This window comes from Peromyscus eremicus, chromosome 4 (assembly GCF_949786415.1).
Source record: "Peromyscus eremicus chromosome 4, PerEre_H2_v1, whole genome shotgun sequence".
NCBI classification, from domain to species: domain Eukaryota; kingdom Metazoa; phylum Chordata; class Mammalia; order Rodentia; family Cricetidae; genus Peromyscus; species Peromyscus eremicus.
In genome coordinates this window covers 96391939-96463272 of record NC_081419.1, presented here as the reverse complement: position 1 = coordinate 96463272, position 71334 = coordinate 96391939, and the positions used below count along the sequence as shown (strand labels likewise).

Below are 71334 nucleotides of genomic sequence, written 5' to 3'. Positions count from 1 at the left end.
AGCAAGTGCTTAATAACCACTCGGCTCCCTCCTCCTCCTCAGGACCCCACCTTCAGCTCCATTAGCCAAGTGCAGCCAGGTGGATCTCAGGTGCTTCTGTGTTTCTCCTGGCTAGGCACCATCGACACTTGGAATTTTCCCTCTTGCTGGCAGGGAAACAGGCCCCAAGGTACCAACCCATCTTGGCCATAATTAATGGTAGGGAAATAAGAGGTTCTTAATGCTTTTAACAGAGCAAAGTGAAGTGTCTTCTTTATAAAGACACTGCAGGATAGAAGCCAGTAAAACAAAATGACTACAACAGAAATCCCCATGGGGAAAGTTCTGTTCAATAAATGAAGAACGTAAAAGAGCCTTGCATTCTTACCTAATGAATTCTGTAAGGAAATGTCAATGAGTTGCTGATGAATAATAAAAACTGATTTATGTATTTTACTTCACACTGCAGCAGAATCTGCAGTGAGATATTCTTGGCAGAGAAAACGACTAAATTGCTGGATACAGTAGCACTCACCTTTCATCCCAGCACTCGGGAGGCAGAGGCAAGTGAGTTCGAGGCCAGCCTCGAACTACATAACAAGTTCCAAACCATCCAGGACTACACGATGAGACCCTGTCCCCCCAAACAAAAACAAACAAGTTTAACAAGGTAATGCATAAAAATTTCTATTCAAATTAAAGAAAATCTATGTAGCATGTCACTCTTCTGGAAACATATATATTTTAATATGTATATTAAACATATATGTATATATATATATATATATCTGATTTCTGTATAAATGCAGATCCATAAAGAAAACAGTTATCTACTAGTAAATAGGTGAGAGCCACACATTGAGCAGGCAGTATGTGTGAAGGGAAATTACCTATCAAGCATTTCAGAGGAAAATGTTCCTTTCTCTAAGGATTTCGGAAGCATATACTAACCCACTTAGGCATTACTTGGAAACAAAGTAACCATTTCTCAAGATCCTGGGGGACGGTGGGGGAGGTCTAATGCCAGAAGCCTCTGAAGACCTTACTTTGGGACATTGGTGGCTTGTCATCAATCACATTCTGGAGTACAATCTGGCAGTTTATAAACAGGAGATTAAAAATAGCTGAACTCGTTAACAAATGATTTAGCTCACACAAATATTGTACCTCTCTGCCACCCCCAATTCAAAGGAGAGAAAAAAGTCACAGCAACGTGTCTAGTCCCCTCAAGTGAGGATAGGGAGACACACCCACTAGGAGGGAGACACACCCCCTAGGAGGAGACTATGAATCTCCTCCTGCATTCAAGATCACTATTATCCTGACATCCAACACTGCAAATTATTTGGCCCGGTTTTGACCTTTCTAACTGTACAATGTTAATACAGTCTGCATGATTTTACATTTGACTTCTTTCCATCCGCTCAAGTTTGTAGGATTTACCCATACGTTGCCGTATACAGGTGCAACTTTTTGTTTGGCTGTTCCGCTGTTAGATACTTCGTGGCACCAATACACTATAAACTATGATACCTGCTCTTCATGGACATGCCAGTTTGTCTCCATGATTGGCCAGTACCCGTAATAACATCAGAATTAATCTATGGGTCTTGGTTTACAGGTGTACCCATTTCTGTTGAATATATACCAAGGAATCAAGTTGCTATGTGGTAGGGCATGTCTCTATTTAACTTGTAAAATATAATATTACACAGAACAAGGGGTGGACAAGGGTTGGAACTGGGCCTTGTATGTGTGAGGCACTGGGTCGCCTCACACCACACACACTCTGTATTATGTGGAACAGGGATGGGATAGAGCTCAGCGTCTGAACCCTTGCATATGTGAGGCACTGGATTTCATCCTCACATCACACATGGAGGAGATTGTGTTGAACAATGGTATGCTCCCTTCACCCGTGTGTGTAAGCGCCTGATGCCCCAAATTTTGTCTGACTTGTCATTATTGGTCTTAATCTTACCCATTCCAGGTGTGTGTGGTGGTATCACACTGTGACTTGACTTTGCATGTCTCTGGGGCAGATTTTAAAATAAGGCAAAAGTTTGGCTGTGGGACTCTGCATCTGCACCCGTCCATTGCTGGGTGAAGTCTCTCTGGTTTCTTTGATGACCATTCTGCTGGGCTTGGGGAGTCCTGTGGAGGAGGGGGGAGGATCAGAAGAACCAGAGGCGCCAGGGACACTATGAGAACACAGCCCTCTCAGAATCAACTGAAGGAGACTCATGGGGGCCCACAGAGATCAGAGAGCCTGGAGGGGTCAGACCTGGGTCCTCTGCATCTATGTTATGGCCGAGGTGCTTGTTGTTCTTGTGGGATTCCTAACAGTGGGAACATGGCGGGGGGGGGGGGGGGGGGTCACTGACTCTTTTGTCTACTTGCAGGACCATTTTCCTCCAGCTGTCCTAGAACTCGATCCATAGACCAGGCTAGCCTCAGACTCAGAGATCCTTCTGTCCTGCCTCTGCTTCCTTCCCAAGTTCTGGGATTAAAGGTGTGGGTCACCATGCCCAGCCCGGGTTTTTTCTTCACAGGGTACAGCACATAGGGCTTGTGGGTGTCCTAGACTTTCCTACATCTCTTCTCCTCAAGAGCCTCTAAAGCAGTGGTTCTCAACCTTCCTAATGCTGCACCCTTTAATACAGCTCCTCACGTTGTGGAGACCCCCCAACCATAAAATTATTTTCATTGCTACTTCATAACTGAAATTTTGCTACCGTTATGAGTCATAATGTAAACATCTGAGATGCGACCCCTGTGAAAAGGTTACTTGACCCCCGATGGGTCGCGACCCACAGGCTGAGAACCACTGCTCTAAAGTGTCTCGTGTTGACTGCTCTCAAGGATTCGTTCTCATTTGGATACGTTTTCTTCACATGTTTGCCTTTTAAGTCCCTTGCGGTTTCTGTTGAGTTTTTATATGACCTGCAAAGATTCAAGCACAACATATATGTTATATATGTTGGTACACAGTCAGTCCTTTCCTCTTTTTATTTTTATGTATGCTTATTGTGGATGCATAGGATGGAAGTGGGCTTGTCCATGGTGTGAAGGCCAGAAGACAGCTTCGTAGGGTCAGTGGCTGTCAGGCTTGGGTGGCAAGTGCTCCTTTTATCTGCTGAGCCATCTCACGGGCCCCTTCAACTTTTAAGCAACTAATTAAACACTTAGAAGCAGCTCCATTCCAGTTCAATTTGGTCATACTCACAATCGACCAGTAGATGGCGCCCTGGGCTTGCATCTTACCCTTTTACCCAGTGTATTTTCAACTAGTCTCAAAATATTTTTCAAGGAAGCGGAGCAAAAGAGAGATTAAATTTTCAACCGGGATAAATAGACGGGAAAATGGCTAGAACTAGATCTTCAGAGGAGAGGAATATATCCATCTACGGGAGGAAAATGACGCCTCAAAATACAGGAATAGAGAAGTCTTCATCAAAGGCGAGGAACTCAGATGAAGGTGTCCTGAAGAGACATCAGTAGAAACCGCCTCTGAGGAGTCACCTACCATGTACTCACATAGAGGAAGGCCGTCACGCCCTGCATGGGGACCCCGTTTCACTGTTTACAGAAGGCAGGCACTCAGTCTGAGAAAAGAGCTGGGCGGGAGCCTTGCTTGGTCAAGAATCGAGGCGCCGTTTCCCACCTCTTTCCTGTATTCCTCTTTGCAGTTTTAAAGTCTATTTTGTGATTCCTGAGAACTGACTTGACGGATTTTGGAAACCTAGCAAGAAAACAGACCGCTTGCTGAGCAAGAATGCCATCGTGGGGATTTGCCTCAGTGCTGGCTCACTGGCTGTCCCCAGCACTCAGCCTGGCGGCTCTCCTGGCTTCACACTCAGGCTTGGACAAGCTTTGCATCCTATGCTTCTCCTCCCTGGCACCGCCGTTTGACCCTACGTGGGCCAAATGACCAAATGACAAGGTCCTAGCCTTCTTGAGCATAGGAACGCACGGCCCATGCTCAAAGGAGACCCCGGAGATAGCCCTGCCAGCGGAGAAGGCTGGAGAAGTGCTTCTAAGAGGGAACACAAGAGGGCCTGTGCTTGAGAAGGAAGGGAGGCACCAGCAGTTGAGGACCTGGAGAATGTGTGGGGCCGGAACCCTTTCTCCAGGTTTCTCAAGCCCTGGACAGGACCCAGACCTTTGGAAGTGAGTACATGGTTCACCCGCAGACACGTGGGAACAGGCAGCCAGAGTCAATCCATTGCCTGAGTCTTTTCACCACTGTGGGTCACCACCTCAGGTGTCCCCAAGGGCTAGAGCAAGGGTGGGCACACTTAGAACATGGGGAACGAATTCTGCTCTGCTCTGCATCCTCCTCAGTTAGAAGTGTCCAAACAGAGCCGCGTCCACGCAGACCCAGTGTGGCACCCTTGCAGCCATGAGAAGCAGACGCAAGCCCCAGAAGAGATGTTGCCTCCCTTCCTCACTTCGTGGGGAGCGTTGAGCAAGCATGGGTCTTAGTGATGTGGTAATTCTAGCCCTCAGAATTTCACACCTCCAAGGGGAAGAGCTTTGCATCATGAGGACTTCCTGGCTCTGGGCCACCAGGGTAGGCATCCAGAGACAGGGCTAGGGCAGGGCCAAGCCAGAAAAATGGCATGTCTGTGGGCGCTGGGGAGCCAGGGCCAAGTGCTCTTCCTGGAGGTCTGACTCCATGGGGACTCTTAGGCCTGTTGACAGTCAGCTGCAGCTCCAGCTGAGGCTGTCCAACATCTGGAGGAGGAGAGTAGCCGCAGCCACGAAGGTGGCGCCCTCTAGAGTTTGAGACTCGCAGTCTCTCAGTTTTCTCCCAGCCCAGGTGGAGCTGGTGGCTGGCTAGAGCCAGTTTTCACATCTCAGGAGGTCTAATGGCTAATTTTGCAGTTTCGGAGAGCAACTGTTAGACCGTTATGGCTCTACACCATATGTTAGAAAGATGCATAAGAAAATCAGTTACATTTTTAAAAAGGAAGACTCAACATCCTCACTTGCCAGTGATTATACCGTATTGTCCATGCCAGACGCTTCCCCGGGGCTCCCACCCAGTGTGAAATGATTCACGGCAGCTTGAGCATCTCTTCCCTATTCTGCCTTCTATGACGTCATGGTGATTTCTCTCATTTCGCCACAGGCAGAGGGTAAACGCACTGCAGGGACCAGGAACACGTACAAATCACGACTTTCTGCCCTCGATGCCTGTTTGTCACATTTTCCAGAAAGCCACTGGACCCGGCCAGTGCTATCCAAGACCCATGATACTGCGATGCCAGTGGCCCTGGGTCATCCAACTCTGGGACCCTCAGCAGTCAGAGAAAAGGGAGGAAGTGGGAGGAGAGGGGTGCTACGCCCAGGAACATACCACCCCTACCCAGGGCACAGACGGAAAGACTCCACTCATCTGGGTAGAGGGACAAACGTTTTGGAAATGAAGGGAAAGAAATCTAGGGGCGTGAAGGCGGTAAGGAGGTCAGCTTGAAGAAATGAAACAGGCCCGTGGGCCGCTAGCCTTGTGAACCCTCGGGGCAGGCAGCCACCGAAAGCCACACAAGTTTGCATTCTTGTGACCAGACCCAAGTAATCACAGGGCTGAGACTCCCCATGGCCCCAGCTGCTGCCACCCTAGTTCCTGTTAATAGGGTTAGGTGGGTAACAGTGAGGGGCATAAGGAGCAGGGTGACAGGATGCTCTGGGAGCTCTGGCCAGCAGAGGAAGCCCTCCCAGGCCACTCGGTTCTTGGCCCCTCCTTAAAGTTTCTCCCTGACACCTTCAGCTCCCTCTTCACACCAGTCTTCCCACTCATAGCTAAGGCTTCTGCCAACTTCACACTAAGCTGATTGCCACCTCCCCACCCCCACCCCTCCTCCCTCCAACCTGCCCCCAGGCCTCTGAATACTGTTTTTCAGGCCAAATGACTTTTTCCTGTGCACGTCTTGAGAAGTGCCCATGACACTCCATTTACCAGATGCTGACAGATCGCTCACTCTTTTGAAAATAAATTTGTATTTTCAGCTTTCAGTGAGGATTTCATCCGTCCATTGAACACTTGCTGAATAGTTCACCCTGAACTGGGTGTAAACAATGTGTAGGTGCCTAGAGGCCTGGCCCTGGTGCTCTAGGGATCAAGGTGACATAAAGAATCAATTAATCGCCGGGCGATGGTGGCGCATGCCTTTAATCCCAGCACTCAGGAGGCAGAGCCAGGCAGATCTCTGTGAGTTCAAGGCCAGCCTGGGCTACCAAGTGAGTTCCAGGACAGGTGCAAAGCTACACAGAGAAACCCTGTCTCAAAAAAAAAAAAAAAAAAAAAAAAAAAAAAACAAACAAACAAAAAAGAATCAATTAATCATGGCAATGTTTCAGAACAACCGTGGGAACATGCACACAATCCTATCAGACCACAATGGGAAACCAACCTTTTGTTCTTTTTTAAAAAAGAAGAAGAAGAAGAAGAAGAAGAAGAAGAAGAAGAAGAAGAAGAAGAAGACGAATCATCTAAGCATAACTTTCTTGTTTTTATTTTTCACTTATTTTTGAGGCTGTAATTTAATTACATTTCTCCCTTCCTTTTTCCCTCTCCAAACCTTCCCATATACCCCTCCTGATTGCCTTCAAAGTCATGGCCTCCCTTTTCAATGTTATTACACGCATATATGTATTCGTATAGACATATATATTCCCAAATATAACCTGTTGAGTCCATATAATGCTAATTGTATGTATGTTTTCAGGGCCGACTGTTGGGCCCTGGAGAGCCAATTGGCGTGCTCCTCCCTGGGGAGGACCCCCTCTCCTGCTCTCAGCTTTCCTCAGCTGCCTGTAGTTCTTTGAGTAGGGCAGAGGCCTCGCCGGCTTCTCCCCATTCAGTTTGGCGTGATCCTTGATGTCATCCTTGTTCAACTCACCTATCTGCAGTCACGTCACTGAAGTTTCACAGGTGGAGCTACTGATGTTGGATCTCACAGCAAACTGATCCCCTGATCCTCTGGCTCTAACAATCTTTCCACCCCCTCTTCCGCAATGTTCCCTAAAACCCAGCTTCCTTTTAATTTACTGAAGAAAAATCAGCAGTGGAATCCAGCCCAACCCATCTTTGTTGGGAAGTTTTTGTTGTTGTTGTTGGTTTGGGGGGGGGGGTTGGTTTGTTTTTTTTGTTTGTTTGTTTTTGTTGTTGTTGTTGTTGTTTTTGGTTGTTTTGTTTTGTTTTTGGTTTTTTTGGTTTTGGTTTTTTCAAGAGAGGGTTTCTCTGTGTAGCTTTGTGCCTTTCCTGGATCTCACTCTGTAGACCAGGCTGGCCTTGAACTCACAAAGATCCGCCTGGCTCTGCCTCCCAAGTGCTGGGATTAAAGGTGTGCGCCACCACCACCCGGCAGGAAGCTGTATTGGTCACAGCGCACATGGCTTGTGTGCGTCAACAGCAGAGCGGAGAATGTAAAGCCCCAAATAGTTACTGTCTAGCTTTTCCAGAAAACGCTTGCTGGCCCCTAAACTAAGGTACTGAGATCAAAAGTGTAAGACTAGGGAGAAGGACCCATCAAAAAAGTAGGGTCTGGGGCTAGAGAGATGGCTCAGCAGTTTAGAACCGGCTGCTCTTCCAGAGGCCCCGAGTTTGATTCCCAGTGCCCAAATGGTAGCTCACAACTGCCTGGAACTCCAGTTCCAGGGGGTCCGACACCCTCTTCTGACTTCTGCAGCCACCAGGCATGTACCTGCTCCACATGCAAGCAAAACACTCATACCTGTAAAATAAAGCAAATTTCTAAAAAAGGAAGGAAGGCCAAAGGAAGGGGAAAAAGGAAGGTAGGTCTAAGCCACATGGTGATGCAAACCCTACTCTCCGCCCTCAGGAGAGGAGGATTGAGAAGGTCAGGAGTTTAAGGTCACCTTGGCTGTACAGCCAGCTGGAAACCAGCTGGGACTAGCAGCTGTCTCAAACAGTGACAAGAGAGACTGAGAGTCAGGAGAAAGCCGGAAGTATAGGTTTGACATGATTTCCTTGGCAAACCTGTTGATAGGAATCGAAACTATTCAAAATTCATCTTCTAGTAAGGAGACTGCCTCCATAGCCCTCATTTTTAGATCCCATCCCCCCAGCTCTGGCTCAGGACCTATACAGTCCCTCCACTCCCCAGCTACCACAGGAGCCACTCCCTGGTACTGGCTGGACTCTGGCTCCAGCCTTCCAGACCAAACCCTAAGAAGAGATCCCCTGGCTAAGACCTCCAAGGGACTCCTTACTGGCCTTGAAGTGATGTCTGTCATAATCAGGGCTCCTGTTGCCGTGATAAAACACCATGACCGAAAGTGATTCCGGGGAGGAAAGGTGTATTTCACATTAAAGCTTATTAGTCTATCTCACTAAGGGGAGCCAGGGTAGAAGCGTGGAGGCAGTGCATTGAGCAGAGGCCATGGAAGAGTGCTGCTGCTTACTGGCTTGCTCCCCCTGGCTTGCTCATCCTGTTTTCTTATAGAACCCGGGACCACCATCCTAGACACGCAACTCCCCACAGTGAGCAGGAGCCCTCCTCCATCCATCTCCAATTAAAAAAATGCATTACAGACTTGCCTACAGGTCAGTCTTATTAGAAACATTTTCTTAATTGAGAGTCCTCCCTCCCAAACGACTCTAGCGTACGTCAAGCTGACGTAAACCTAGCCGGCACAATATTCAAACCTTGGCACGGCTTCACGGGGCTTCTGATCTAACCCACTTGGATGTGCAAATTGTTTCTTGTTCACGTCTTCTGACTTCATTGAATCCTGACTGTGTGCTGGGTGTTAGGTCCAGGATGCTCCCGTGAGCATGCTGCTTCCCATCCTGGAGCCTGTGTGTATGCAGGCAGGGGACACAGACATTAGACAGATTCTCACACTGTGATGTGTGCTGGTAAACCACTATTTCCTGTCAGCTCCTGCTCAATGGTCCTGCTGAGGTGACACACTCCATGGGCTTGCCAACTCTCTCTCTGAAGAGTCTTCTACGTGGCTCTGTGGCACCTATCCCTTACCCTGGGTCCTGCATCTCCGGAGCCTAACACAGACCTTGACACAGTAGACACTCAGGTCTCCCTAATCCAGGAGTGAGTAGAGTATTTTTTTAATTAGTTATAAAGTTCTTTACTTTCAATCACATATTCACAAAAGGTTGGTTCTGGGTCCCCCTGAAAATATAGATAAATATTTCTTAAAGCAAGAATGTTTGGGAACCCAAGGACTCTTGAGTGACTGAGTAAGCTGGTAGAGGACAGATCCCCAGGGCAGCCAGGGCCAGCACTGGGGTGGGGTGGGGTGTGATTGAAGACCTGGGTCAGTTTTAACATTTGAAAGAAGTCAGTTTGCCAAGAGAGACTAGAATTTCCTCCTCACCTGGGATTTCTTCCTCTAGAACACAGCATGCACAAAGCACCTTGAATGCACATACCTGGGCGAGGTAGATGCTGTGTGAAAGCCCACTGAGGGGCATGGAAGCCCACTGAGGGGCATGGAAGCCCACTGAGGGGCATGGAAGCCCACTGAGGGGCATGGAAGCCCACTGAGGGGCATGTGCCTGCTGCCCACCACTGCTGAGCACGCGCTCTGCCCTCAGCCCCCAGCCCCTAGCACACTCCCGTCCTCGGGAGTGCTTTATTCTTCCTAATAAACTGCCTCTAGTTTTATTTCTGATCATGTGTTCCTGGTCCAGTCTTTGTCCTTGACACAGGAGTCTGGAGTCAGGTGCCCTCTGTCCTCAGACCCACCCATGTCTGTGTGGATGGCTGCAGGAAGGGCGGACCCAGCTGCTCAGCCCTTCACCACCGTCTTGTCTCTGGGCTCCAAGCCCAGAATCCCCCCCCTCACCTCCCATTGCCACCTACCACCCTTCTAGCAGACTTACTTTGTGGTTGATGCTGAGGAGCCCCATTTCAGACAGAGTCTTTCCCCAAGCTCTTCGGAAGACCCTGCTGCACAGAGAGGCCAAGAAGAGACTGGACAAGTCTTGCTGTGCACCCCACCTGTAACCCATCATAGCAGATCAGATCCCTTCTGTCCAATCACATTTCCACACAACTGCCATGCTTCCATTAAACCTAGGCAATGAGCTCTCTATAACCACCCCCTCCCCCACAGAGAGAGAGAGAGAGAGAGAGAGAGAGAGAGAGAGAGAGAGAGAGAGAGAGAGAGATTGAGAGAGAGAACAGTGTTCAGGAGGCCTGGTGCACGCAAGCTTGTAGGAAGGTTTGTAGGGCTTGTCCACAGGCCAGGAAGATGATGAACCCCAAATCCCCAGGGATAAGCTTCTGTGATACAGACCTTTCCAGACCCCACCAGGATTCTCTCCATCCGGCTGCTCATTTGTATCCTTTCTAACGCTCTTGATGATAGACAGGGAACGTGTTGCCCTGAATCTCTCTGTGCGGAGATTAACCAAGCCCAAAGAGTGTTGTGTGGGAACTCTGGCAGCAGCAGCGAAGGGTCAGAGGCCTGGACCTGGGGCTGGGGCTGTAATGGAGATGGTTGGGAACCCGGGTCTCAAGCTGTGGCCTGTGGGACCTACTGCTACATCCAGGAACCAGGAAAACAGTACCAGTGCTGGATGGAATTTTATATTGGAGAGAAGTGTCTGAAGGTTTGGAGGTCACGGAAGCGATGTGTGTTTGTGTGTGCAGTACTGGGTATGTTTTCCTCCGTGTTCTCAGACCTACCCACTCAGCAAAGGTATGTGAAAGAGACTTTGTCCTGCCTGGAGTCCCCACCCTTGGCTCCCCACGCCAGACAGCTTATCTAAGAACCCCACAGACTTTGTGAACTTCCTTCTTCCTTGGAATTAAGAGTCAGATCACCTGGTCCACGCCCTCTAGTTTACAGATGAAACTGTGAGAGATCGAGCCTCCAAAATGGCGCAGCAGGGAAGGGCAAAGAGAAAAGGGACATCCTGCCCCTCAGGCAGTGCTGGCTGCTTCTCACAGGCCACCCCCACACCCTATTTCTCCAGCCAATTGAGCCCCAAAGTCACTTCCAATGACTGAAACAAGGACCATAGCCACTGTTGTTCCTGGACTTTCTGGCCAGAGGTGGAAACAGGCTCAACGGCTTCTCACTGGCCTCTCCCAGGCAGTGCAGGAGAGACTTCCCAGGGCCTCTGCATCTCAGCCCAGCTAGGTAAGGAGGGTTCACAGACTGGCTGAAAGGAGGAAACTGCCGTAGGTGTATACTGCTCCTTGTCAGCTTGCTGGGTGAGGTCCCTTGGTCCATCCCTGAAGCCTTCCGCATTCTGGCCACCATCTTCCTGTGCAGCCCCAGAGCTTCTGCCCTGAGCACTGAGCTCTTTCCCGACACTCCACACCATTCCCCAGGCCCCCAGGCTACTGCGGTTTCTTAGCCTCCAAGCCCTTCCCTGTATCTTCCTTCATTGTATCTTTTCTACCCATGTCCTTCCTCTCCTTCCTCCTCCCTCTCTTCTCCCTCCCCTTCCTCCCCCCATGCCAGTTACAGCACAATAAAGAAATTAACACAGCTATGAGCATGTGTCCTCTCTAACTTCAGTGACAGCGACCGTTCCTTTATCTCCCAATCTGTAGAGTCCATCACGCTGTAGGTAACTCAGCAAAAGGGAAGAGATTGCTAAACAAATCAATGCACGGATCTAATTTCTTTCAGAGCTGTTAGGGAGCAAAGCTCCTTTTATATAGGGGATCCCCTTCCGATTCATTTTCATCCAATGTTGATTGAGTGCTGCATGTAAAGCAATGAATGGACAAAGGTAGCTATGGCTCTGTCCATAGCTTATATGAAACATAGTTTATGTTTTCAAAGTTGAGATGTGGCAGCAGGAACGTGAATTAAAGGAAAAAGGTGGCTGGCACTTGCTGACCACCCTGTGGACTGGCACACCCAAGCTGTAGAGTAACTACTTCAAGTGGGCATTTACTGTTCCATTTCACAGATGAGGTAAATGGGGCTCTGAGACTTGGTAAAGCTCTAAGTGAATCATAGAGGCAAGAATTGAATTCAGGAAGTCTCCAGACTTCTCCCGCCCAAGCACAATGCTTGATGGAGCCAATGATGGGTATGCAGCCACAGACTTCACCAGGGGAAAGAGGCCTTCAAGAAAGGCTTTACGGGAGAGGTGGCATCTGAGATGTGCCAAGAAGGACAAGTGGGATTTCCATACACGAGGAAGCACATCCCAACCTACAGCAGAGTGTCTAAATTTAACTTAATATACTAGAGGCCTTCAATCTTGTGTGTCCACTGCCAACAGACACTTGAAGAGCTTGTGAAGGTACCAGTGCCCAAAGGATCCCAGGCCAGAGGTTCTAATGCAGTGTTTCTCAACCTGTGGGTCACAACCCCTTTGGGGGGTCAAACAACCCTTTCACGGGGGTCACATATCAGATATTTACATTATGATTCATAACAAGAGCAAATTAGTTATGAAGTAGCAACAAAAATAATTTTATGGTTGGGGGTCACCACAACATGAGGAACTGTCCTAAAGGGTCACAGCATTAGGAAGGTTGAGAACCAGTGTTCTAATATGTTGAGTCCACGGGCAGCCTGGAACCAGGGAGTCCTCAGGTACAGGCAAACTGAGAACATTGTTCCAGGTTGAGTATGTGTACGAGACCCACCTGCAGCCTGGAAGCCCCCTGGGTGCCTTGTGACCTATCTGTGGAGAGGCCAAGCTACCCTGCCTGCTCCAGAGAGGCCCTGGCACCGTGGGCAGAGCTTCCTCGTGCTCTTCCTGTGTCTCGGCAGCTGTGACTGTCCTGTGGCCCACACTTGCTAAGGAGGCCTTTGGGAGGAAACTCCTGGTGTGAGTTCTGCGGAGCACCACCCAGCTTCACATAAACAGGAGCCAAGGCTGCCAGCTGCAGTGACAGCAGGACCCGAGTGGGCAGTCCGTGGGCTACAGAGCTGACTTATGATGGAAGGGACTGGGAAACAACAGAACACACTTCACCCCAGTAGATCCCAGTAGGTGGGGGTCATGGGTAGAGGTGGCAGAGCCAGGGAGGGTTCCTGGCTTCACCGTCAGAAAACCGCTCCCAGCAGCCTCCAGAGCCTAGGGAGTCAGGCCAGCCACAGCTGCCCTGAGCTTCACCTTCCCACCCAGGCAGTGACTCAGGAGCAAATATTGAAAGCAGACAATGACTTCAGCTCCCTCACCCACAGGACAGTGTGACCATAGCCCAGCGTCCTCTGAGGAGCCTGGGGCCCAGCGGTACTGAGTCTGGCAATGCAGGGTCCTTGGGTTCAGGGAAACATGCTCTATTGACCGGCATCCAGATGCCCTGAACCTCCTGTTCCTCACAGAAGGGTTTGGGGTGTTCAGAGGGTGGTGCATGGGAACAGTAGAGGGACATATTAAAAACATGACCCACTATTATTTCCTACTGTGACAAGCCTCAGCCAAGTACCAACACAACACCTGGACTCTAGAGAGGTCTTGCCATGCCCGGTGGTGGGAGCCTACCCGCCACAGGGGTGGGACGCTTGTTACCAGACAGATGCTGGCTGAGGAAGGCACTGTGTCAGAGACAGTCACCCTCCCTACAGGCTAAGTTGTTCCAAAACTTTGCCCTTTTCCTCAGAAATTCTTTCTGAAGGACCTGAGCCCCTCCCTCCTCCACCTCAGTCCTCACGTACCGCTGATGGTGACTAAGGGAGAGGTCATTTTCTTCAGCAGCTGCATTGTCCAGGTCTTTTGTGGAAAATCACATCATCTCATCCTTACATTTGCTCCCAAATGTGCCCCATTCATTTAAAATCTGTCCTGTCTTTTGGAGAGTGCAGCCTAAAGTACTTAAAGACGCAGCAATGCCCTTTGTCCTGCCTTCCACTAAGTTGTCTTGAAGAAAAAAGAAAAAAGACAAGTGTATGGAAAATAGTAGATAAGACAGACAGACAGTAAAGGGACGCCACACAAACATGAGGATCAGTGTTTAATCGCCAATATACACATAAAATTGGAGCCTGGCAGTGCACATCTATAACACCAGCACTGTGGAGACTGGTGGACCCCTGGAGCTCACTGGCCAGCCAGCCTAGCTTAATCAGTATGCTTCAGGTTCAGAGAGAGACCCTGTCTCAAAAATGAGGTGGAGAGCAATCGATGAATACAGCCAGTGCTAACCTCTGAACTCTACCTGTACTCACACATGCATGCTCCCTTAGGAATATATACATGCATATATACTTACATATGCCACACTTACACATAGGTAGGTGGGTACATAGGTAGACAGGAAGATGATAGATAGATAGATAGATAGATAGATAGATAGATAGATAGATAGATAGATAGATAGATAGATATGATAGGTAAATAGAGATATGAAAGAAAATTATAAGAAAAATGAGGTAAAATGTTTACGGGGGAAATCTAGTGAGGAGTGTGAAAGTTCTTTAAATTCTTTCTATAACTTTTCTAAATCTGGAATTACTCCAAAAATAATATGAGCTTAAAAGCATATTTACACATTGCAGTCTCTACCTTTTATATGTCTCTGAACTCCCAATTTTCATGAATGTGTTACTGAACCTGCAGCCGCGCCCTTGCATTCCCCGCCCTGCCTTGTGCTCTCTATCTACCCCGGACTTGTGTATCTATCTACCCCGGACTTGTGTATCTATCTACCCCAGACTTGTGTATCTATCTACCCCGGACTTGTGTATCTATCTACCCCGGACTTGTGTATCTATCTACCCCAGACTTGTGTATCTATCTACCCCGGACTTGTGTATCTATCTACCCCGGACTTGTGTATCTCTCTACCCCAGACTTGTGTATCTATCTACCCCGGACTTGTGTATCTCTCTATCTACCCCGGACTTGTGTATCTATCTATCTACCCTGGACTTGCAGGGTGCTGCACATCTTTGTTGTTTTCAATGGGTGCACCTCATAAAGCCATATTTCCATATTCATATTTTAATTTCATGTTTAAAAATTTTACATTTTAATGCTGTCTGATTTTCCTTTGTCTACTTACTTTTAAAAAAGCACTTTGCTAGCCAGGCAGTGGCGCATGCCTTTAATCCCAGCACTCGGGAGGCAGAGCCAGGCGGATCTTTGTGAGTTCGAGGCCAGCCTGGTCTACAGAGCGAGATCCAGGAAAGGTGCAAAGCTACACAGAGAAACCCTGTCTCGAAAAAACCAAAAAAAAAAAAACAAAAAAACAAAAAAAAAACAACACTTTGCTCCCAACACCACTGTGTCTTTGTTAGGAATATTTCCGACAGTGGGCCCTCAGGGTACTGTGGCAGAAACTGGATACAGTCTGCCAGGCTGCCCTCCAGAAAAGCTGGTCCAACATACTTCTGTTTCCCCAGGACTCTGTCAGTGTCTCCATAGTCTGACCTTTTTTTTTGAGAACTGGGTGGTGTATGGAATGCTCTCAAGGCAGTTCGCTCTGATAGTCACATCGTTCCTGCCATTGGGTTGCCTGTTGGAAAAGGAGCCCCCTTTGAACCACAGTGGATGGGGTGTGTGGGAGCCAGCTCTGGACTCACCAGAGCCTCCTGTCTGTGTCCATGGTCCTGTCCTCTTCCCTCTGATAGCCTTACAGCTAACCTTTTGTGTGCATTTGGGAAATTATTTCTCCCACCACAAGGCTAGAGCCCTGTGAGGACCTAGTCTGTGCCGGCACCTGATCACTTACACCTGTCGTTTAAAGAGCCGATGACTATGTGGGTATCTGAAGATCTTGTGATCACATAGCAGAGCTTGGTTGTAGCAAGAAATTTCACAAGTGTTCACTACTGATTATAATCAGAAAATGTTTAAGGAGTACTTACCATGTTCTAGACACTCTAATGGAGGGGAGGTGTATAAGGAAGTAAATAAGGGTCTTAGGAAAAAATGTGCACAACATGGCCCCACCTTTCCTGTGAAAGACTACGTGATGCAGGGGAAGCTCTTTCCTCCTGTCATGGGGCTAAAGCTGTAGAGGAACATCCTGCCCCTAAGACCAGAACTAGCCTGTGGTCTGAGGATGATTTCCAAGGCTCGTGGTGACTCAGAACTAGCAGGAAGTTTGGTGCTAGGGGAAGCTCAGAGTTGGCCCTCACACCAGTCACATGCCCTTCACAGTGCCAGCCCCAGCTCTGATGGCCACAGGTCTGAGTGAACAGGGCAGAGCATCCACCTCTCAGTACAGGAAAAGTGGACAAGGGAGTGTCTACTCAGGGCTGCCTGCCTTTGGGATATGGGAAAGAAAGATGACGTGCTGTTTAAAGTATGTTTGGAAATGTGCCTGGGGCATGGTGAGTGCTGAACACTGGACTTCTGATTTCCCAGAAGTCTCACAGTGAGAGGAAATCCAACATCACCCAAGTGTCAGCCTTGATACCACACTTGAGGGAATTTAGGAACAGGAAAGACATCTTTTGTTTGATGCAAAGCATCAAAACTGAAACTGGCCATCATGGGCATCTGAATTTGTTTTCAGCAGGAACGGAGCTGTTAGCCAACTCTCCAGGTGTGAAGGACACACCCAGTGGGCCCAATGTGTAAGGACAATAAAGCAGGTACTTAGAGCTGGAGCCCTGAGGAGATGTCCTTCCCACCACTGGTTCCTCCACTGACTGAAGTCTTCAGAGAACAAATCCAGAATGGACCTTCCCCAGGGCCAGCACAGAGTGAGGTCACAGGCTGATGTGAAAGACCTTAGAACAAGCCACACAAGGCACGTGGGCCACAATGTTCACCACTAGTAAGGACGAATGTGGTTCCTCTTCTCCCTCCAAGGCTCTGCCTCCAAAGCTGCCTTCGCCACATTTTAGGGCTCAGAGCTGATGGTATTAATCCTGCCAGCTATGGACATGGAGGGTCTCACTTTGGGCTCTTCCTGACTTGCTCAGTTCTCCTTTCTCCTGACTGCCTTCATTTCTATCACTGTATCCTCAACACATTGGGGTGCCAAGAGACCGACGACAGCCTTGAAGCCCTCTTTGCTATGGTTTGGGGAAGTGTCCCTCAGAGGCCATATTAAAGTCTTGGTCCCTGCATGAGGTGCTGTTGGGAGCTGGTGGAGCCTTTAGACTTGGGACCAAGTGCTGTTTTTGGCTTGGCCGTTCAAAGGCATCCTGGCATCCTCCTTTCCCCCATTTCCTTTGCCATTGCTTTGGCTGGTCATGGCTCTTATCATCTATCCCGTGGACCACCGGCATTGATCCTTCATATTCAAAATCTTTTTTTTTTTTTTTTTTTTTGGTTTTTCGAGACAGGGTTTCTCTGTGTAGCTTTGCGCCTTTCCTGGAACTCACTTGGTAGCCCAGGCTGGCCTCGAACTCACAGAAATCCGCCTGCCTCTGCCTCCCGAGTGCTGGGATTAAAGGCGTGCGCCACCACCGCCCGGCCATATTCAAAATCTTGATCAGTGCACGTTTGCACCTCCACCTGCTACAGTCATGTCTCTGTTGACTAAAGGAGTTCTTTAGTTTAACCTCCTCTTCTGGTTCCTTTGTAACTTAGGGATAACAGAAGGCCTTTTCAATCTCTCCCACTTCATACTCTAATATGAAAAATTCCATGCAGTAAACTGTTGTTTTTTTGCTATTTTGGGAGGCCCGCCACTCAACTCCCAAATAAATCACACACGGAGGCTTATTCTTACTTTTAAATGCCTGGCTTTAGCTTGGCTTGTTTCTTGCCAGCTTTCCTTAACTTTAAATTAACCTGGTTTACCTTTTGCCTCTGGTTCTCCCATTCTCTTACTTCTGTATATCTTATTCTTACTCTGTGGTTTGCAGTATAGCTGGGTGGCTGACCCCTGGAGTCCTCCTTCTCTGGCTGCTGTTTCCTTGCCCAGATTTCTCCTGTTTATCCTCTCTGCCTCCCAGCCTCACCTATTTCTCTCTCCTGCCTCATTATTGGCCGTTCAGTTCTTTATCAGACCATCATGTGTTTTAGACAGGCACCATAACACAGCTTCACAGAGTTGAACAAATGCAACATAAAATAAGCAACACATCTTAAGATAATATCCTACAACAGTGAACTCCTTCAATTCCCCAGCAGATACCTGCGGCGCGCCCCGACCAGCGGGGAAGCAAGACACGACTCCAAGATTCTTCCTCTATCACGGTTTTATTGAACGCTGCTCGGTTATGGCTTCTCGGGAGAGCTGGTACGGGAGGAGGGCCCCGGGCGCCGGGGCAAGCTGGCTTATATGCAGGTTCTGGGGGCGGAGCTTGGGCGGTAAGCTGATTGGTCAGTACTATCGGGCGGGAGAGCGACACGTTAGCATTCGGGATAAACAGGAAACCAGCGCCATCTTGTAATGGCGTTTGAGCCAGCGGACTGCTGCAGTTCCCCCTTTTTGTTTTTGGCAACCCAGAGCTAGGAGTCTCCTCATGATGAGCTTCCTGCTCGATGGGCGAGTGCTGAGTAGGAGGAACAATGATACTCTCAAAACGGGTGCAATGAGCATAGCTCTCCGTGTGCAGGAGCAGTATCATAGGCTTCCTAATCGGGTGCAATGGGCAGAGCCCTCCGAGTGCAAGGACAGCCTACAGTTCCCTCAGCTGGGCCAACCAGATACTTGGGGAACCGCCAGCATCCAGGGCGGCCATAGCTTTGAGCATAAGTGTACGCTCTGTACGATTGCGCTTTATCAACCTACAGAGGATCCAACCCAGTATGACTAGACCAATCAAGCCCACTGTTCCCATCGCCCACACCCCAGCCCATTCCTTCACATAAGATGCAGCTGTGACCAAAAAATCAGTAAATTCTCCCAAGGTGGTCAAATGAGCACGCGTCTGATTTAGGGCAGCAATAGAGGCGGTGAAATTCAATTGTAACATTTCAAATTCTCAGGAAGGTCAGCATCATCTTCTCCATCTTCCTCATGTTGTTGTACCCCTCGTGTTAGTCTTGTCGGCACCCAAATCGGGTCTCTTGCATTCTGTGGGAAAACACAAAGAGATCCCCTTGACCTACGTAATACGGGGTCAGGGCCCATCCATTTATTTGTTAGCACATCCTTCCATAACACCATCTCCCGAAGGACTGGTGTTACGCCCACATGGCGATCAGCAGAGGTCTTAGATGCTTCATCCAAAGTTAAAAAATTAAGAGTGAAAAGAGCCAAGGAGAGGCGCTCGCCAGGGGTGCGCCCTATTCCCCCTTTTTGTTTTTGAAGCAGTTCTTTAATAGTACGATTTGCACGTTCCACTATGCCTTGTCCCTGTGGATTATAAGGGAGGCCAGTGGAGTGTTGAACATCCATTGTTGCACAAAAGGAATGGAATGAGGAAGAAGTGTAAGCCGGACCATTATCCGTTCTCAAGAACAAAGGCTTACCCCAGCTGGCCCATGCAGCTAGACAATGGGCAATGACATGGCGTGTCGTTTCACCAGTCATGGCAGTGGCAAAAATAATGCCAGAAAAGGTATCCACTGAAACGTGAACATATTTTTGTTTCCCAAACTCTGAGATGTGGGTAACATCCATTTGCCACGAGGCTAGGGGTTTCAGCCCTTTGGGGAGAACTCCTATATGCGGTGGATGGTGAAAGGCAACACAATGTTGGCAGTTTTTGACAATCTTACGAGCTTGTTCCCTGGAGATATTGAACTTCAGGCGCAAGGTGTTAGCAGATACATGAAAATTATCATGGAACTTTTGTGCCTGTTCACAAGGTGTACTCATAATCCAAGCAGCTATGGCTATGCGGGTGGCCTCATCTGCCAACGTATTCCCGGCTGACATTGGCCCTGGAAGCCCGCTATGTGCTCGAATATGAGTCACATAAAAAGGTTGAGAGCGAAGTAACATCAAGGCTTGAATCTGTCTTAATACCGGCGCCACCATACTAGAAGGTTGTATATAGGCAGCAATTTCCAAATTTTTAAGTAAATTGACAACATATAGGGAATCAGAGACCAAATTAAAAGAAATATTAGGATATTTCTCAAAAACCTTTTGTATAATAAGACATTCTGCTACCTGAGGGGAGGTGGTAGGAAACTGGAAACTGTAGGTCTGACCATCGATGGACATGGCACCCTTGCCGGTCTTTGAGCCATCAGTATAAATTACAGGGGCATTCATGATGGGATTTTGAGATGTGATTCGAGGAAAATAAACAGTATCCTCCGAGGCAAATGTTAACAGAGGATGTTTAGGGTAATGGTTATCAATATATCCTGCAAAACTAACCACAAGAATAGCCCACCATGAGGTCGCACCTGTTAAAATCTCAATTTGTTCTTTGGTGTAGGGCACTATCAATGTTGCTGGTGGCTCGCCGAAAAACTCAAGGCACCACTTCAGGCCATTTAACGCCTGCCTTGCCACTAAATCGGGATAATAGTGGACATTTTTAGATCCCAATCCTTGTCCATGCAGCCACCAAAGAGGTCCATTCTGCCAAACCACTCCTAGAGGGACAACCTTTGTAGGGAGGATTACTAATTGGAATGACTGAGTATAGTCTAATCTTTTTAATTGAGCTGTTTTTAACGCTTCCTGTATCTTTTGGATAGAATTTTGAGCTTCCAATGTCAATTGTCGGGGAGAGGTCAAATCAGGATTACCTTCCAATATCTTATATAGGGGCATAAGGTCTCCTTTTGGTATTTTCAAATATCCCATTAGCCAATTAACATTTCCTAAAAATTTTTGAAAATCATTCAATGTATGAAGGCATGAAGTTTGTAAGGTAATATTCTGGGGCATAATCTCATCTGGGGAAATACGGGTACCAAGAAAATCAACAAGTATGCCCTTTTGTAACTTCTCAGGGCTAATATAAAGCTCTGCATTTGCTAAAGCTTTCAAAAGGCTTTGCAAGCATTCTTCGACTTGCTTAACCTTTTCTCCAGTTATAAGAAGATCATCCATATAGTGTATAATTTTCAAATTGGGAAACTGACTTCGAATAGGGTCAATGGCGCGGCCAACATAAAGTTGGCACATAGTCGGGCTATTAGCCATGCCTTGTGGTAAAACTCGCCATTGAAAGCGTTCATCAGGAGCTTCATGATTAACGGCTGGAACTGTAAAAGCAAATCTAGGTCTATCCTCTTCATGAATGGGAATAGAAAAAAAGCAATCCTTTATGTCTATTGTTATCACAGGCCATCCTTTTGGTAATGCTGTAAGCATAGGGAGACCTCGTTGTACGGGTCCCATAATAACCATCTGTGCATTTATGGAGCGTAGATCATGTAACAATCTCCATTTTCCTGATTTCTTTTTAATAATAAAGATGGGAGAATTCCACGGTGACGTGGAAGGCTCAATATGATGTAACTGAAGCTGCTCTGCAACTAATTGTTTTGCCGCTTGGAGCTTCTCTTTTGACAAGGGCCACTGAGGTGTCCAAACGGGTGTATCAACTTGCCAGGGTATCTTTAATCGTTGCTTATCCTCAGAGGCCCCTATGAAAAACCCAACCCTTCTCTATACCTATGGGATGACGGCTGAACTGGACTACTTCTTCCCTGAAGGTTCCTTCCCAACCCCTTTCCTGGAAAATATCCCTGTTTCCTCATGATAGCTTGTGATGCAGGGGAATACTCATTGGTAAGCTGCAAATGCATCTGTTGCTGCACATCCCGTCCCCATAGATTAACGGGGAGTGATACAACGAAAGGCTGGAACTTTCCTTCTTGTTCTTCTGAGCGCCAAGTAAGCTCCTTAGCGCTCATGCTAGGTGTTTCTTGGTATCCTAAGCCTTGAAGGGACTGGGAGGCGATAGTAAGTGGCCACTTTGAGGGCCACTCTTCCTGTCTTATGACACTCCGGTCAGCTCCTGTATCCAATAATCCAAGGAATCGCCTTCCCTCTATTATTAATTCTAACGTAGGTCTCTGATCCAAACCCATGGCAAGCATGAAGGCATTTTTCCCTGTAGATCCAAACCCATTAAGGCCTCGTTCCCTATCAGAAGCTGGAAATCTAGAATGATGAGAGGGGAGAACCAACATCTGAGCTATGCGGTCTCCTGGAGCAATTGAAAACAATCCCTTGGGAGACCAGCACATAATCTTGATTTTCCCCTGGTAATCAGGGTCAATAACACCTGGCAAAACCATCAATCCTCTAATGGAACTACCTGATCTCCCAATTATAAGGCCCACCTCATTTTTATTTAATGGATTCATAAGATCAGTATCAATGGCCTGCACCCCCATAGAAGGAGTCAGTACCATTGAGGAGGCGGCACACAAGTCCAACCCTGCGGCTGCTGACGTGGCTCTTTGCCCTGATTGGAGGGAGGCGGGGGGAATTCCCCCGATGCCTCGTTCTGAATAGCCCCGAACACTTTCGGGCCCCGGGGTCGCGGGCCCCGTGATCCGTTTTTTGAGACCGCAGGGAACATCGGCTGGAGGGGCTGCCCATTAACATCTTTCACTGATCTACATTCATTTGCCCAATGTTTTCCCTTTTTGCATCGGGGACAGGTGCCTGGCATCCTCTGTTGGTTTCCTCCTGAAGGAGACCGACACTCTTTCTTTAGATGTCCTGGCTTTCCGCAATTATAACATTTTCCTTTAGAGCCACTTCCTCGGTTGACAGCTGTCATAACTGCTGCAGCGAGGCCAGCATTGGTGAGAGGGCCCCCTATCTCCCTACATGCTTTCAACCAAGCCTCAAGCCCCTTCTGTTTCCAGGGCGTGATAGCCCGTCTGCACTCCTTTGTACATTGTTCATAAATAAGTTGCTGCGTTAAGGGGAGAGCTGTTTCCATATCCCCAAAAATTTTTCCCGCAGCATCAAGCATCCGGGCTACGAAATCAGCAAAAGGCTCATTTGGTCCTTGAATGATCTTAGTAAGGTTTCCACTCACTTCTCCTTTTCTGACCAGTTTTTTCCAGGCGGATACGTGTATCTCTTTCACTTGATTGTAAATTTCAATGGGGAAGTTTATCTGGTTATTTACCCATTGTCCTTGACCCAACAACATATCCGCCGTCCAGGCTGGCTGGCCATTTTGTGCATTACGCCGGGCCTGAATTTGGGCATGGTCTGTGACCAGAGACCTCCATTCTAGATAAGTACCAGGGGGTAAAGCTGCCCTTCCAACTTCCTGATAGTCTGCCGGAGTCAAAACATCCTTAGCTATTCTGTCTAAAATAGACAGAGGATAATGGGCAGTTGGGCCATAGGTCTGAACTGCTTGTACTAGATCTTTTAACATCTTGTAAGATACAGGCTCATGAGACCTGACCTGTGTGTTTGGGTCTTCGAACACCGGGAAAGCATTTGCTAGTTTAGTCCAGGTTTTGGGAGGAATGCGATGACTTCCTGCGCAGCTTCCTGTACTCACTTGTGAGTTAGGAGCGAAGGGCGGTGGTCGTGATAGCTCGGCTCCGGGCCCTGGGCCATAGCTTTCACGCTCATACCCCGCAGCCTCCCTTTCTAGGTCTATCTCATCCTCAGTATCTAACTCTGAGTCAGAATCAGACAAATTAATAGCGGCCAGCTCCGACCATAGGTACGCTGGTGCTGAAGGTTCCCTTTCTGTATGTTGTAATTTTTGTTTCTTCTTTTCTCTTTTATTTTCTTTACGTTTAGAATTTTCTTTGCTAGCTTCTGTTTCCTTACCGGTTTCGGACTGACTATCCTGCCATTCTGCCATAGCCTTTCTCCCCTTTGCTACTGCTTCCTGTGCCTTTTCCTCATCCAGACAAGATTTCACCAATCTCCAAAAAGGCAAGGTGGCTTTTCCTAGATCTTGTTTGTGTTTTTCTAAATCTTTTCCTAGCTTTTCCCAGGAACTCATCGTGAGATCACCGGATACCGCGAACCATGGCGCATGTTGATCTATCTCTTTAAGCGCCCTTTTTATAGAACCGGAGGAAACATTAATATCCCTTGCACCCAGTAATTCCTTCACAGGTTTGACAAAAAACTCAATATGTGAGTCAAAGTTCCCCATCTTTGAAACTGATTTCTCTACACCAGGTTTACTCAAAGAAAACAACGAGCTAACGAAAGACTGTCCCCACTAAGGAGCTTTACTTTCGTTTCGCTCGCAGCAACACAAACTTTACTTTCGTTTCGCTCACAGCAACACAAACAAGTTTCCTCCGCGCGGTGGCAGCGCAGCCAAAAGCAGCACCCAATCACCAAGATAACCCACACAAAAATTATCAACGGGAAAAAGTCCAACAAAAAGGCAAGATTGGTGTCATAGGCGTCAGTCATACCTTATGAGTACTCACCGTTCCCGTGTGAGGTTCTGAATCTTCGGCCCTCCTCCGAGTCGTTCGCAAGGTCCGAAGTTTCCCGGGTTTCGGCACCAGTTGCGGCGCGCCCCGACCAGCGGGGAAGCAAGACACGACTCCAAGATTCTTCCTCTATCACGGTTTTATTGAACGCTGCTCGGTTATGGCTTCTCGGGAGAGCTGGTACGGGAGGAGGGCCCCGGGCGCCGGGGCAAGCTGGCTTATATGCAGGTTCTGGGGGCGGAGCTTGGGCGGTAAGCTGATTGGTCAGTACTATCGGGCGGGAGAGCGACACGTTAGCATTCGGGATAAACAGGAAACCAGCGCCATCTTGTAATGGCGTTTGAGCCAGCGGACTGCTGCAGATACCAGCTATTTTTCGCCTCTCTGCCTTGAGAAGACATTGTAAAGGAGGACACATGGGCTCCTCCCCTAGGTGATCAGGCTATTGAAATAATGGACCCCAAGCTATTGGAATTTCCCAGGAATCTCACGCTGAAAAGGGAAGAAGGATGGAGACTGGAGAAGCTAGAGGAGCGTGTCTCCGTGAAGAGACTCCACATGATTCTCGCTTGTCGAAGCACCTTACAGCGGAGGCTGGAGCCATGACAATGGCAGCCAGTGATGAGGAGGACCACACCTTCCCAACTGCTCAGTGCTGTAACTTTCCTCCTCCCTCTAAACCTGAATCCTGAAAATGTCCGGACCCTGAAAATGAACTTGAGGGGCAGGGTCACGGGACCTCTTCCCAATGTGCCTACGTTGATCTTTAATTGGCCAGTTGAGGACAGGTGGCTGAGCCTGGCTTGTTAGGCTTGTTGCCAGAACCTAGGCTAGGATCCTGACAACTTTGGTAACATAACTTCTTTTCAAAGAGTTCATTTTGAAATGACGGACGTGAACAGCAAATATGGTAAAATATCATCTGGAAAGTATGCATGTTCCTAATCCTAGCCTTCCCACTTCTCACATACTTGAAATTAAAGCAATGTTTGCAAGCAGGCTAAAATTTTTATTTATTTATCTATCTATTTATCTATCTATTTATCTATCTATTTATTACTTAGGGGGGTTCTTGTTTGTTTGTTTGTTTGTTTTTGAGATAGGAATCTACCATGTAGCCTAGGCTGGCTTTAGAATTCATTATGCAGCCCGGGTTAGCCTTGAACTCTTGATCCTCCTGCTTCTGCCTCCCTAGTGGTGAGATTACAGGCAGACGCCACCATGCCCGTCTTAAGATCACTTTAGGAACCAACTCTTTTTGAAACTAAAGTGTTGTGGAAATGACACCTCCAAAAGAAGTCTTCTGAAGCAATTTCTCTCTGACCTTCTCCCGCCCGTCTATCTCCTAACCCTCATTCTTCCCCAGAGGCAAACTGTCGAAACTAAAATTCCCCAGTCTCAAGATGGGCCATAGAAATGAGAACTGCTCCTCCAAAAAGCCAGCCATAAAACCTGAGAGTATTGCCTTGACCTCCTTCCACTTTTCTATGTGAGAGCTTACCAGAATGAAGTTGTCTGTCCTACCTTGTATGTCCTAGAAAGCTTTGGGCCCCATTCCCCGAAGGAAGGAGGGCAGCACAGGCCAGCCTAGGAGAGCCTGCAAAGGCCTTACTGTTCCCTCCCCAAATCTACCCCCAAGTCTAGCCCTCCCCCAAGTCTAGCCCCTCCTCCAAGTCTAGCCCCTCCTTCAAGTCGAGCCCCCTCCCAAGTCTAGCAGTGGCTGGAGGCCTTTCAGTGCAGTCATGATTTTACCCAAATGATCAGGCTCAGTGGAAATGAAGCATGAAAGTACACAGCTCAGCCTAGCTGCGTCTTTAGCTCTGGTAAGGAGAATCTGTTTTGCTTTTCTACATCCTTTGTCATAAAGGTGTGGATCTAAATGATGGCAGGAGATGGGTGAAACCTTTCCTGCCCCCACATCTGCCACCACTGCTCTTGATCTGTCCCTCACAGACCTGCAGACTAACGCCTTCCATCGCCACGCTCACTCTGCTTACAGCGTTGTTTGAAAATGAAATGGCTCAGTCATCCTTCCAAGAGCACTTTACACTTTGCTCTCGGGGTTGGCTAACCATCACTAGGCTGTTCATTTTTATTTCTCTAAGTGGGATCATATTCCACTTCAAAAACGTAAGCAAATAAAAAAAATGTAACTCCCAACAGTTACATGTAATCCCTAGGATCAGCCATCAGAGATTTCCCTATGGGAAAATTTGAGGTGATAATAAAACAAAGGTTGAGAGAAATAATCTGGTGTGGATCCTTTCAGAACTGCCAAGTGCCAGTGGGTTTTTATTATTATGAAAGGACAAGAATTTAGTCCTTTTTATATATTTCTATTATATTTATATAAAAATTAAGAAAAGTATATTTATCATCATAATCTAATAGTTAACGATCTTGGGTACATAATCAAGAGAAGTGAAAATATGTGGCCTGGAGAAAAGCTTGCTCATGACTGTTCTTATTAGCATTGCTCTCCATAGCCCCAAAAAGAAACATTGCCAATGTCCATCATTTTCAAATGGACAGACAATATGTGGGATATCTATACAATATAATAGAATTTCTCAGCAAAAGGGATAGGATGCTAATAATGTAATGCAACATAAATGACTTGAAAATCCTCAAAAATAGAGTCAAAAGCAAAAGTTCACACATGGTCCTGTTTATAGGTAGTGTCTAGAATAGTCCAAGCCCAGAAAATAAAAGTTGATTAGTGTTTGTTTGCCTTGGGCTGGGAGCAGAGGGGTCAGGGACGGCGATTGCTCATGGGCACAGGGTTCTTTTGAGAATGATGCAAAAGTTCTAGAAGTAGATGGAGATAATTGCCTAACTTTGTAAACATAATAAAAACACTGAGCTGTGCAATGTAAGTAGGTGACTACTAAGTTGTCTCAATTCATTTTATATTCCATGAAAAACAACTTCCTACTTGATCCCATTTTTTAAGAGCAGTCAAGGGATGAGGGTAGGGGAGATGAGGGGGTGGGGGGAGTGGAGAAGCATTCTGGGTATAATTAAACCATCTCTCTCAAGTCTCTGGCCAGACTCTACAGGGCGCTGGCCAGGGTTCCCCAGTCCATTCCCATTCCCCCTACCTCCACCACCCCCCATCCCACCCTCTCCATGCTCCTGGGAGCAGCAGGGTTCCCACTGGCATCTGTGGGGCTGATCTCTGCGTGCCTCCAATTCCTGTTCACTAGCCCTTCATACAACCCTCTCACCTGCCTCCACTTCCCTCTCCTGAACTTTCCACATCCACAGTCTTCCAAATCTTACACTTGTTCTTTGCCTTACTGCGAACGACACCTGCTCAAAAGGTTTCTGAGGAGAAGGTGAGTGAGCTTGGTGTAAAACTTAGAAATATGCACTTGATGACACTTAAAAGATGGAGTTTTATACTTTAAAATGTGCTTTTCCCCATAAAAAGACGTTCCCCCGCTTTTAAAGTCAAATAAATTTAGAGATCTCTTGCATAAATAACATTTTATTACAGGTAGTAATCTAATTTATACATGTTTATACATTTCAAGGAATACACCCAAGCATCAGGAACATAAAACTTCGAATGTAAAATTGAAATTTACACCAGTAAACACAGAAAACTATTTTCGGACTGCGTGCTACCTTCAGTTGCTTACACAGGATCCAAAGGAAGCGGGCAAACCCTACAAACGTAGCAGAAGCATTTCCGCACACTGGTATCAAGATCGAGTCTGTGCGGAAGTGTTTCCACTAGATTCATAGAGTGCTCTTCGGAAGGAAGGAGCGGAGAGCCATCATCTGGTTGCCCTCCGGACTTTCTGCAGCTCTTCCACCGGCTTCCACTCCTGGTTGATGGTCATAAGCTTGAAAAACAGAAAGCAAGCCTCTTTGTTAAGGATCTGCTCTCAATCCTCATGTTCCTTTAGGGGATCTGTCCACACTCCCTTAAGGGAAAGCAGCCCCATAGTAGTCAAAGAAGTACCTCTTCCCTCTCTGAAACAAGCACAGAATAGCAGACTGGTCTCTTTCTACCACTCCATCCCCTAAAGTTCATGGGTCTCTAGGTGTCCCAGGATCAGGGAGAACAGTCGTACGTCTGTCCTACTTTTGTTAGTAGTTCCAAGATTTTTAATTTGCTGAGATAGCATTCAAACTCAAGAGGTACAGCCATTCCTTGTAAATGGATGGACAATGGTCCAAGCACGGGGCAAGACACACAGTAGACTCTTAAAATTTCCTCCTTGCTTCATGGAGGCACAGATGACCCAATCAGTTCTCATTCAGACATCCCCATTCGTTCCCACCAGCATTCTCACCCCAGGCCCTAGGAGACACAGTTACAAAGAACTTGAATGCCTCTCCTTGACATACATGTTATCAGAGTTTTGCTTTTTGTAATGTCTTTGCTAACAGCCTTCAGTGGTGTTCATTCTGACCCCATGCTTCTAGCCTTCAAAATATTTAAATTATAAAAATTAAAACCTAGGCCAGTGAGATGGCAAGATGGCTGACAACCTGAGTTTGACTTCTGAGATGCACGTGGTGTGGGGGAAGAGAACTGAAGACCTCAGTTGTCCTCTGACCTCCACACACATGAGCCACAGCACAGGCGTGACTCCCCGCCCCCCAACAAATACTTAAAAATAAATGCTTAAAAAAAAAACCTTTGGAATAGTCTTTGGAAAATGAGTAAATGATAGCTAATTCCACTGGGGGGGGGATCCACTCCCATTTTCAGGAATTCCTATTGTTTATCCCACTTTACATTAATTTTAGGTAATAGAGAAACGAGGTAAATATTTCAAAAATGATAAAGATTTATGCTTAAGTGCTAAATATGGTCTGGGCACTGTGCTAAAAGGCTCTGTATTTAGATTCTTTAAGCTCTAAGGGCAAGTTTTATTATCGCGGTCATTTCACAGATTCAGAGAAGCCAAACTGTCCACAGTGTCTGAGCAGAACAGAGCAAGGACTTAACTAGGTCTCTAGACCACTGTTTTCCAAGTGACACTGAATGTCACTGTCAGTGCAAGGGCTACAGTCTGCTTGCTGGAAAAGGTTCGAGCGGAGTGTCAAAACTTCAGTAATACCTTCTGAGGTTGAGTAGGATCCACCCTCTCCCAAGGTTCTGGGTTTCTTTTTCGATCAATACTACAAATAAAAGAAGATGAATGAAGTGAAGGTAAATTCATTTACACAAACCGGAGAGAGATTGGGTCTATAAAATTTCTGGAGACAGATTTGGTCTCCACGCTGGAACTGTTAACTTTCATCACGGGCTCTAACAGCCGATAACTCAGGCTTCGTTTCCAGCGCGGATCCCTTCCTCTGCAGGGCGGGGTAAGGGGTCTGTGTGCTTTGGGGGCGGCTTGGAGACTGCTCCCACAAACAGGTAGCAATGGGGGTGAAAGGACAAGCAGTAAGGGGCTCCCCGGGTTTCTAGAAGGGCTGGGGGCTAGGCTTGAGCCGCGCAGGCGCTGGCTCCAGACACCACCCCCGCTGTCTGATATTAGAGCCTCTGGGGCTCTCTGAACCTTGGACCAGCCACTGTCCGCTTCAATATCTTTTCCTTGCATCCCAGGAGACAAGGCTTACTGCTTTTCTTTACCCGAAGTTGAGAATAGAGTTCATCGCAGATAGCTGAATGTTTCAACTCTACCACACGAGGAAAGAACTTCCTAATAAGTTGAAATTTTTAAACTTATAACGATTATGTTTGATAATATGTACCCTCTGAGTGCTTTTGGAGTATTTCAATTTCAAAGCCTAAATTTATAAAGAAGTAAAATTGTACTTCACTACCCGAGAGTTGAGGGTTCAGACATAAAAAAACAAATGTCACTGTCTGTCAGCCTCTCGGAGACCAGCGTTGTTTTTCAGCCCACACTTTGATATTCTGATTCTTAGGAAAAAACCCAGACAGTGACTGCATGTGTTGCAGAATCTGCAGGTAGGAGACAAGCAGACAGGAGGTGTTAGTACTTACACCACGTCGGTTTTTTTCAAAGCATACAAAGCGAAGGATGTAGCTCCAGTGGCCGCCGTAATTATGATAACCGCCAAAGGAATGAGCTAAGAGAGAGCAGGTGGGGGATACATTCAGTATGAAGCCTCCGGAATATAACAAAATAGTATAAAAATTCAAAATCTTCACCATCTTTTCTCTCCCCGCTTAAAAAAAAAAATAAGAACCATCAGAAGTCAAGACTTATCGATTGCTTTAAAAAACTTACTTCCTTGTTTTTCATCAATCTCTGGAAAATGCCCATGATGACTTTAGCGTAGAATTCCAAATCTAGAAGAAGGAAAAATCCAAGATACTGGTCAAAAACATCCTCCCCTGGGGCCCGGGCACCCGGCCGTCCAACAGACGCGGAAGGTCGGGCGAGGGCCGGCTCGGCGGCAGAACTCTCCAGAGAGGAGACGCACCTGGGGTGGCTGTGGTCCGGAGATGTTAACGCCCAGCAGCGAGCCGGCCTTATAAGCCGCCAACGCTCGCTCGCTCGCTCGGGAAGGGCCGCGCTCGGGTCACGCGGGGACCGGTCGGACGGACTCGCACGGAGCCAGCTCGCGCGCGCCCCCTGCAGGACGACGGCGCAGCGCGGCCGCTGACCGCGGTCCTTACCTGCGGTCCCTTCCCACGGTCCCCCAGCACTTTCTGTCCCTGTCCGTCCTGCACTTCCAAAAGTCTGGGACGTTCAGGTTCCTGTGTGATGGCCAAAGTCTGGGTGAAAGACACCCAGCCCTTCTAAAAAGAGGGCTGGAGGGAGGAGTAAGGGAGGGCAGACTTGATGGCCACCTTTTCCTGGAAGTACCGGGAGACGATGTCAGGTGCAGGGCAGTTTGGTAAATCTGACCAAATTCAACCACATAAGAGTTCTAAAACGTGACACATCGCACACATGGAGATTGCTAAAAAGTAAATTGTGAAGTTCATGTGAACTCCACAGTGTCCTGATTGCTAAAATCAATCAATCAATCAATAAATAAATCAATCAATAAATAAATAGGAGTCAGAGTTAAGGGAAAAGAAGGAAAAAAAAATTCAACTGCAGAAGATACCAGGTATCCATTTATGCTGTGGACTGTTGGCTTCGTCTTTAGGTCCCCACTAACGCAGCAATTTGGGCTGGCAGTTTGCTTTGGAAATAATTCCACTAGGCCAGCGGCTGTGCGCCAGACATTAAGCCAGATTCCTCGGACCAGGGCGGGGTGGGGGTGGGGGATACTAGATGCAGAGATGCTCAAGGCATGCAGCTAGTGCGTGGTAGAGATGGAATCAGAAGGGAAGTCTGGCTCCTAACACCAGCACTAAGTGCACCCTTTAAGTCAAAACAAGCCTGGTTACTTCCAAAGTTATTTTAAATCACGTTGAGGGTGAAGTTGTATTTCAGTGGAAAAACTCTAGTTTAGGATGTACTAGAGTGTCCAGCCTATGACCCCTGGGCCCTGAGCTGCAGGATAGCCCAATACATTTAAGGTGATGATATTATGTCACAATGTCAAAAAGTTGGATGATCCTGTGGCCTGGGTTAAATTTCCAGTACAAAACCCTTCTGCAGAAACTTTTGGGGGATGGGGGTAGGGACAGCATCTTACTACAACATAGCTCAGGCCTCAAACTTAAGATCCTCCCGTTCAGCCAATTAAGTGTTGGGATCATAGATGTGTGTAACTCAGCAAAAAGAGAACATCTTTTACATTTTTATTTTATTATTTTTTTGAGAATTTCAAAGTATTTTGATCATATTCACCTCCATGCCTCCTCCAGCTCCTCCCAGATTCATTCCTACCTCCCTACCCTCCCAACTTTGTGGGATTTTGTGTTTTGCTTCCCATATACTCTGGGGTGTGGGGTCATCCCCTGGAGCATGGCTACCTGCTAGGGGACTACATCCTTAAAGAAAACTGATTCTCCCTTCTGGAAAAGCCACCAACTGTCTATAGCTCCTCAGTTAAGGGTGTGGGGTCATGAACTCCTTCCCACTCCATGATGAACTGTTGACTAGTTTGATCTTCCTCAGGTCCTGTGGAGGCACCCAGCTGCCCTGAGTTCATGAGAGCATTGATCCTGTCATGTCCAGAAGACACTGTTAAGTTCCAGTCCCCACAACCTCTGATTCTTTACACACACACACCCTTTTCCATGAACCCTGAGGGAGGTTATGATATAGATGTCCCATTTGTGGCTAAGTACTCAGTTGGAAATTTAGCCTCTGCATTTTAATCAGTTGTGGGTTTCTGGACTAACCACTGTCCACTGCCCAAGTATGGTGATATTTTATTTGTGCTGAAATGTGATTTTATTTGTATGTTAATAAAGTTGCCTGGAGATCAGAGCTAAGAGCAAGCCATTTAGCAGAAGCCCAGGGGTGGTGGCACATGCCCTTAATCTGATCACAAGGCAGGCAGAATCTCTGTGTGTTCAAGAACACAGGCAAGCGGTGACCGGAACCTTTAATCTCAGTACCAACCATAGAGACCTGGAGGTCTATATAGACAGGCAGTGACGAGGAAGTCATGTGGTCTAAGAGCCAAGGAGACAGGCAGTGACAAGGAAGTCATGTGGTCTGAGAGCTGCACTTATCTACCAGGAAAGATAGGGATTTAAAGGGCAGTTATGCTATGTCCAGTTAGCATAGAAATTGTAGTATGCCCACCCCTGGGCCTCTGAACTTCCCAACTGTAGGCTCTTGACCAGATATACAGTGCATGCGTTTCCTTCTGGGGAGTGGGTCTTAAATCCAATCACATTTTCTTATATCCAAACTATTTTTCCCTTTATTTTACATACTAACCAGTTTCCCCTCCCTCCTCTCCTCCCACTCCCTCCCCCCACCTCCTTTCTATCCCTCAACCACTCCTCCTTTTCCATTCAGATGGGGTTAGGGCTTCCTTGGGGATCAAGCGTTATCCAAACTATTTTTAACGGTTGGTTAATAATCTCACAGCATTTGTGCCACTACCCCACCCAGGGAGCTCTCAGTACAACATAGCCCAGGCTAGCCTCACATTTGGTCATTACTGTAGTTCATAACTCGGTGAGGCCATTGATGACACCGTCCCCACCCAGCCCAGCAGCCTACATAGCACCTTCCAGTACACTTATCCAAAGGACTATTTCCTACAACAGAGACACATGCTCATCCATGTTCGTAACTGTTCCAGTAATAATAGCTAGCAAATTCGCCATAGTACTAATCACCCAGTGTAAGTGACAGATAGTGAGGAAAGTTGTTTCATGATTCCATTTTATGTTTCCAGGTTTTCAGGATAAAATGTTAAAGGAATTGAAAATAGATATCTACACATAGAATGTGCTCATACAACCTTTAAAATATACACATTTCTACTTGTAGCAATGACAGATCCAGATGTCATTAATGCAATGACAGACTGCATTAATGCCCATGTGTGTTGAATTCTAAGAGATGCAGAGGTAATATTATTTGTTTTGTTTTTCCCTTGGGTTCAAGGAATTACAGCAGTTTGGGGTGGTTTGTATTTATTAAGGTAAACACAGCAATTCAAATATTAAATTATCTGCTCAATAAATATCATTACAAATATAGGTATATGATTAAAGAATCACATTTTTTGCTTTTTTTTCCCCTGAGTTTGCTGTGGGCAGAACCATCTAGAATTTTCCATCATCCAGTTCTTCAGAATACAGTTTCCCAAATAAAACAGAACTCATAGCCTCACCACCACTTTAACCACAGCATAGGTCCCTCCCCAGCCCCCCTTCACAAACACTGAATACTGGCATCCAGGTGGGGCACCAGGCCACTGTTGCCTGGGAGACGAGGATGTCAAACAGGTATGGCTCCCACCCTTCACATTCTAAACTCTGGCAGGCCCCAGAGTTCCTACCAGGGCACTAGCCAGTAACACTGGGACCTTGCCAATTCTTTGAGGAAGCTTTGTCAACCTACTCCAAATGCTAGACACTTTTAAAGCTCTCTCTAGCTATGGTGACTTGACTGACAGACACATTCAACCGTGGTTGTCCGGCTATCCCCCATGGAATCTAAACATAATCAGCCCCACTCAGGCTTCAAGAGAAAAATGTCTTTTTTAAAAAAATAATTTATTTGTACTTTATGTACATTGATGTTTTACCTGCATATATGTCTGTGTAGGGGGTTGCATCCCCTGCAACAGAAATTACTGACTGTTGAAGCTGCCATGTGGGTCCTGGGAATTGAACCCAGGTCCTCTGGAAGAGCAGCCAGTGTGCTTAACCACTGAGCCATCTCTCCAGGCCCCCAAATAGAACATTCTTATTGTTTGAAATTCTGACCAACCTGGACAGTGGGCTACATTGGTCCTGTCACTCATCCTTCCGTGACTGCTTTACTGGGTTGGATACTGGGATCCAGACATTCTATATGCTGGGGTCAATAACTAAGGCTCAAGAGTAGTGTGAGCTCAGTACCAGGGGAAAATAAACACTGCCTGCCAACTTACCGCCGTGCTTCCCAGGCCAAGCGAAAGTGGAATGGGGACTCTTTGGGGTAACAGAGTAGACCAGTGAGAAGGAAGGGTGGAGAAAAGCAATACAAAGTACACGTGGGTGAGAATGTCATGAACACCAGTTTAGTACACTATAAAAGGCAAGTAAAAACAAAATAATTTTAAAGAGTCTTGGAAGTTGTCCAGAGCAATCTTCTGATCATGGAAACTGAGTCACAGGATGTCCTGGTCAGGCTCTGCCATTTCCTGGGCATTTCGGTGACAGGCACCTAGATGTCACCCTGAGTGAGGAACGGCCCAGTGAAGGTGCTCCTTGCACACTGCTAGCAAGGAAAGTAGTAAAAAATTGTGCACTACCATTACTTCTGGGGTTCAAGCACGGGAAGGTCACACACCAAAGGGTTTTTCATTCTTAATTGCGTCTATAAAAACAAAAGCATGCAGACAAATCTATGGCCTCAGATTACTTACAATTACAAAAGGAAAGTTAGGAATACAATAGAGAAACCGAACAACATTGAGTGGACAGAATGAACATCACCAACAATGAGGAGAGCACTGTGCCTCCGGCGGTGACACCGAGGACATCTGGCGGTGACTCTGAGAATATCCGGCGGTAACACAAAGCCTACACCCGAGAAGTGCTGGCAGACACAGACCTAGGGGCTGACTGCCTACAAAACACTGGTCTACGTGTTTCAAAGCTGAAGACTGAGAATCGTTTCCAAGTAAAGACACGAACACATGACAACTAACCTCACTGTAATCCCAGACTAGACCATCTGACAGGAAAGGATAAACATAGAACATCACTGGGACAAAGAGAGAAATTCACTGAATACATCCAAATACTGTGTCGATGTTAAACTTCCCGAGTTTGGTGAGTGAACCGTAGTATAAGACAATTTTATTTGTAAGACACACCCACTAACACTAGCTATAATGGAGCATCAGGCACGCAGAGCCACGAGTCAGATGATGTTTGAGTGCCAGGCATGTATGACAGTGAACTCCCACGACTGTCGCACCTCGTGGTGCGGTCACCGTCTTGCTTAGATAACCACACTACTCTATGATGTTCAGGACAAAACTGCCTAATGACACACTTCTTAGTGTCATCCCCGAGCCGAGTGACGCATGACTGTATTCTGGTCTCAAACTGTTCAGAAAACTGTGTGGAGGAAAGAGAGAAAACAACTGACAGAATGCTAAGCTGGAGAATCTGGAGTTCTCTGTCTATTCCCGCAACTCTTCTGTAAGCATGACATCACTCCAAAGTCACAGAAAGCGATCACCCAAAAATAATTATCCTAACAAAATCTCACACACACACACACACTTTTTTTTTTTTGGGGGGGGGTTTCAAGACAGGGTTTCTCTGGGTAGCTTTGCGCCTTTCCTGGAACTCACTCTGTAGCCCAGGCTGGCCTCAAACTCACAGAGATCCGCCTGGCTCTGCCTCCCAAGTGACACACACACTTTTTTATTATAGTGTTTTAATATACCTTCTAGAAGTAAAATGGTCTTTACCAGGCCAAGTTTCTCGGCCTCTCTCTGTCTCTCTCAGTCTCTGTCTCTCTCAGTCCTATGAAAAGTGTAAAGTTGCAAACCACAACCAAGTGAAAAGCCAAATAAAATAAAAATTTAATTATCTTCCAAGTTAGAAAGGCCTTTCTTAAACAGGTTTTCATACAGAGTCAAGCCCTTCCGACTTAAGGATGGCTTCATGGACCTGAGTGATTCTCCAAAGTGCTCCTGATTCACGGTGGTTGCTTCCAGTCCGTTCTCCTGCAGAGCAAACAAGGCGGCCTGAAGACAGAGACAAGCAAGAGAGAACAGTTACTTTGTTCAGTTTCATTTTAAAACTAACAGTAACATCAACACTGCAATCTGGTTGTAAATCTTTGGTCTCACATCAAAGGAGTTCAATGCCATCAAAGACACTACGCTAAAAGTTAAGGTGACTAAAAATCCACCCTAGACCACAGCTTTTTGTACATTAAAAATCTAGCTTTAAATGGGCAAAGTGCAGAGTAACATACACTCCTGTGTATAGTTTGAGAGGAACCTTGACCTGGAGAGAAGCAAGTTTACATGGCAATTCTCCTAAAAGAAAAGATGACATGCTTCATGGCCCAGCAACTCTCCTTGTAGCCATGCACACGTATGGAAGACGCAGCTCCGCCCTCCCACCACAGACAAGCTTCATGGCAGAGTGTAGAGACTGAAACCTCAAAAGCTGCGGGGTGTCTCCAGTGTAGGAGTGGGCAGAGTGTGACCTTTGGGCAAGGCAGCAGGGGACAGAGGGTAGGAAGGGTCCAAGGAAGATTCTAGAATACCGAAAATCTCTTCCCGACACAAGTGGCAGTAATAAAAGTATGGCCACTTGACAGTCGTTCAACATTATATCCTTACGATCTATGTGTTCTTCTGAAATTGATATTTAATGAAGTTTACAGAAAAAGAAAAGCCCACAATGACCCCTTCTGCCTGGAAATAAAAGAGTACAAACTCACTTCTTTGCACAGGTTTCTGAGATCAGCTCCGGAGAAGAAACGCGTTTCTGCTGCTAGCTTTTCTAGTGAAACGTCAGGCCCTATTGGCATGTTGGTTGTACAGACTTTTAAAATAGAAAGCCTGCCCTGGAACAAAGGCAAACCAAAATATTTACAATCCTTAACATTTACATTCCACACTGACACAGTAAACATTTGAAGTTCAAATATTACAAAGTGTTTGTGTGTGTGTGTGTGTGTGTGTGTGTGTGTGTGATATGTGGTGTGTGGTGTCTATGTGTAGTGTGTGTATTTGTGTGTGTGGTATATATGTGTGGTGTGTGTGTATGTGTGCTTTGTGTGGTGTGTGTGTGTGTGTGTGATATGTGGTGTGTGGTGTCTATGTGTAGTGTGTGTATTTGTGTGTGTGGTATATATGTGTGGTGTGTGTGTATATGTGTGGTATGTGTGGTGTGTGTGTGTGTGTATGTGTGTGTGAGATATGTGGTGTGTGGTGTCTATGTGTAGTGTGTGTATTTGTGCGTGTGGTATATATGTGTGGTGTGTGTGTATATGTGTGGTGTGTGTGTGTGTGGTGTGTGTGTGTGTGTGTGTGTGTGTGTGTTCATATTCAATTAAAAATCACTCTTGCTTCTGAAAGAGACTGAGTCATTAATGGTCCACACAGCAATGGTAAAATAAGTATTTTCTTAATTACTGTTTAAAGTAGCCAATCATAACCATTTCTCCTTATGAGACAAGATGACTCTCTTTTGGGAATAAACAGTGCTACCACAACAGTCTTAGAAACAAACACATGAATTATCAAATACATTTAGAAGCATCGGACATTTACTTTAAAAAAAAAATCTCTTTAACTTGATAAAAGCCCAAGGAAGAAAAACTGAATTGTTGGAGCCTTTCACCATCTGCCGGGTGGTTGCTCTGGGAGTTCCTGACGGGACACACTGCAACCCCTGCAGACCCAGACACTGCCCAAGCCCCTTCAGCACCTCCTCCAGGCCAGGGCTCAGTAACATGCAGTGCCCTCGGGAACCACTTCCAGGAGCGTTTCCCTGACGGCAGGGCCAGGGAACCAACATGGACAGACAAAGACGTGACTTCATGAAGAGCCACCAAGCAAAGAACTGGAGACCAGCACTGAACAGTGAAGCGGAGAACAAGGTCAGCCTGCACCCAGTCTGGAGCTCAGGCCAGACATGCTCCCAGGCAGACATGGATGCACTGCTCAGTGCAGAGGAAACATCAGTGGTTACCTCTTGATCAGGAGGGGGCACATAGATCATCTTATCCAGTCTTCCAGGTCGTAACAAGGCATCGTCTAAAACGTCAGGCCTATTTGTTGCCACAACAATCATGACATTCCGATGAAGCATTTCTTGGTATTCTGAGGGGAAACATACAATACAAAGTAATGTCAACAAACCGTTATTAAAATCCTTTCTAGTAAGTCACATATGGCAATGTGCTGTGTCTGAACAGGGATAACCTCTCCTTGAGGATGCTTACTCACCATCCCAGCCACCTTCTTGGTATCAAGCCACCCCACAAACAACTCACTAATCAGAGAGCTACCTGGGTATCTGAAAGGAGTGGCTAGTCCTGACAGGCGTTTCTCCGTGTGAGAACTGATGAAAAAAAAGCCATGGAAGAACACCTGGCTGGTGCCCAGATCCGCTCAGGCGCCCGTGAATGACAATATAAAGAGACTGCTTACAAAGGCGGAATGCATGACTAATGGGGACCCAGAGTTCTGGAAGGTATAGCTTTCAATATCCCCAATGGAAATTTACTTTCCATTTTTCTTTCTAGAGGCAGAAATAATCAACCTGAGTTGCAGTTATAAAAACCCTGGAGGAGAAGCAACATGTGCTTATACCCCAGGCTGTCCCAAAACTCTTTACCCAACAAAAAGGACCTTAAACTTCTGCTCCCTTGCTCACATCTCCCAAGCACTGGGTTTACCAGCATGTACCAGCACATCCGACTTTGTGTGGTGCTGGGATAGCACGCAGGGTTTGCTCAGGCCAGGCGTCACTCTGCCTCTGAATTACATACAAGCCCAAGCCCAAGAGAAGAAACAGTTAAAAGCAAGACACGGCAAGACCTAAAATCAAAACCATTCACTGAGTTGAATAATCCAAGTGATTCTCCAGTGTTTACCCTTCAAAGCAGCTGTTTCCCAGCATGCTAATGGGCTGCTGTACAAGGAATCCTTGCATCATGAGATCGGGTTATCATGGGTCCCTTCTAATTATAGTGTTTTATTTCTACAGAGTGGTTAAAATGCCCCTTCTATGGAATAATTTAACAAACAGGAATATGACTATAATAAAAGAAATCAGAAATTGCCTTCTCGGGACAAGAAGAAACCACTGTATCTGAGGAAGAGGCTCACAGAGACAGAGGAGACCAAAAGCCATCTTTACTTGCTTTCAATGACTGAAGTTACTCAAGTACTAGTTTGTTTTGTAACTGAAGAAGGGTAAATCCTTCTTCAGGATATACACATGAGAATTCAAATCTAAGAGAATTATAAAACTTTTCACTTTTTCTGTCCAAATCACAATTTTTATCAGCCCTATAAAAGTCCCAAGAACTCGAGTGAAATCATATAAACCCCCTCCGTAAGATGAATTCAGCCTAGGAAATGCAGCCGTGCGGGAAGGCTACTTAATTCTGGCCCGGAACTATGGTGCATTCTGGCTAAGGAACAGCGCTTCATGTTTCCAGCTCCTGGTATTTACCCTGGCGGTCTGATTTACTCCCTCTTCTCTCTACCGTCCTAACTCCCACACCATCGAGTTCACTCAGCAGAACTGAAAGAACTCGCTCCCGAGCATCACATCCCAAGGTGCCGACTGAGCGAGACCCCAAGACTGAGTCAATTTCATCCAAAAACACAAGCGCTGGAGTATTGGCTCTTGCTTGTCGAAATACCTTAGTGAGGGAAAAAAAACATAATGTCACACGCCATTCCGGTGACTATTTTCATTTTGCTATTTGCAATCATTAAAACAGAAAAGTGAAGATTCTAAGTGCTTAAGAATTGGGGAATTAGTAAATAAAACAAGGGCCAATGAAAGTGGTTAAAAAGTTGTCTTCTTAAAAGATATTTAACTGGAATTTCAGAAGTGATAATGTTGTTTTAAGTCAGGATTTCATTATGTAGCCCAAGCTGGCCTGGAACTCATAGAAATCTGCCTGTCCCTGTCTCCTGAGTATTGAATTAAAGGAATATGTCACCGCACCCACCTGATGACAAATGTTTAACTTTAAAAACCAAGATAAAAGGGCTGGAGAGATGGCTAAGGGGTTAAGAGTGCTTACTGCTCTTACAGAGGTCCTGAGTACAGAGGCCCTGAGTACAGAGGCTAGTAACCACACTAGGTGACTCATAATCCCCTGCAACTCCAGCTCTAGGGGATCCGGCATCCTCTTCTGGTCTATGTGAGTACCTGCACACAAGCGCACATACCACACATGGACACACACATATGTAATAACTTTTAAAAATTAAAAATAAACTTTAAAAAGATAAAATTACAGAATGATAAAACCTTACCTCAACCTTATTCAAAATCAGAGAGAGACGAGCTTCATGAAACAGTAGTGATAGGTGGAAGGATTACAGGGAGGAGGGCTCTTATTTAAACTTAAGCATGGATAGCGTTTACAACTAGGGAAAAAACAATACTTAAAAATAAACAAACCTGAGACAAGACTTTTTCTGAATCTCCAACATAAGGTGAAAAGAGGTCAGCTCCGCTCACTGACACAAAAGAGCAGTGACAGCTTGTGGCCAGGGCCCTCACCAGAGTGGTTTTAGCACACCCAGGGGGACCGTAGAGGAGAAGGCCCTTTGGCTGCTTCAGACCCATCCTAGCAAATTCCTGAGGGAACTTCAGAGGCCACTCGACACACTGTCAACAGGCAGGGAGACAGAAGTTAGTGTAGCAGGCACATGCCAAATCCCTCCCTGCATCCGGCACTTCCCCGAGTCCCATGAGCCGAAACAGGCTCCCGTCCCCACCAGCCCAGGAACCCGGGTCCCTACTACACGGCTCATCTGCACCCAACGGCTTTCACTTGGGATACCATGCGACGCCTGAGTGTTCTCCCAAGAGTTCTCTGTGCTATTCCTTTTAAACTTTCAATTATCTTTTCATTTGTGTGCTTGGGTGTTTTGCCTGCATGTATGTCTGTGCATCATGTGCATGCCTGGTCCCTGAAGAGGTCAGGAAGAAGTTACTGGATCCCCCAGAACTGGAGTTATGGATGGTTGTGAGTCACCATATGGGTGTTGGGAACTGAATCTGATCTCTGCAAGAGCAACAAGTGCTCTTAACGGCGGAGCCATCTCTCTATCCCCATCTCTCTCTCAAGCCTTAGCTCAAATTACCTGCTTGGAGAAGTCTTCCCCAAGAACCCTGGGTAGAGTAGGGCCCCTTTCTCCCAGCCACAGCCTGTACTGCCTTCCACCTTACTTAGAACACTATAGTTCATTACTATTCTCTTTCCAGGTGGGATTGGTCACTCTGTTCTTGCTACAAAATCAGCAGAGTTCACACCTAAATCCTCAATACCCAGAGTAACACTTGCCCCAGGCAGGCACTCAGTAAATGTTCCTGAAGAGTGAAGAAGTCCGACACACCTCAAAGGTAACGACTTTACAATCATTTCACAGACTCAGAAACGCGATACAAGTTAGACATAAACCTTAAGTACTAGCAAGTGTCCAACTTACTGCCAGAGGGGCGGCGGAAGCGACAGAGGGGCCTCGGGAAAGAAAGAAGAGTGGAAGGTGAGAGCTTTGCTCCAAGGGAAACAACCAGGTCGAAACGGGCCCTCCAAGGAGAAGGGCTGCTACAAAGAGAGATGCCTGAAACCATCCACTCGCCCGTCCCAGCAGCGAGCAGACCAATGGAGGAACGTGGCCTTAGACCACAATGGGCCCTGCAAGTTCCAACTAGCAACGCGGAAATATGTGGAACACTCTGGAAGGAAAGGAAACTGAGGCAGGGAACTCAAACAGGCCAGAGATCTCTGGCAATGACTCGTGCCACAAAAACTGTGAGGCATGAAGATGGTAAGGCAGACTGGTCACTGAAACATAAGGAACTGCGTTTCACAGAGTGCTGTCACCATTCTTCCCACAGGGAACTGCTGGCTGACTGCATTCACCCCGACAGGGAACCTTAGGTGTGGAGGGGGCGTTGATTAGCTGGACTCTACTTTTTGGTTTGCTTTTTGGTTTTTTTTTTTTCGAGACAGGGTCTCACTATGTAGCTCTGGCTGTCCTGGAACTCACTATGTAGACCAGGCTGGCCTCGAACTCCTGAAACCCAACTGCCTCTGCCTCCCAAGTCCTGGGATTAAAGGCAAGTGCCCTACACCTGGCATTAACTGGACCCTGGACATGACATGTTGACAGCCCTGTGGTTATCTAGCAGACAGACAGCTAAGCAGTCCTAATGACCTCAAGAAAAGTCTACTCAAGACTTTTCAAGGGACAGCTAAGAACAGTCTTGGACACTGTGACCATCACCTTGGACTGCAGAAAGGGTGTCTGGGCTGGAGAGATGCTCAGTGGTTAGGAGCACATGTTGCTCTTGCAAAGGCCCTAGGTTTGGTTCTCAGAACCTACATGGTGGCTCACAACCATCCATAACTCCAAGCCCAGGGCATCTGACACCCTCGTCTGACTGCCACAGACAGAAGGCATGCATGGACGTGGTGCCCATATACACATGCATGCCACAGGCAGAAGGCATGCATGGACGTGGTGCCCATATACACATGCAGCCAAAATACTAATATGCATAAAATGAAAATAATTTTAAAGAAAGATGTCCTCGAGTCTCTCAGAGCACCAACATTTCAGGGAAGGGAGAAGAGAGCCCAGAAAGGTAGGAAAGTGCCACAGCCAGGCTAACAGAACATAACAAAGGAGTGTGGCTGATGTCTGTCAGACTTTACTTTTGTGACCACGAAATGAGACAAGCCCATAGGAAAGGCTCCCCACAGCTCCAAGCTCCAGCACACAGGAGAAAAAGCATAGTATTTGCATATAACCTACATCCATTTGTTGTAAATTATCTCTATCACTTATAATACACAAATAATGTAAATACCATGTATATAGTCGGCATATTGTATTATTTAGGGAAAAATAACAAGAAAAAAAATGTTGGATCTGTTCAGTGCATACAGTATTTTGGACAGCTGGTTGAATCCATAGCTGCAGAACTATGGAAACACAGGTCAAATGTTCTCATTTACCTGCTCTCAAACTACAGTGGCAAATGAATGGCTGACAGCCTGCATGTCTCAAAAATTAAAGCATTTACTATCCAGCTCGTCACAGGAATTCTGTTGACCTGTGTTCTAGATTATAATGAACTCTTTAAAGCAAAAATTTTAAAAGAGCGTTAAGATGGGGAAACACGAAAACTAGTTTTGATGTCTCTAGAAGTCTAGTTAAATAAAGACTAGACCACATGAGCAGGAACTTGGGTAAGATGCCAAGAGCAGTTTGATCACAGCATTTTCATTTTAGACACAGAATGCTACTCTGGGAATCAGCAGGGATAAGCTGATTAGTAACCATTACCTGCTTTAACTTCAGCTTTACATGTTCAAGTCCTCCTATCTGCTCCCAGCCAACAGGCTTGATGTCCATCAGTCCAACAGAACTCCGAAACGATGAGGGCTGAATCTTTTTCAAGGCTTTAAGAAAGTCTGTTTCATCAATCTTAGGACTGTCTTGGTTCTGAAAAAAAATATCCCCAAAAGAAAAATCAAGCCAAAAATTAGGTAGGCCCTTTCTATAGTATACACACATAAGGAACTAAAAAAAAAAAATCTCTTTTGAACATATAAATCTAATTATCACTACTCTCAAGTTCAAGCATCTTTGAAAACCACCTCCTCAAAGAGGACACGCTGAGTTCACAAGGTCAAGGGTTAAACTGGGACAGCTACAGCTGTTAACGACGGTCCTCTTAGGAGGCCAGAGTCACTCACTCCTGCTCCTCCAGCTACAGGAAGCTGTTTTCTCCGAGGACTCGAACAAACACTTAAGTTTACACGGAAGTGACAGGAAGAAATGATACTCAACACTGTGTTAACTTTCTTCAATTCAGAGTGAAGTAGAAGAAATAACAATTAGAAAGTCATCGGTTTTTTGCAACGTTCTAGAAAAGCTATTCTGAGTAAGAGGACACCTTCACATTTCAAAGCGTCTCTTCACACAATAGCTCCACGGAGGAAACAGACATCGCCTGGTTCAGTCCATAACACCAATGAGCAGCCGAGGGGTATGTGCCTCCACGTGGTAAAGACACAGTCTTGACTATGTACTGTTCCCAGCAGGGATATATACCTGGAATCTAACCATTCTACAAAATAACTAACCCGAATCACTCATGTCAAAGTCACAAAGCTCAGATTAATAAAATATTCTCAAACGACCCCTATAAAATATAAAACATGCAATACACAAATGGGCACACACATGCATACACGCGCACACACACATGGACACACACACACACACACACATACACACACACAAACGAACACACACACATACACACACACAAACGAACACACACACACACACACACACACACACACACGATGGATAAGAGAGTGATAATGCCAACTTAACAAAATGTTAAAAGTTATGAATTTGGATAAAGGGTCTGGTTAAAGTTCTCTGTAACTATTTTGCAACTTTCCAATAAAATTAAAATGATTTCAAAAATAAAAAGTTAAAAAAAAAAACTTGAAATGACTTTAAAAAAAACAAAGCAGATTCATCATGTTTCCCGGTGTTTTACTGTCCAGTGCCTGTTCATATCTTTTCTCTTGGGTTGCTGGTCCTGTCCTGTCTTTAAACGTTCTTTCCATAGGAAAGAAATGGGCTGAAAGTCCATTCTCTGGTCTTAAGTTCGCTCGTTTGTCCGACTCCAAATGTTCAAATTAGCAAGTCCTCACTGGCTCCTTCTGTTACACTCAGAGGCCATCTTCCTGCTAACACTGGGTATTATTTTACGATTTTCTTGATCCATTTCAGTGAAGCACAATTTTGGTTAGTTAAAAGCTCCTTATATTCCTTTCCATTTTACCTGTATTGCTGTTAAATAATTTGCCTTCATATCAAATTCTAAGTGTTGGGTTGTCTACAAGCTCTCATTTTCAACTATTTTATCCCATTTATATAAGACCATGAAAGTGGATACTTATGGTAGACCTATTCTGAATAGCATTATCTAAAAATGTCAGCATCTGTCACCTCTAGGGTGATGTCTTAGGCAAAGCTCACTTTCTTTACACTTCGCTACCCTGTTGAGTTTCAGTCATGTCTGATGGGGACACATTCTGACAAACCTTCATCAGCTGATTTTGTCACAGTTGTGCATTTGTTCTACTGTGGATGAAAAGACTTACGGGACACATAACCATTGTGTTCTCTTTTCTTTCTTTGCTTTACTGGCTGGCAGTTTTAGATCCTGGGCACCGAATACTAGTTAATTTTTAGATAATATCAAGTAGCATTTGAAAATCTCACTTCAAGACCACTGTACACTCACCATTTCATTTGACGCTCTTCGCCCTTGCAGGCATACAAATCCCCTTTTCCTCTGTATTTATTAAACTATGCTCCTAGTTCCTCAACTGGACTATTTCAGAAAAACTAACAGATTCCTCGTCTGCCCTGGTACAGACCGAGCCCCATTAAGAGGAGGACTTAGCAGATTGAACTTCCTCTCACCTTCAGTGTTAGGATAAAAATAACGGAAAAGTTAGGAAAGATATAAATTATTTAGCTGGAAATAATTTAGAATGCTATAAATGAAGTTGAAATGTCCCGGAATCCTCAGCTGCTGAAATTATTATTTGCTGAAGAGGTTTAGGGACTTGGGTTATCAGATACTAAATGACTTGATTTTTAAATTAATAGTATTGAAAAATATTACATTTAAGATAATCCTAAATATTTTTAAAGTAATTATGAATTCAAAATTTGAAAATCTTGAAGAAAATACAATTCCAAGTACTCAGTGTCTCTTGGATTAGGAAACTCTATTTTTCCCATAGATATTTATCAATAATAAAGAAAAAGAAAAAAAACCAGTATCTCAGCAAGGGAGAAATCTTATAGATACCATCTTAATCTAGAAATCAAAGTTAACTTTGAAGTTAATCATCAATGACTAAAATTCTTGCTGTGGTATCATGCCTGTGGGTTATTTCTTAACGTTTCAGAAAAACAGACACACATGTAAACCCAAACACGCAAAGAAAGAAATGATAAAGTAAATGCAGTAGGATGTTACTGCTGGATTATCTGGGTGGAAGCTAGACACAATCTGTTAGTTCCATTTTTCCACCTTTCTGTGTAAGTCTGAGGTTGCTGCTTAAAAATTTTAAATTTGGGCCAGGCGGCGGTGGCGGTGGCAGTGGCACATACCTTTAATCCCAGCACTTGGGAGGCAGAGCCAGGAGGATCTCTGTGAGTTCGAGGCCAGCCTGGTCTACAGAGCGAGATCCAGGACAGGCACCAAAACTACACAGAGAAACCGTGTCTGGGGGAAAAAAAAAAAATTGAAATTGAAATCTGTCAGATTCTTCTGAAGGACACCATCTTTCCTAGCTGCTCCAGGCTCCAGCTCTAGGGAGTTACTGTGACAAGTGAAGAAAATTCACTGAAGAGACAGACTTCCTGGAAGAATCAGCCATTTCCTCATCTTCAATCATATATTTATATGACATTGAGATATAAATATATATATGTACATGAGATAAATGTGTATACATGATATATGTTCACACACACACACACACACACACACACACACACACACGCACACACACACAGCTGTGGAGACTGCCAACTATGCCAAGGAATGTACTGTACTTACCACTTCTTTTAACCTCCAAATTAATTTGTCATATTAATAGGAAGAATAACATAGCTGGTCATAAGTCAACACTTCCTACCTTCTCATGCTTAAGAAGGGCACACAGGGCAGCCTCCCTACAGAGTGCTGTCAAGTCAGCACCGACATAGCCAACTGTCATTTCTGCCAGGAGACTGAAATCAATGTGACTGGAGACGGGCATCTTCGAAGTAATCACTTGCAGAATTGTCTCTCTTTGTTTAAGTGTGGGAGTCCCAATGACAACCTACAGACAAAGCAAAAAACAGAAAATTTAAAGTATACAACGTAAAACCTTTCTTTAAAAGCACCCTCACAAATATGTACAGTAATTCAGCAAGTCATTCTGGAACTTACGTCATGAACTTTTTTTTTTTTTTTTTTGGTTTTTTGAGACAGGGTTTCTCTGTGTAGCTTTGCGCCTTTCCTGGAGCTCGCTCTGTAGACCAGGTTGGCCTCAAACTCACAAAGATCCGCCTGGCTCTGCCTCCAGAGTGCTGCGATTAAAGGCATGCACCACCACCACCCGACTCGTCATGAACTTTTAAGAACACCTTAGATTCTGAATATAAAAATATACTAATTGCCCAATGGAGCAAGAGAGGCTGGGAATTTGAACAATGAAAATTATAAATTTCACAGAAGAAATCTTTGTTGTTTTTTTGAAAACACACCAAGTTCTGGCAGATGGGGGTCAAACAATAGGCCAGATAATCCAGGTGCTTGCTCTTTGGAAGAAGAGCCTCTAATAGATGGTACAAGGAAGAAACGCACTCAAGTCCTCGAAAGAGTTAAGAAGTATGCAATTGCTATCTATCTGCAAAGTCCTACCACAAAATTCACATATTACTTAATTACTAATTATTCTAACTATTCCTTAGCAATTAAAAAAAATCACTTGAGGACCAAAGCTCATAAAACAAGGCTGCTCTGAACATTCAACTTTCTTGACAACCCAGGAAGTCAACTGTAGAACAGGGAGCTGCTATCTTGACAAGGAACGAACACATTTAGTGGCTAAAGCTTGCTTTTATTTGCCTTTCCTGCCTCCTCTTACTGTGACTAAGTTCTCATTCCAACACTATTTCAGTTTAATATGCTTGCAACAGGCTTAGTTACCTTAAGAATTAACATTATTATTATTATTATTATTATTCACCTTCATGACCCGCACAGTAAAGTTCATGACCATCCTGCTTCCCAGAATGATTTGACTCTAGAATAATCAGGTTCTGGCTCACAAGTCACAAGAGATCTACAAATCCTGCCTGACCCAGCTGTCGAACAAGGTGAGCTTCCAGAGACCAGGGGCTCTCACCAGAGCCGGTTATTTACCTCTCGGTCAAACCTCCCGGGCCTGCGCAGCGCTGGGTCTAGCTCGTCTGGCCGGTTAGTGGCTCCCACAACCACAAACTCCCGATCCCCGTGGATGCCGTCCAGCAGCGTCAGCACCTGGGCCACCACGCGGCTCTCGGGGGCTCGGCGCGGGCCGCCTCTCCGGGGACACAGGGCATCCACCTCGTCCAGGAAGAGGAGGCTGGGCCCGCGGCTGGCCAGCTCCCGAGCGCGCTGGAAGACGCGCCGCACGTTCTCCTCGGTCTCCCCGGGCCGGGCTCCCTGCAATGCCGGGGCGCTCACCGCCAGCAGCTCGGCGCCCGCCTCGCGCGCCACGGCACGCACCAGCTGGGTCTTGCCCACTCCCGGGGGTCCCGCCAGGAGCACCCCGCGAGGCACCGCCAGCCCAAGCGCGGCTAGGGCGAGCGGGTAGCGCAGCGGCAGGCGGAGCAGCTCCCGCAGGGAGTCGGCGGTCTCCGACAGGCCTCCAAGGGCCACCTCCCCGGGAGGCTCGACCTGCGGCGGCGGCGGCGGCTTGTCGCTGAGCGTGATGCGGGTGTGCGGTGTGACCAACCCGGCGGGCTCGGGGTCCGGTGTCCCGCCCACCACGTGCAGCGCTGCCACGGGGCCGGGGACGCCCGGAGGGGTGGCCACCACGTGTCCCCGCGACACCGGCCGGTGGCGCAGCAGCTCGTGCGCTACCTCCAGCACCGCAGCGGGGCTCGGGGCTCCCACCTGCGATCGCAGCACCGGCCACACCTCGAGGCGCCGCAGCGGCGGACAGGGCACCGGCTGCAAGCTGTCCAGACTGATCCTCCCCGCTGCTGCCGCGGCCCCGGGGCTCGCGCACTGCGGGTCCAGCTGCACAAAGCCGTCCGCCCCGTCGCGCCGGGGCCAGGCCGTGCAAAGGCAGCAGCCGCCGGCGGGCAACGAGATCCTCAGCGGCGAGCCCAGGCGCGCGCCCAGGCTGCGGAGGGCCGCCGGCCCCAGGCGGCAGCGCTGGGTACCCCGGTCCCGGGGATCCACCGGCAGCAGCTTCAAAGTCTGTCCATCAGGGAAGGGCCCGGAGTCCGGAGCCATGACCGGCAGAACCACGCCAAGGAGAGCCCGGCAGCAATTCTACCCGGCTGCCGGATGCAGGCGGCGCGCATGCGCCATGCAACAAAACAAAACCAAACCAAGCTTCTGATTGACGGTCGAAAGGGCTTATGGGAAAGTGAGAAGGCTGGGTCTCCATAAACTTGACAGAACTCGCGTTGTCTGTCCAGCAGCCTTACAGAGACCGTCTAAACTGGCATCTGACAGACGCAAGGCCGCTCCACTAGGGCATAAGCTTGTATTTTGGCTGCCACATCAGTGTCAGGTCTCTGCCTTCTGACTCTTCAATAAGACTTTGCATTTTGTGAAGTGAAAAGACGTCGGGGGTGGAGGGCGGGGAAGACAGGCGGCTGAGGTGTAAATAAAACACCTGCCAAGTTAATCATGGTGCCCACAACTGACGAAACCTCTTTTATTCTCGTTCCAAAAAGCTCAGAGCCTCTAGACACGGGCAAGAAGACCTAATAAGACGTAGCCATCTTCAGTATATGAAGGGGTGCATGTGAAAGTTAGCGTACTTGTGGATAGCTGTGGTTATAGAACTGACCAGGACGTGAAAGTTTAATGAGGATGATCTTGAGAGGTTTTCTCTGCATGTTTTGAGCACGGTCGCGTGAAAGGTACAGGCAGTGATCATAACGGATGCCAACAGAGGGAAGTACACATGAGGAGACTATTGGAGCTAGCTTGACCTCACAGAGTTCTTCACTGATTTAACAGAGGTAGAGGCTATGCTGTAGGGATAGGAAGTAGAGGAGAGTGCATACTGCTTTGTGTGGCATGGAGAAGCTGGTCCCATTCGGGGTCAAACTGTAAAGTCCTCTGACCTTAGCCAGGAAATACCCAACTTCCCCGCTGAAACGGCCACTCCTCTCCTTGTGCCACAGATATCCACAAGGGATTCTGTTCCTCCGCCTTCCACTCTTGTTCACGCATTCTCCGTAGAACTACAGATGCCTTTCCCTGCCAGCCAGGAAATCCAGCCTGCTCCTTTGAGTCAGACCATTTTTTTCAAGGTATTGGTTCAAACATTTGTATGCCCGAATTTATCATACCTACGATGACAAAGTCTTGTTGAAAACCATTCTAAGCTGGGTGTGGTGGCTCACACCTGTATCCCAACATTTGGGAGCCTACATAAGGATTATCACAATTTCCAGGCCAACCTGAGCTACCCAGTAAGGTCTAGGCCAGCCTGACCTACAGAATGGGAAGATGTCTCCAAAAAAGAAAAGAAAAGAAAGAAAACCTTGAAAAGAAAAGGCATTATAATAGTTCTCTGGTCCCAAAAGTGGCAATTTTGTGAGCATCATCTAAAGCACCAAACTCATGCACCACTAGAGGGCGTCCAGAACCAGCAACTGAAGTCTCAGGCCCTTGGAGGACCCGGCATTCTCAGCGAGCCTGCCGCTAGGTTTTCCCCAAGGTTCACGCCCAGTTGTATGAAACCGACCATAGTCTCTATGTATTGTCTTACTACATTGTCAGGCTACTGTAACAAAACACTATGAGCTATGCAGGTTAGAGTAGGCAATAACAAATTACTTTTTTGCAATATTTTAAAATTAAATTGTGTGTGTGTGTGTGTGTGCACACAGGGGCCCATGGAGCCCAGGGGCATTGGATCTCTTGGAGGGATAGTTACAGACGTCTGTATGCCACTCCATATGGGTGTTGGGAATGGTGTTGGGAATTGAATTCAGGTCCTCTGCAAAAGAGGCAGGATGTACTCTTAACCCTGAGCCATCTCTCCAGCCCCACCCCACCTTTTTGTGTTTTTTTGTTTGTTTGTTTGTTTTTGTGTTTTTTGTTTTTTGAGACAGGGTTTCTCCGTGTAGTTTTGGTGCCTGTTCTGGATCTCGCTCTGTAGATCAGGCTGGCCTCGAACCCACAGAGATCTGCCTGGCTCTGTTTCCCGAATGCTGGGATTACAGGCATGCGCCACTGACGCCAGGCTTCTCCAGTCCCTTTAAAGATTGACCTTTCTTTCCCTCTTTCTTTCTTCCTTCCTTCCTTTCTTTCTTCCTTCCTTCCTTCCTTCCTTCCTTCCTTCCTTCCTTCCTTCCTTCATTTATTTATTTTTGTTTTTCAAAACAGGATTTCTCTGTGTAGCTTTGGAGCCTGTCCTGGAACTTGCTCTGTAGAGCAGGCTGGCTTTGAACTCACAGAGATCTGCCTGCCTCTGCCTCCCCAAGTGCTTGGATTAAAGGCATGTGTCACTACCGCCTAGCTTAAAGATTAATTTATCTTATGTGTATGAGTGTTCTGCCTTCATGTATGTAAGTGCATGACTTGCATTCAGTTATTTACTTCTTACAGTTTCAGAAGCTCAGAAGACAAAGATCTAGGTGCTAACTGAATCAGGACAAGTGAGGACCTACTTTCTAGGTCACATACCTTTTCACTCTTTCCTCCAATAGTGGAAGGAAGCATCTAACTCTTTGTTGTTGTTTGTTTTGTTTTGGATTTTTTGGGGTTTTTTTGGGGGGGATGTTTGTTTTTTTGAGACTGGATTTCTCTGTGTAATCCTGGCTGTCCTGGAACTCTCTCTGTAGACCAGGCTGGTATCCAACTTGCTGATTCACCTGCCTCTGCCTCCCAAGTGCTGGGATTAAAGGCGTGCACCACCACCTCCTGGCTGCTTCTAACTCTCTTGGGTCTCTTTTTATAAGGATACCCTCACAAATATTCTTTGTTGTCACATCTGGGAGAAAAGAACCTCAACTGAGGAATTGTCTCAATCAGATTGGCCTATGGGCATGTCTGTGGGGCACTTTCTTGATTGCTAATTGGTAGAGGAGGGCCTTTTCCACTATGGGCAGTGCCATCCCTCAGCAGGCGGGCTTGGATTGTATGAGAGAGGCAGCTGAGCAAGCCAATAAAGAGCATTCCTCTATGAGCTCTGCTTCAGGTCCTGCCTCTGGGGTCCTGACTCCAGCTCCTGTCCTGGCTTCCCTTGATGATAGACTATAACCTATACATCCAACAAGCTCTTTCATCTCCAAGCTGGATATGGCCAGTGTTTTTATCACAGCAAAAAAGCAAAGCAGGACAGAAAATGGTGCCAGAGAATGGGGTGTTGCTGTGACAGGCCCGACCATGTGGCCTTTATGCCTTGGAATGTTTTGTGTGAAGAAACTACAGCGTGTTGGAGCTTTGAGCTGGAAAAGCCATTAGGTGCTCAGAGTTTAATGAGCTCTTGTGGAAACTTGGAAGGCAATGAATCTGGAGAGAAATGCAAACAATGGAAGCCTGGCTTGTGACGCTTCAGAAGGAAGACAAGACGTTTCCTCCCCAAGTGCTGGAAATATGTAAGTATAGCGCCACACGTGATCCATGTGGCGCGGGGGACGGAACCTAGATCTTGTCCGTGCACACTAGGCACACACTCTACTACTTGAGCTGCATCTCTGCCTCTGACCTAAACCCTTCAAGGACAGAAAATGGGGGTTTCTCTTCCATAGCCCACCACAGACTCCCCCCAAACATGTTAGTGCTAAAAAAACAAAACAACAAAACCATGAAGTGAACGAGTGAGCAAGTGGAGGCTAGGCTGAGCTGGTAAGTGGGAATTTCACTGAAGAACTCAGTGCCGTCTGGTTTGTCCTTCTTCTGTCCCAGCAAGTGTGCTAGGAAGTGAGATAGAATGACATCTAGAGCACACTAGTGGCTGAGAGGGCAGAGTAGCAGCATCCGCTCCGCTCCCCGTGTAAACCTTTCACTCCACCCCCCTCATTTAAAAACTCGGCACAAATCTAACCTCTTCCAGGGAGGTTTCCCTCACATCTGTACTTCAAAGTTCTCTTCCCTTACCCTGAGGTCCTGGGGCACCATGCATACATTTATGCATCTAGCTGCATTCTGTTTACATCATTAGCCACTTATGAAAATAGACTTTCAAGTGTCTTTCCATCGTTGAGTCGCTCTTTTTAATAGCTTGTAATGATCTGCTCCCTGTTCCAACACTGAGTAAAATGCCAGGTGTGCAGTAATTAAATCTCTTCGTTCCTTCAATTACTAATGAATTCACTTACATTTGTTTAAACTTAGGAGAATGCGTTTGATGACTTTTAGAATATCTGTTTTGGATGCTATACCTCAGCATATTAGAGCTGAGAATTTCAGCCCATCATGTGACTCCTGTATTTTTTGAATGCTCAGACTTGCCTAGTGGTTGCCAATATTGTATACAGTCTGATCCTACAGGCTGAGCAGAAACAAAGCAAGCCTAGAGGTCTGGAAAGAGCTTGTTTATAGTGTTTCATGGGTCTCTGTCCCATTAAGGTTTTCTCTGGTGATTTTCCACATTCATTCCGAATAGGAAATGCATTCTTTAATTTCCACCTTCTAAGGTACTGGTGCCAGGCAGAGAGAGAGAAAGACAGACAGAGAGAGAGAGAGAGAGAGAGAGAGAGAGAGAGAGAGAGAGAGAGAGAGAGAGATTCCTTTCCTTTGCTGAACTGTTATGCTTCCCTGACCAACAGGACCTCTCTGGGCAGTGTAAGCCTTGAGAGAGAGGCGAGACAAAGAAGGCTTGTGACCGTTTGGACTGATAACGGGAGGGCTTCTCTGAGAAGAAGTTGATATGCTGGCTTCCAAAGTAGCAAAATTGAGGACAAAGGGAGGAAGATACTGGCTCTGAATCATCTGGAACTGGGCAGATAGGAGACTTTCTTCAGAACAACCACAGCGTTCCTATTATCCTCGCGGCTGAATGGCTCATTTGTCCATTGTAACGCAGGCCTCTGTTTTCCCTCCCACACCCAGACTGTGCAGGAGTGGCCGTGAATGCCTCGGCATTTCCCAACATTTTATTGGCCCACTTCTTTCTGTGTTGTTATCCCAGACCTTCACATCTTTAGAATTCAAGTAAACACAGTATGTTCCAGAAACATGAACTAGTACTTGACCTGTTTCAGAACCACTGGATTGGAATCTTGGCAAATGTGCTGTATCTCAAGGAAGAATTCATCCATGTCCTCCTGTTCTCCTCCGTGTTCAACATGAACCACTGCTGGCACCTGACTTCAGTCTGTCTTAAGGAATTGTTCTTGAGAATTCATTTAAGCTCTCTAGACAGAATTATTATAATCTGCAAAATTATTGTGATGATGAAGTGACATACTATAGCAGTGGCTGTAGTTATGATCACCCACCTTATGAGAACACTCCTGGATAATTTACTGAAATTTCTTTTGAAAAATTGAAGCCTTCTTGGCATGTTACATGAAGCTCTACTCAACAATGACAGCTGTGTGTGTGCAGAGCCAGGCACAGCATCTAATGCATCATATGTGTTATTTCATTGAATCCTCCCAGTGAATTTGGGAGGTTGGAAATATTTCTACTTCATAGATGAGGGAACTGAGGCATAACTTTCCTAAAATTCACAGAGCTAGTGAGTTTCTGAGCAAGGATACCAAACCAAGTGGATTGGCTGGGCCCAAAGTTCTCACTCTGAATCATCACACTATACTATACTATAACCTAAGCTGGATATACAAACAAGGTCTTCCAATTAGCAGTTTGTGACCTGAGGCAGAGCTCTGAAATTCCACACCTAACTTTAGGGTCGAACTAATACATACCTAGTAGATTCATTTATTTAACAAATGTTTCTTGACCTCCGTTTAACATGGACTGGACCATATCAATATCATGATAATTAAATTTGCTTAGTACACTTCTGTTGGGCAACAATTGTGTCTATGTTGAAACATTCCCTCATGGAAGGAAGAAGGGGGCTCATAAAAGTCTGAAAATAAATGAAACATAAAAGGCCCAATAAATAAAATTAAAAAAAAAAAAAACCCTTACAATCCCCTGAAACAAGAATCACGAGGCTGTGCCCCAAGGCTTTAAGAGCAATAAAGAATTACTGGGGTGAGAAGATGATGTGGTTGGCTAAGCTGCCTGTAAGTCATGCAGGGAGCTCCAAGGATGCAGCTTTCAGGAGTTGTCACCCTTGCTGAGATGGGCTTTTTGTGATGCAGTGTCCTTGAGTTAACATTGTCCTATAAGCAACCCATCACCCATATTCTTGTAAAACAAATGAACAAAACCCCCATAAGCGCAATAGTTCATTATACCAGAATTGGATAGAATCATGTCTTAGGTCTGTTAGGTGTCCTACCCTAGGGTGAATAGACATGTGTTCACTCCTCTTCAGGACAGGTCACATGACATGACTGGTGAACAGAGATTGATAGAACCAAACATGAGCTGGGGAGGAATGGTTGTGTGATCCCTCTAATGAGTGCTGGTGCATGCAGCTGAAACAGATCCATGTGAGGGCAAAATGTTCATGGGGCAATCCTGCTATGCCCACCTTTCCATGTGGTATGGGACAGTAAGCCTCCTTGATGTCCTGGTGGTTGCATGCTCTCAAGAACAAGTGATAAGCCATGCAGCCAATGCCAAATCATCTGAGAGCAGTGTCCTTACAAGAATTGATGGGAAAGCAAGGGCCATAGTTCTGGGTCTTTCACAACTGGAGAGTCAGTTCTGCAGCAGGACAGAGTACAGCCCTGTCCCCTGCTTGGGTCTGAGCCCAGTGAGGCAGTGCAAGGCTGCCCCACAAAGATGGCCAAGGTGTGAGGATCAGAAAGAAAGATATCTCATGACAACTGGAGCTTGATTATAGTTAGCTAGATGGGATACTGTATTATATATACGTTGTTCTACCCAATATTGCTTTCTGAAAAAGATTGGTCGGAGTGTCAAGATATTTTTGTTCTATATTGGACCTTGCTCATGTTTCAAATTAGCATCACCTTAGCTGCTTGAGTACAACTAGCATGTACTTGGAATGGGTGATGAGTGAGCCTTCAGTCATCCTGCCTAACCTCTCTAAGATTTCATGGAGACCCCACAATCAGTAAGACTGTTTATTGCCTTGCTGCTGTTTGCATGCTAGAGCTACGTGGGTAAGTCACTGTTGCTGAAGACACTATGTTCTGACTGCAGGACATGGATAACTCAGACTGGGACACAACTGGAAGCTTCTCTCCTGCTGGCTGACTTTCATAGTGCCAGAAGATTCCATACAAGATGAGGGGGGGGGAGAATTGTCACCCAAAGTTCTGCTCAGCTATGAACCCCACATGTTATGGTACCAAGATGCCCAAATGTTTCTGCAGGTGCCATAGTGGTACAACTGTTCCAAGTGTCACTAACAGCTTTGGGATGGAACATAAAGCTTGCTCTAGAGGCCATAACTCATATAGAGCACTATACCCAGAGCAGGAGCCATGGCTGGAGGTCATAGTCCTCAAAGGAAGGCCATGCCACTGTTCTGTTAAATGGATGTGATATACCTGTTCAACTGCCTTCTGAGCATTTTTTTAAAAATCATACACTATACTACTGCTGTCAGACTCAATTAATAGTGGAGAGAAACTTCTTTTTGCAATGGGTTGTGAAGTGTAGAGATCGATAATCAGTCAAGCTCTTGAAGACAGGTGACTGTCACTATGACAGTGGCCCAGTGCTCAGCCATAGGTGGAGAAAAATAATAATCAGCCATCTATATCACCCCTCCAAGGCTCAGGGAAAGCTGAGGAAGAGTTGGTGGGAAGAATGTAAGAGCTAGAGGAAGGAGTAGTGTGTTGTGTAGCTCTTTCCTGTAAACTGGAACCTTCCCTTCTGGAAGGAGGAGGGAGTCTCCTAAGTCTCTAGAAGTAAGTGAAACATGCAAATCCTAGAAAAGAAGTGAAACGCTGAAGGCTGAAGGCTGGAGCCTTCTAAGGGCACATGATTCACAAAGCCCTTCACCAAGGTTCTAAAGCAACAAACCATTTCCGGGGTGAGAAGACTCCTCAGCTGCCCTGGAGCTCTAAGGATGTGGTTTCATGAGTTGTCATCCATGCTGGGTGGGCTTTTTGTTCAAGCAGCTACTATGGAGTCATCTATGGTCCTATAGGGAACTCCTCAGCCACACTACTGTAAGTCACCCAGTGAACTCACCAGTTCCCTCGGCTAGACTTTGGTGGAATCATTTCTTCGGTCTGTTGTCAGTGCCCTGCCTATGGTGACTAGACATTTGTTCATTCCCTCAGGGAAATTCACTGGATTCCCCATACGTAGCAGATACTTTCAAGTGGCTGGTGTTCATTATTTTAATTAACCACAATGCTCTAGTTTCATTTCTGTTTCTCTAATAAAATACAACAACAACAACAAAAACAGCTTGGGGGAGGAAGAGTGCATTTAATTTATAATTCCAGTTTAACTTATAATGACTGGTCACAGGACATCCATAATTATATGCAGAGAGAAATGACTGCAGGAATGCTGGATACTCAGCCATCTTTCTATATTCTTTTACAGTTCATCTCCTAAAACCATGGTACTGCTGCTGTCAGACTGGGTCCTCTCACATCAGTTAAGACAACCACCCACAGACATGCACAGGCCAATCTCGTCTGGACAAACTCTAATTGAGACTCTCTTCCCAGGTGATTTTAAGTTGAGTGAAGTTGATAACAACCACAAGCAGCAAACTATTAATGTAGCTGATAGGTATTTCCTAATACCCAGCTAGAGATTATGTTCTCTGTCCCCTAGTGGTATTTTAAATATTTCTGATCTACAGAATACTGCCTTGCTATCTGAGGGGAAATAAACAAAGTCAACAATCAAGTGTCTCTTGGGACTCATCAGAGAAAATGCATTGGCATGGATGTTAAAAAGGAAAACATTTTTTATACAATAAAAGCCAGGTGAGGCATGCAAAATATGCTTGGCACCACCAAGGAGCACAAAGTGCGTTCAGTGAGTATGCAGATGTATCTTGGGCAATGACATGGCAATATGTTACTTCTCTGATGACATATAGACAAGCCCGATAACCATAGCTCTTAGAACATACCTGGGAAACAGGGCATGCAGTACTCTTCAATGCTGGATTTTAGCATGCTCAACTTCTGTCCTGTAGCCTGACCTGCCCACATTCTAAGAGAGTTAGAAGCATTCCCCGAGTTTTATAAGAGACTTTGCCTTGGGGCTAGAGAGTTGACTCTGCAGTTAAGAGCACTGGCTGCTCTCCCAGAGGACCCAGGTTCAATTCCCAGCACCCACATGGCAGCTCACTACTGTCTATATTTCCAGTTCCAGAGGATCCGACACTCTCACACAGATATGCATACAGGCAAAACACCAATGCACATAAAAGAAAAATATTTTTTTTTAAAAAAAGAGAGACTTTGCCTCTCTGGGTTGCTGATAATCAAATGAGATGGTATATATGAAATTGTTTTAAAATATCACACACACGGCGGGGGGGGGGACGTTTATATGTGCTGTCCTGCCAGGTGCTGTGATACACATCAATAATCTAAGCACTCAGGTGGCTGATATAAGAGAATTATGAGTTCAAAACCAGCCGGACCTACATGGTAAGTTTTGTCTTAAAAAGAAAAAAAGGTGTCACCGTGCACAGGAAATGAGCTCTCAGTGTAGGAACCAGATACGGAAAGTCTTTTTCTTCCCCATTTCTGAACCCTGCTGTCAGCATCTTTTTGTTTCTTGATGTCGCTTCCTGTCCTGCCTACTTCCCCTTCTCCCCATTTCAGGTCAGGAGGACAGTAACAACAGCGTGTAAACTGTAGCGAGCGGGATTGTAAGAGTTCCACTGCGTTAGCTCATTTGTCACAACGTTTCTATGAGTTACAGCCTCTGGAACCTGAGAAGACTGAGGTACTGGGGGATTGAACAGCTTACATAATATCATCCTGCTGGCAAATTATAGAGTCAGAATATTTAGCACACAGAGGCCACCACCGCTGGCTACAATCTCTTTTTAAACCAACTGTTTCTTCATTTGATTGAATAAATGATTGTTGAAGTCTGCAAGATTTAAGGAGAAAGCTATAAAATTATAAAGAGAATGAAATGTTAAATTATGTTTTGAGATTTATAATTTTAATATCTTACATACAAGCTATCGTAAAAAATAATAACTGAAGAAAGGGCTCAGTTCTCATGGGCCTCCTTAGCAAGTCACTGTCCAGGCATTGTTTCCGCAGTACGTCCCAGAGTGCTGTCCAAAGAGAAGGCTCCAGAACAGCCCAGCTTTGCTTCCTTTCCAGGGCGAAGACAGCAGTACACCACCAGCAGCTCTCTGCATTCCAACCCTCAGCTCTCACAGGCCCAGCACTGCCCGGTGGGCACCAGGTGGCTGAGTGCTGTTCGTAAGACTAAACCATGGTCCACCTGGACTCTTATAGTCACAATATCCCTCTCCATCCCATATTAAGTTTTCTACTCCTTCTATGAGGGATCCAAGCCTAGTGTGAACAGAGTTCTAAACCAGAGTTAGAAACCATGCTGATTGTAGCGGAGAAAAGAGGCAAGATTATTGGGGAAATTTGGGGGGGGGGGGAGTGGCAGTGTGATAGAGTATTTAACTACGTAAAGTACGTAAATGTGTGTTGCATTGGTTTCTGCTGCCTTTGCTAATGATGTAAAGATGTGTTACATTTGTTTCACCTTGCCTGCCTAAGGCACCTGATTGGTCTAATAAAAAGCTGAATGGCCAATAGCTAGGCAGGAGAGGGATAGGCGGGGCTGCTGGGCAGAGAGAATAAGTAGGAGAAGAGATAAGAAGAAGAGAGAAGGAGGACAGTAGTTCTGTGTGCTATGCTTTGAGTGCAGCTGCAGGGAGCTGTGGGAGGAGCATTGGTGAGCTGGGAGGGCATGACGTGGTGAGTGAGGGGCTGCTGTCCCGAGATGGGGAGGAGCAGATGGAAGTAGTCTCAGGTACCACGAGTGACACGTGGTTTGCCTCTACGAGGTGCTGGATCAAACTGCAAGAAAGAATACTTACAAGTGTCATCAAGTTCCGTGATTTCAGCTTGGTTACCACAAAGATAGCAATAGTTTGGAGCACTGAAAATTGTTACTACGTTCCAACATGGCACCAGGTATATTCCTCCATCACCAGCTAGTGAGCTCTGGACACCAACGTGAGGCCATTGGCATGATTAAATGTTTCCGAAAAATCTTGGCCAAAGGTAGAACCAGTTCCTCGAGGAGGTATCCCCCAGCCACCACGGTCATCTCGATCTGACCACAGCAAGTCACACATGGACTCTCATGAGGAACTTCTTGTAGGTGATCAGGTGCTCAGATGGGATCCAGTGTGGATATGGATGGCTTCAGACCACCATGTAGACAGAAGATCTGCCCATCCACCAAGGCAGTGAGAAGAAGACAGTCAAAAAGGTCTGTGAAGCATTTCCAAACGTTTGCATTTCCGTATTTTCTTAAACACTCATTGTAGAAACCATAAACTTGTGTGCTCTGTCTGCTCTCATGATCCCCTCAGGGTATGGTGATACGCTCATGACAACGAACCTTAAGAGCTACAAGCAGTGGAACTGTTTGAACTGAGTGATATCCTCTGTCCACATAGTCTGCCATAAACAAGTAATTTGTGTCTGGTGACTACCACCGATTCTAAAGAGTTCCATGAGGTCATGAAATTGCCCACGCACATCTCCACACACAGTGACTGGACATCGAACCTCTTGCACTTTGGATTCTTTCGTCAGGATTTCTTTAGCCTTCTTGCAGAGGCTCTTGAACGAAAGCTGCTTGCCCTCGTTCAGCTGCTCGATCCACTGGTTCAGGTCCTTGTTGAACAACTTATTGTCCATGATGGCTCCTGCTCACCCAGGCCACGTGCACACAGCGCAGCTGCTCTCCCCAGGTGCTTTCTGAGGTCCCTGGCGGTGCTAGACTCTGGCACTAGCCTGCTGGTTCACTCTGCCAGCCCCTGTGGCTACTCCTCCAATTGCCCTAGCTGGGGACTCAGCTTTCTGTTCAGTATTTGTATTTAAAGAATACTAAAAGGAGGGATTGTATGATGTGTGTGTGTGTGTGTGTGTGTGTGTGTGTGTGTGTGTGTGTGAAGACCATAATGGGGAAACCCACAGAGGCAGCTGACCCGAGCTAATGGGAGCTCATGGACCCTGAACTGACGGCTGGGGAACCTGCATGGGATCGAACTAGGCCCTCTGAATGTGGGTGACAGATGTGTGGCTTGGTCTGTTTGTGGGGCCCCTGGCAGTGGGACCAGGATTTATCCCTGGTGCATGAACTGGCTTTTTCGAGCCCAATCCCTACGGTGGGACACCTTGCTCGGCCTTGAGACAGGGAGAGGGCCTTGGTCCTGCCTCAACTTCATATGCCAGACTTTGTTGACTCCCCATGGGTGGCCTTACCCTCTCTGAGGAGTGGGTGGGGGAGGGGGGAGTAGGAGGAGGGGAAGAAGGGGGAACTGTGGTTGATATGTAAAATTAAAAAGATTTTAAAAAAAAGAACACTTAGGATATGTGTGATGAATAAATTTACACAGAACTGAATTTTTTGTTCAATTTGTTATTTATTTATATGACATAACAGCATGTTCTGAAAAGTTCTGACCTCAAAGAACTAGTCTGTTTTGGTAGCCATAAAAGAAATATGTGTAAAATATGATAGTTGGAATACTTTGGCTACTATGAGAAGATGATGCATAAAATATTTTTGCATTTAATATTAGTGGTTTAGAAGAATCATTTTGAATCATTATCAATACCCTTAAAAGGCGGCACCTGTTGGAGACATTCGGATTTTAAAGGGCTTTGAGGGTTAAGTAATAACTTTAATATTTTGACGTAATGAAAAAAAAATCTTGTTTTGATTTGGTTTGATTTTTGACACATTTTTTTCTATGTAGCCCTGGCTGTCCTGGAACTTGTTATATAGACCAGGCTGGCCTTGAACTCACAGGCAGATCCTCCTGTCTCTGAATCCCAAGTGCTGGGAATGAAGTCTTACACTTCATGCCTGACCTTGGTTTTAAGTTCTTTGAAACAGTCTCAATAGGTATCCTTGGTGGGCCTGGAGTTGCTGAGTAGAGCAAACTGTCTTTAAGCTCAGAGATCTGCTTGCCTCTGACTCCAGAGCCCTGGGATTGAAGTGTGTGCCGCCACACCTGGCTGAGATCTTTTTATATGACCACTAAATGCCAGTGTTGGTTGTGCTTTGAAAAAGCAGAATAACATGTGTGGACTAAACGTTTGGGGTCAGACTTATTTTAGGGCCTGGTCTTTAGAGGGCCAGGCTGGCCTTGAATTCATTATTCACCTGAGGATGGCCTTGTCTTGATGCTCTTACCCCACACACAAGCCACATCCAGCTTATGATTAAACATGTAAAATGTGAAGATGTTGCTCCTTTGTTCATACTGCAGAGGTTTTGATTCAGAGTTGAAGAATAATCTTGTTTTTCATTAAGATCTGTATGATTTCTGTTTGCTTTTTGTGTTTTGGGGGAGGCCCATGTCCACATGAATTAGTTCTAAACCGTCATTATTACTCAGATTTCCTTTTATAAAGCTAATTTGCTTTTACAATTATGATTGTTTTGCATATCTTAGATTCTCCATTATTCTAGATAATTTTTGAGTTGGGAGTGAAACCCAGGCAGAGCTCATGCTAGGCAGTTGTTCAACCACTGAGGAGGTCCTTTCCTTAGAAATACTTGTTTGATGTTTGAAAATATTTTTTCTTTGGTATGATTTCAGTAAATAGATTCAGCCCTTTGCTTAATAAATCTTTTGCATCTGTGGGTTTTCTCACAGTAGGATAATTGTGCTGTTAGATGACTTCATTTCTTAGCTTTTAAGGCATTTTTTGTTTCGTGTGTCCTATCTTTGAATAAAGACTCCAGCTTGTCTTGTGGATAGTAAAGAAAAAAAGAGAGAAGGAGGAAGAGAGAACGAGGGAGAAAGAGAGGTACACGCCAGAGGCCAGAAGCTGGGCAGCTGCCAGACAGACAGACAGACACGAGAAGCAGTGAAAGTAAGGTATACAGAAGGAAAGAAAGGTGAAAAAAAAAAAAAGGCAAAACGTAGATGAAGAGAAACAGATTCAGGTAGAAGAGAAACAGGTTAAGTTGTAAGGGCTAGAGGGACAAGCATAAGGCCGAGCATGCATAACTAATAAGTCTCCAGGTCGTGATTTGGGAGCTAGCTGGTGGCCCCAAAGAAAAAGTCTGCTGCATGGTGGCCTTCATCTCCTAAACCAAATTATAACCTTGTAGGCAGGGGAAGCGAATTGTCTCCTTTCCCCAGCCCATGATAAAAGTCCAGAGCAGAACAGAGCCGGTCCTAATAACCGCCCAGGACCCCATGCAGAGAAGGAAGCAGGATATAACCCCTGGGACGTGAAGGGCCTGAGCTGAGTTTGAGGCCCCTCAGCCACTGACCCGAGCCTTGCTCTCCAGGCCTTGGCTTCCCTAAGCCTTTTGATGTAGTGGATATGTCCTGTGACCATCAAAGGAGCCACAGAGTAAGGAATGTTCTAGGCAGTTCTGTTTAAAGATTTGTTTTGTTTTTTGGTTTCTTTATTGTGTTAAGTTTGAAACATTTTTTTTTTTAAAGATTAAGCAACCAGGCAAAGGTTACAACTAGAAGAGACAGTCAGGGAAAACTAGTCTTGAGTGTCTTTGAATAAAACAGATGAGGATTAATTTTATTTTCTTCACTAACATATCTTATGATTTATGAATTAAAATTTCTGGCTGTTGTCATTGACACCCCCACCCCCACCCCCACCCCCATCTCCACCAGCCCCACCAAAAAAAAAAAAGGGGGGTGGGTGGGTAACTGATTTAGGAATTCTTTCCACTGACTGGATTTTGTTGTTTTTTTGTTTTTTGTTTCAAGACAGAGTTTCTCTGCATAACCCTGACTGTCCTGGAACTCACTTTGTAGACCAGGCTGCCCTCAAACTCAGAGATCTGCCTGCCTCTGCCTCCTGAGTGCAGGGATTAAAGGTATGTGCCACTACTGCCTGGCCCCATTGATTAGTTTTTTTGTTTTTAAGAGAGAGTTGAATTCCTTATTTTTAATTTTTTAAACTTATTCTATGTGTATGAGTGTTTACCTGAATGTATGCATGCATACCATATGTGGGCCTGCCTGGTGTCCCCAAAAGTTAGGGTGTTGGATCCCCTGGAACTGGAGTTACATATGGTTGTGAGCCACCATGTAGGTGCTGGGAATCAAGCTCAGGTCCTTTACAAGATCACCAGGTGCTCCTAACCACCGAGCAATCTCTCTAGTCCTATAACTATATTTTGTTATTACTGTTTATGTATGATGGGGTGGGGCACCTGCCTCGGTGGAGGTCAAAGAGCAGCTTTGGGGATCCAGTCCTTTCTTCCAGCCTCTTCACTTAGCGTGATGCATGATTAATTAAAACACCGTAGCCTGCGAGAAAATCTCTGCACCACTCAGCATCTTACTGGCCCAGTGAGCAAGCAGGCCCCACAGTTAAAGTGTGTGGGCTTCCCTGGCTTGTCCTACTTATCGACATTGACAGCAGCTGGGAGATTGTTAGACATCCAGCCCCTCAGAGTGTTAGAGAGGCTCTCAGGCCTTTATCATCCTCACTCCCCCGCCCCATCCTACCCCCGACAAAATGGAGACTTCCTGGCCCAGATCAGAACGTTTTTTCTGAACGAAGTTCCTACCTGCTTGGATGTGATGGCTCTCTGCTGCTCTGGGTCCCTTTGTGTGCACACGTATTTATTGTTTTTCTGTGGTTTGCAAGTAAGGCTGAGACTATAACACCAAATTCCATGGCCAACAGCTTAAGAACAGGTCTATGAGGGCCGGAGAGATGGCTGAGTGGTAAGAGTGTGCGCTGCTCTTGCAGAGGACCTGAGTTTATATGGCGCAGCCTCTTGTAACTCCCCCTCAAGTGGGGCCAGTACCTCCTCAGTATCCTGCATGTGCACAGACACACATACATACATACACATAATTAAAAACTATATATATATATATATATATATATATAAACAAAACCCAAGTTCTTGGTAGTATGAAGCTGTCATTTCATAGCTCTGTCTGGTAGTTAAGTCACAGAAACTTAGATTGGAAGATACTCACAGACCATCAAGTTCAACCATGACTGCTATGAACATCAGCGAAATCACCATTCCCCCTCTGGGAAGGTTAAGTTGTGTTATTTTCAAGAAAGTAAAAGGAGTTTGGGAGTCAATAGGAGCTTACACATTTAAAACAAAATGTATACTGACTAAAGGAATTCGTTTCAGTTATGAAAGTTTACTGACATGAAATGTCTGGGCCATGATAGTATCCCATAAAGAGGTTTGTCTATTTATTTTTATCCATTTGTTTTCATTTTTTTTAGATTTGTCAGGTTCTCACAATGTATCCCTGACTGACCTGGGACTCTCTCTGTAGATCAGGCTGGCCTTGAACTCACAGATCCACTTGCTTCGACTCCTGATTTTTAGTCTTTAAACTTGTATTCCAGTGTTATATTTCATATCTGCCAAAAGCTGCTGCATTGCACAATTACAATTTTAGCTTCACTCTCGACAGACTCAAAAATACTATTATTTATTAAACTATGTTCTGGTGGAAGATCCACCTCAACTCCCCTCCCCTTATCTCTTTCCCCAAACCCGCCCCTTCAAAGCCCGCCAAACACAGCTCCTCCCCCAGAGAGGCTCAAGACCACTCCCACAGGGTATATAAGCTGCATCCCAGAAAACAGACATGTGGTTCTTCTGCCCCCGCGCCCCCCCAGGCCAGGAATCACCCAGGACGGTGGGCTTTTCCAGTTCGGTCTGATTTGGTTTAATTTGGATTGCTGCGTTGGCAGAGAGGCCTTCAGGGTATAAAGACTTATCAAACTAAACTAAAATTTCCATAATCAAATGAAAAAAAAAAAAAGATCTTCCTTACAAAAGAATTTCACCTTCCTTCTGATTCTGGTCTCTCTCAAAGACTAACTTCCAAATCATAACATGTGGATTGGAGGGGGACACTAAATTTGCAGCCGAGAAACATGTTCTTATTTAAACTATCAGAGTTACTGTTACCAGTGAGATGAAGACATCCTCCTCGTCCTGTATGGATGCAATAAGAAAGCTGCTTTATTTCTTTGCAAAAGCTCCTAAGAATAGCATAAAATTAAAGGACAGTGCATTGCCTGAGACTTCACACTCCTTAAAGCCTCGAGGTCCTGGAAAACAAAAGGAATGAGATGCTGTTGTAGAGCAGAGGAACGCAGACAAGGGATCTCAGCTAAATGGGATGTATTCTCCTGGGTTAGACCGAGAACAGCAGAGGGTCATTAGAGCTGGGAAATCCCTGCTCTAGAGTTCAGCTGATCTCTCCCAGTGTGGTTTCCTCGGTTTGGACAAATACACCAGGATCCATGAAAGGCTGTGTCAGGAGTGAGGTTGAGGCAACTAATCCAGGCTGACAAGTACACAGGAGCTCTTTGTACCATCTTCATAACTTTACTGCAAATCCAAACACTAAAATGGAAAATAAATACAACCGTCAAGCATGGCTCCTGTCTGTAATGCCAGCTACTCCAGAGACTAAGGCAAAAAGAGTACATGTGCAAGTCGAGTTCGAGGCCACGGACAACTTAGACTGTCTCAGAAGTTAAAAATAATAATAAAGGGTTTGAGATGTAACTCAGTTGAGAAAAATGTTTCCTTAACATGCATAAGACTCTGAGTTGCATTCTTAGCAAATGAATGAATAAATAATTTCCCACAAACCTATGGGAAAAAGCATGGATAAGCCTTCAAAAGCAGATTCTATTTCATTTTAGTTTTCTACTGTTTAGAAGGAAGAAGTGTGCAAATGCCTGTGATTTCTATACTTCAAACTGTCCACAGGAGCCTGCTGTGCCATTTTGTTAAGCACTGGAGTTAAAGGTTTACAGATTTACATTTCCAGAGCGTCAAATCAAAGTCCATTTTCCTTTGGTTCATTTAACTCTTGAGAAGAAAATTGTGCTGAGGATTGCTTCTCGGAGTGCTTGGTGAGTTTGGATAATTCACTGAGCTTTCTTGTGCTGCGTATCCCACCTACAGAAAGTATTGAATCACTTCAAAGGGGACTTTCAGAATAGACAATGAAGTCTAAACCTGGTGAGAGAGATCTCTCCATCAGCAGGCTCTTACAGATACTCGGTGAGTGCTGTGTTAGCAAGATGCGCTGGTCTATCAGGAAATTAATTCACTCCCTCTGTAGAAGCCAGAGGAGCTGTAGGCACAAAAACTAGGATTATGTGAAACAGTGTTTCATCTAACTAGACTCAGTGGAGAGTCTGTCCAATAATAGCAAACATTTATCTAAATGACTGGGTAGGAAAAGTTGGAGATTATTTGGCATTTTTTTTTCACAACTAAAGGGCTTCTGAGTGCCGACATTCTACTGCTGCAGAGTTGGGCTAGGAAAACATGCATGTAACATGTTACAGGAGCCTTTATTAGGAAGATAGGCAGGCTTGAAATCTGTCCCCTGAGGTCAGTAATAGATCTCCAGAAAAGGCAGTATGTTGGTTACCATAGTCTGTCACTTCCGAATTAGACCTTCATAATAAAAAATAAAATAAAATAAAATAAAAGCCCTGCCTCTCAGTGTGTTCCATTTCCATCCTGCGAGATTCCTGGCTTAGGCCTTGCAATATGTAGTCTTAGTGTTCTGTTCTGCCCTCAAATTTTGAATAACAGTAGAGGCAGAAATTGAGAGTTCCTAAGCAAATGTTTAAAACTAACCTTACAAATTCACGCAGGCTTTTCTTAAAGCCGAGGCAAATGGCTATGGCAGTATTTTGGAGAGAAGGACAGGACAACTTTCTTCTTTTGTGATATTGCCCCAAATCTGGATATTATGGACTCCTAGAGAACAGAAAATCTTATTTGGGGGAATTATAATTCTGGGAAAATGCTCAGCAGCGTTAAGAGAGACAGGCCAGAGTGAAAGAGCAAGCGCGGTCTCGGCTCGCCCTGCAAAGCGCACAAAGGAGCCTGGCAGAATCGCTTTCCCACGTCTATCTCTGGTCCGGGCCAGGGCTGCCTGTGGAACGAGGGGAGCCAGGTGGCCGTGGGAGGTTTGCTCCCAGAGCAGTGCCTACGGGTTTGCCTGAGCTGAGATGCAAAGGAAAATATCACTGACAACAAGGAAGTATCTGTGCCTAAAGAAAAACAGCTTTTAGGGTGTTCTTTCTCTGATTATAAACGTAATAATGTCTCCTGCAGAAAAGTACATGAGATACTTAGAAGCAGAGAGAACTACAGACCACCTATTGCTTTTCTAGTCCAACAGGTATTATTAACAGGTATTATTAACATCCTAATGAACTTGTCTTGGCTTACGTGCACACATGTCTAATATAGTTGAGAGACTACTATAGGGACCATTTTATATTGGGTTATTTGTTTTTGTTTTGTTTGCTTTGATTTAGTGTGCTTTTGATATCAACGTTGTTCTGGGTTGTTAGATTTCTTTGTAAACCTCCTTCTTAAAGATGCATGTTCTGTCCTATGATGGAACTTATTTATTCTATTTTTTTGTTGTTGTTGTTGTTTTGTTTTTCAAGACAGGGTTTCTCTGTGTAGTTTTGGAGCCTGTCCTGGAACTCACTCTGTAGCCCAGGCTGGCCTCGAACTCACAGAGATCTGCCTGCCTCTGCCTCCCGAGTACTGGGATTAAAGGCATGCTCCACCACTGCCCGGCTCTAAATCTTAACTTTATCCATTCACTTAAGGAATGTTCAGGGGCCATTGATGTTCCTGAGCAGGTAAAGCTGCTTGCTGCCAAGGCTGATGACCTGCATTCAATTCCTGGGGCCTGCGTGGTGGAGGAAGAGAGCTGACTTCCCTAGGTTGCTCTCTGAGCTCTATCTGCGCATACATCTGTGGAACTGTGTGCTCTCTCATGCACAATAAATAAATCAGTGCTTAAATCTAACAATAAAAAAAGAACCATTCACTAAGAAAAAATGTATTTGTTCATTTGAGAGTCAAGAACTTTGCCCTATGTCGAATGTGTTGTGACTCCCTGAGCCATTCTTCTGGGCCTGATCATTCGATCTGTTTCTTGTTTTACAGGATTTTCTTTTAAAGGTCTAGACCAGAAACAAAAACAGGGAGTCAGCTGAAAGAAGACTGCTGGAAACAGGGTGGAAGAGGAGTTTGGGGTGCAAGAACGGAGTGAGGGAGAAAGCACAGACGAGCTTTTATGTTGTGTGGATTCTATCACATGAAACGGGGGTTTGAAAAACTGCTAAGTGCGAGACTCAAATGCAGTTCTTTTCCCATCGAGAAATTTGTCTGCTACATACTCTGATATCAAGATACTATCAGATGGATCGGCAACACCTTTTAGTTTGTATTTGCCCAGGCTCTGGAAGAAGAGAAGGTGTTTACTGCATTGGAATTCTAAAAGATATCTGAAAACTAATGTGAAAGAAGTAAGAGAGTCCCCTGGAAAAGATGCCTTTGTTTTTTTCCGTCTTCTTAGAGCTAGATCGGTGTGAAGGCTGACTTAAGCTGAGATTAGTTTAAATACTTAGAGGAAGCTGCAGTTTACCTTCACAGGCGCTTCTCACCGCAGCTGTCTTCTGATGAAAGAATCCTCCTCATTAGGAGAGCGTGCTGAACAGTGAACAGTTAGAACATGGCTGTTCGTAGCTGATACATATCCTGAGTGGATTTGTAAGGTTGTAGCACAGAGGATGCCCCCACGAGCATTCGAAGATTCAGTTGAAGTCAAAGACTGTAAGATATCAAAGAGATGGGGCTGGGCTTTCCACATTGAACAATTGATTGAGGGTCGTGCTGTATCGGGCCCTGTGCTCAGGGCCTAGTGGGAGATAAAACAGGCTCCCTGTCCTTGAGGAGCCTGAAGCCTATAGAAAGAAAAATGGACCAGTAAGCAACTCCAGGGGGATGCTGTGAACTAGAAGACTGGGTATCGGGCAAAGAGGCCAATCCTGTAGCATCCTAGGTATAGAAAAGGGGTTTCATTAGTTCCTCTAATCGATTAGGCAAGTAAGAAAGACAACACTAAGAAAAACAATGGTCAGGGATAGAGCTCATAGGTCAAGTACTTGGTTATCACATATATAAGGTACTGAATTTGATCCCTACCATCACAGAAGTAGACAATGTCAATGATGAAGAAGAGAAAGAAAGAGGAGGAGAAGGGGGGAAAGAGATGGAGAAAGGAGAGGAGGAGGCATTGGAAAGATTGAGTTACACTGAGCTCACAAACTCTCATAGAGAAGCCTACACACTGACTTGGTCCTTTACAAGGAGGGCCCTGTCTTTCAGCCTCCAGACTTCTTAGTCTCAGCCTGCTTGGGTGACTCCTTCCCTGTGTCAAGGGTCCCAGAAAGGAGAAGGTTGCTTTGTGAGAGCAATAGTCGGAGGAATCATACAATAGGTTTCACTTTTCCAGGGACCTGAATATTCTGATGTCACCCTTAGCTGGTGCTGGACTAGCAGACTGTCATAGAACATGCATTTGGCTTTCTTTTAAAACTCCATGTTGGTAGTCATACTTCTGTTAAATACAATCTTTCAAGTATATTTTTATTTATTGGCTAATTCATTCATATGTCAAAATTCAAAGCTACAACAGGTTTACAGTGAAAAACTCTCACCTTATCACCAAGCCAACTGGAGACAACTTAAGCTATGAGAATTCTATGAATCCTTCCCAAGAAACGTTTTTTAATGTATCATAAATATACCATAACACTTTTTAAAAATTGAAAATATTTTTTCATACAATATATTCTGATTATGATTTTCCCCCTTACATCCACCCCCAAACCCCATCCACCCAACTTCATACTTTTCCTTTCTCTCTCTCATTAGAATGCAAACAGGCATCTAAAAACTAATAATCAAACAAGATAAAATAAAGACAAACTGGAATAGAATGAAGCAAACAAACTACCAGGAGAAAAAGCATAAGATGCATAGACACATA

The 71334-nt window shown here is 45.7% G+C and overlaps 2 protein-coding genes and 1 pseudogene across 2 annotated transcripts; all 3 read right to left on the bottom strand.

Annotated features, from left to right (window-relative positions):
- Positions 1-27622: 27622 nt before the first annotated feature.
- On the bottom strand, positions 27623-30697 carry C4H15orf48 (chromosome 4 C15orf48 homolog). Its single transcript, XM_059259558.1, has 5 exons — positions 30566-30697; positions 30370-30431; positions 30123-30208; positions 29227-29287; positions 27623-27999 (listed from the first exon to the last, which is right to left on the bottom strand). The coding sequence occupies exons 2-5, from the start codon at positions 30403-30405 to the stop codon at positions 27931-27933; spliced, it is 252 nt and encodes an 83-aa protein (XP_059115541.1). The 5' UTR covers positions 30406-30431; positions 30566-30697; the 3' UTR covers positions 27623-27930.
- A 5535-nt stretch (positions 30698-36232) lies between these two features.
- Positions 36233-49490, bottom strand: Afg2b (AFG2 AAA ATPase homolog B). The gene is made up of 8 exons (XM_059259557.1): positions 48411-49490; positions 47137-47322; positions 43742-43900; positions 40842-41051; positions 39876-40068; positions 38385-38515; positions 37129-37254; positions 36233-36421 (listed from the first exon to the last, which is right to left on the bottom strand). The coding sequence occupies exons 1-8, from the start codon at positions 49488-49490 to the stop codon at positions 36257-36259; spliced, it is 2250 nt and encodes a 749-aa protein (XP_059115540.1). The 3' UTR covers positions 36233-36256.
- Positions 49491-59363: 9873 nt separating this feature from the next.
- On the bottom strand, positions 59364-61165 carry LOC131907860 (serine/threonine-protein phosphatase 2A catalytic subunit alpha isoform-like; annotated as a pseudogene).
- Between the last annotated feature and the right edge of the window lie 10169 nt (positions 61166-71334).

Bases quoted from the DNA above. Each gene is read 5' to 3' on its own strand.
- C4H15orf48 (XM_059259558.1), bottom strand. From the start codon at position 30,405: ATGGGCATTTTCCAGAGATTGATGAAAAACAAGGAA. The intron at 30,209-30,369 runs GTAAGTTTTTTA...GCTCTCTCTTAG, and splicing joins GATTGATGAAAAACAAGGAA to CTCATTCCTTTGGCGGTTAT. The intron at 28,000-29,226 runs GTATTACTGAAG...CTGTTTTTCAAG, and splicing joins ATCCTACTCAACCTCAGAAG to CTTATGACCATCAACCAGGA.
- Afg2b (XM_059259557.1), bottom strand. From the start codon at position 49,490: ATGGCTCCGGACTCCGGGCCCTTCCCTGATGGACAGACTTTGAAGCTG. The intron at 43,901-47,136 runs GTAGGAAGTGTT...ATTTTTTTTCAG, and splicing joins CCCTTCTTAAGCATGAGAAG to AACCAAGACAGTCCTAAGAT. The intron at 40,069-40,841 runs GTTTGTTTATTT...TCCCTCACTAAG, and splicing joins CAGAAAAAGTCTTGTCTCAG to GTATTTCGACAAGCAAGAGC.